The 72089-nt window shown below is 45.0% G+C and overlaps 1 protein-coding gene across 2 annotated transcripts; it reads left to right on the top strand.

The window, feature by feature from the left end:
* Positions 1–16319: 16319 nt before the first annotated feature.
* SPO11 (SPO11 initiator of meiotic double strand breaks) lies at positions 16320–62767 on the top strand. 2 transcript variants are annotated; one of them, XM_088467174.1, is made up of 13 exons: positions 16320–16329; positions 16775–16913; positions 19374–19487; positions 19791–19879; positions 35621–35687; positions 36230–36338; positions 39291–39377; positions 41682–41718; positions 45511–45801; positions 48547–48584; positions 51467–51543; positions 52341–52452; positions 62648–62767. In XM_088467174.1, exons 1-13 carry the CDS (start codon positions 16320–16322, stop codon positions 62765–62767), a joined length of 1290 nt encoding a protein of 429 aa, XP_088323300.1. The 2 variants fall into 2 exon arrangements, with proteins under 2 accessions (XP_088323300.1, XP_088323301.1); XM_088467175.1 differs by lacking the exon at positions 16320–16329 and having other exon boundaries at positions 16783–16913; positions 45511–45620; positions 45702–45801.
* Positions 62768–72089: the final 9322 nt, after the last annotated feature.

The raw sequence follows: 72089 nt of genomic DNA, 5'->3' as shown, positions 1-72089 counted from the left end.
TGAAAGAGCCCTCCAGTAAATGACTGCAACTGCTTAATGGCTGGCCACACTCCTTCAGTGGGCCACTTCTGTTGCATTGCCCCAGACCGACACTATATGTGTGTGTAATAAATATATATATACATACACACACACACACACACACACACTGGTGGCCAAAATTGCGGACACATTTTGAAATTTGAATGTTCTTCAATTTTGAGTGCTTATAAAAACTGTTTTACTTTACGAAGTGCAATGATTCATATATCAAATTAAAGGACATTTAATGCTGAATTCAACACAATAAACAGAGGTCAAATATTTGCATTACAGGGGAAGTTCTGCTACTTTCAGTCAGACAAAGAAGCACAGATGCGGTAGATTCAAGAAGCGGATTGCAGTAACAGCTACTACCAGCCAATCGAAATCGTGGTTCTAAGGCGCAATCAGCTGTCGTTTATGAGTAGATGCAAGGTCATGTTCAAAGGTGGGAAAGGTCAGTTTGGCTGTTTCATTTTGCAGAATAAAGTTGGTTACTTAAGTGCAATTATGGTTGGATGTTTGTGTTAACGACGGTGTAAAAAATAAATACAACAATGTCATCCAGGCAAAGTGGTGACTGGTCACCCAGGAAGAGATCCAGGATTGTGGTGTTACGTGAAAATGGTCTTTCGTATGCAGCAATTGCGTGAGAAGTTGGTGGGAATGTGACAACATTAGGAGTATGAAAGCTTTGTTTCGGCTATCAGGAAACACAATCTATACAAAACAAAGAAGGAAATTGTCGGAAACCGTGCACAACAGCTGTTGACGATAGGAGAATAAAACGAAGTTGCGTCAGGGACAGATGGATGTCATCTGCGGCCATTAGCAGTGACCTGAGTGCAACTAGTGTTTTTGTCAGTGCAAGAACGGTACAGAGAAGACTTAACGGAGGTTGGCCTAAAAGGTAGGATTCCCCGAAAAAAGCCATTGCTGAATAAAAAAGCAGCAGCAGAAATGAATACAGTGGGCAAAAGAACACATTGCATGGACAGAAGGTCAGTGGAAACAAGTGACATGGAGTGACGAAACTAAGATATCGATATTAGGCAGTGATGAGAGAAAATATCGGAGACATCGCATCAGGGAAGAGGTACATACAGATTGCATTCAAGCTACAACAAAGAATCGTACTTTGTCTTGAAAAAGTCTCTAGCTCAAAGAGACGAAACGCGTTGACGTCATTGCCGTCCAGTCCTTCCACTGTGTTCTACACACCTGCACCTGTACCTCTGGAGAATTCCCGAGCTGACTACACAGCTCCAGGCAGCGGAGACATCAGCCTCACGGAGCAATACCCTCCAGCTCCCCACAGTGACTATATCCAATTGGGAGAGCACCGCCACACGCATCACGCCAGCGGGATCTCGGAGTTGACTGTACAGCCGCATACGGAGTATTACCTTCTAGCTCCCCGCAGTGATCGCATCCAATTGGGAGAGCACTGCCGCACTCACTGTGCCAGCGGGATTCCGGAGCTGACTTCACGGCCGCACACAGCGAAGCTGCCGATCCCACGGCACGCCGACTATCAGCTCTCCACAGTGACTACATTCATCTGATAGAGCACCGCTGCATCCTTTCCCGGCTAGCGGTAAGATACACTTTCTCTCTTCCAACATACGGAGAGAAAGACACCTATCCATCTGCCGCTATTTCTCCATTGGGTTGATGGATATATCATATACAGGATTATTTATTGCAGAATAGAAGCTATATAACTACATATTGATTATCTTCACTATCACCAGTATATGCTGGGACGCCAGCACGATATCCTCAAACCCAAATCAATTTATATAGACAATCTATATTCATTTCAGGTGTGAGAACACAATAATTTCAAACAGTGAATAAAGAACTAAGACAACATTAATTCATTCCATGGAAATGACACAAATGATCTGATGTGTTACATTTAATTGTATCACTTATTCTTTGTTCACTAGAAGATTTACTCTCTGATACAAGGAATCATTCTGATACAACTTTTATATGTTATATGTATTGTGTGTAATGTACTGTGTGTGATGTATCTTCTATTTTTAAGAAGTAAAATATTCTCTTTTTTTATTCAATCAATGTGTGTTACATTGTTTATAAACACATTCCATTGCAGTCAGATGTGATCACAGCGCATTGCCCATGCTGTTTTTCCAATATTTGTCATAGGGGTTCACACTAAACTCCAAGCAGTTGCAGCTGATCCTAACTGACAGGGTTATATCATTATCATCAGCGCCGAGAGCTGGGTAGGAGTTCACCCTCCTCCCCACTTTTTTTCATTCATTATTACACTATCAGGCACTTTTTCCTCTCCTCACTTTCTATATATATATATATATATATATATATATAAGTTATATTTATATAGATGTTTACTTGTGTGTACAGTGGGGTTCCGGCATCGTACACATTTGCCGATTCTGGCAGCGACAGACTGAAGGCGGGGACCATGCTGCATTCAGCAGCATGGCCTTCTCCAACTATGTCTCCCGTCGGGCCTGCATGTAGGTGCTATGGGCGTGCGCATTGTCAGCGGCATAGCGTCTAATATGTTGTCCGATTCGGCCGGATATGATGTCATATTGTCTAGTATGTACCTGGCATAAGATTGGTGATGGGATTATCTGCTAGGGGGCACCAAATTGACTAGGGCCAGGTCTGGACACACCAGTAATGGTCTCTGGTGTCACCACACGGCCCGCAGCGAAAATCTAGGTCCCGGCTTCTAGAAGGGTGGTAGGCTACAACCTGCAAGGAGGTAGAAGACCTCCCCCGGCTCTGTAGTCACTACCACCGGAGATCCACAGGTACTGGCAGGAAGCCTTTGGGGGTCACTGGGTCCAAATATTGAGGGGCAAAATGGGCCAAAGATGGAAAATACCCAGGAGCCTCCGGACCTCACGTCTGCTCCAAATGGCTGCCTCTGGCACCATTTTTAAGGAGTAGAAACCGCAAATTGGAAGTGCAGGTGCCATAAGGCATATAATAGAATCAAGGTACTGTTAGATAATTTAGGGAATCAAAATCCTCTATTTAGGACACTGATTATGTAGGACTTTGAATGTCAATCTTGAAACAGATTTTCCAGGCAGCCAAAATAGGGATTGGACAACAGTTGTTATATGTTGGGAACTCTAACGGTAATTTAACAGCTTGGTTATGCACCCTCTTCAACTCCAACCTTACAAAGCCCTCTTCAATTCCACTGCTCACTACATCTCCACCCTCATCTCAATACATACAGTCAGGTCCATAAATATTGGGACATTGACAGAATTTTCATATTTTGTCCTCTATTCACCACCACAATGGCTTTGAAATGAAACAAACAAGATGTGATTTAACTGCAGACTTTCAGATTTAATTTGAGGGTAATTACATCCAAATCGGGTGAACGGTGTAGGAATTACAACAGTTTCTATATGTGCCTCCCGCTTTTTAAGGGGCCAAAAGTAATGGGACAAACTAAACAATCCTAAATCTAACTTTCACTTTTTAATACTTTGTTGCAAATCCTTTGCAGGCAATTACAGCCTGAAGTCTGGAACACATAGACATCACCAGACGCTGGGTTTCATCCCTGGTGATTCTCTGCCAGGCCTCTACTGCAAATGTCTTCAGTTCCTGCTTGTTCTTGGGGCATTTTCCCTTCAGTTTTGTCTTCATCAAGTGAAATGCATGCTCAATCGGATTCAGGTCAGGGGATTGACTTGGCCATTGCATAACATTCCACTTTTTAGCCTTAAAAAACTCTTTGGTTGCTTTTGCAGTATGCTTCGTGTCATTGTCCATCTGCACTGTGAAGCGCTGTCCAATGAGTTCTGAAGCATTTGACTGAATATGAGCATATAATATTGCCCGAAACGCTCCAGAATTCATTCTTGCTACTTTTATCAGCAGTCACATCATCAATAAATACAAGGGAACCAGTTCCATTGGCAGCCATACATGCCCACGCCATGACACTACCACCACCATGCTTCACTGATGAGGTGGTATGTTTTGGATCATGAGCAGTTCCTTTCCTTCTCTTCTCTTCCCATCACTCTGGTACAAGTTGATCTTTGTCTCATCTGTCAATAGGATGTTGTTCCAGAACTGTAATGGCTTTTTTAGATGTTGTTTGGCAAACTCTAATCTGGTCTTCCTGTTTTTGTGGCTCACCAATGGTTTGCATCTTGTGGTGAACCCTCTATATTCACTCTTGTGAAGTCTTCTCTTGATTGTTGACTTTGACACATATACATCTACCTCCTGGAGAGTGTTCTTGATTTGGCCAACTGTTGTGAAGGGGTTTTTCTTCACCAGGGAAATAATTCTTCTGTCATCCACCACAGTTGTTTTCTGTGGTCTTCCGGGTCTTTTGGTGTTGCTGAGCTCTCCGTTGCGTTCTTTCTTTGTAAGAATGTTCCAAACAGGTGATTTGGCCACACCTAATGTTTTTGCTATATCCCTGATGGGTTTGTTTTGATTTTTCAGCCTAATGATGGCTTGCTTCACTGATAGTGACAGCTCTTTGGATCTCATATTGAAAGTTGACAGCAACTGATTCCAAATGCAAATGTCACACCTAAAGTAAACTCCAGACCTTTTACTTGCTTAATTGATAATTAAATAACGAGGGAATAGCCCACACCTGTCCATGAAATAGCTTTTGAGTTGATAGTCCCATTACTTTTGGCCCCTTAAAAAGTGGGAGGCACAAATTGAAACTGTTGTAATTCCTACACCGTTCACCTGATTTGGATGTAATTACCCTCAAATTAAATCTGAAAGTCTGCAGTTAAAGCACATCTTGTTTGTTTCATTTCAAAACCATTGTGGTGGTGAATAGAGGCCAAAATCTGAAAATTCTGTCAATGTCCCAATATTTATGGACCTGACTGTATTCCCTCTTGCCCCTCCTTTTAGCCCAGTGACCATTGCCTTTCCTCCCCTCTGGTAACCACATCCCACTCCTGAATCCATGATTTCTCCCGTGCAGCCCCCTACCACTGGATTGATCTCCCTTATCAAACTGTCCCCTAGCCTGTGTAGCTGCAAACAGTCATTGACAACCCACCTGTTCATAAAAGCATACCAGTCCCTAGCTTATCCATTTCACCACGTAGTATACCTCACCCTTTTTATTATCCACCTCTCCCACTATTGCTTCTTAGATTCTCTAGGCTCACCCCCATGTGTCAACTGTTTGTGTTTCCTTTCTCGTTAGACTGTAAGCTCTAATGAACTCATTACCTTTACTCTTGTTGACCAGTCACAGTGCACCATCTCCTGACTTCACTCCTTCATTGTCATTGCACCTCTTTCAGTGGCTTGTTTACTGTATTGTACTGTACTGTTATACATGTACTGTCTTGCTGTTTTCCCTCTGTATGCCACTGTGGACCACATGTGATGCCCTATAAATAAAGGTTATTAATAATAAAAAGGTTATTAATAATAAAAATGGCGGGAACATTATTTTTTATCCTGGTTATGTTTTGCAGCTCAATATAATAATGTAATGGAGCGTTATATACACATAGGAGAATAGTTCTAGATAATACTATATATAAATGTGTTCCACTTAACATGTATTTACATAAAAATGCTAATTCAATTTAATATAAAAATTCCTTTTAAAATATTATTTATATTATTAAAACATATTGCAATCCTTTTCCCGTATGTGCCCAAATAGACATGTTAAATAACTAAGGCAAATAGAAGGCAATAAGTTTGTATAATATAAGCTGTAGGGGTGATTATGTCATCTTCATCACTGCACCAACCCTTCAGCACCCACAACAAATGCATGTTATGGCAGGTATATCTGCCTCCAAGTCTAGTTGAGTAATTATTAAATTTAGATGGCCTAATTGGATTCAGCCTACACTTGCCCAACCCTTCTTCCCCATTCCATCCATCCAGCCCTTCGCATGAGCTGCACCAAAATAATCCACAATGTGGGCAGGAATTTTTGATTACATAAGCTTCCATTTTGTAAGGAACCAGTACTTCATCTAGGGCGAGATGCACTAAGCCTTGGAGAGTGATAAAGTGGAGAGAAATAAACCACCAACCAATCAGCTACTAACTGTCACTTTACAGGCAGTTAGTAGCTGATTGAATGATACTTTATCTTTCTCCACTTTATCCCTCTCCAAAGCTTAGTACATCTTCCCCCATACCTCCGAATATGAAAGCAAAATTGGGAAAAAATAAACCCCCCAACCATACCTATAATTATGCGATGCTGCTCCCATTTTTAGTCATCCCTCCATTTTTTGATTCATAAACCCAGACTCCTGGGAGTTATGAGCCTCATAATCAAGTCTTGCCTCATGAGAATTATGTCCCTTTATACCCCTTTCAGACATGCAGCAAAAATCCAGTTTTTTGGCAGTGAACGTGCATCAACCCGGGTTATTGCTATGTGTGAACAGAAACAACCTGGGTCGAAGTCCCGGGTCCATGACCCTGCTCTGTACCAGGGTTTCCCGGGTGCAACCGGCTAGCCTCTAGTGTGAATGCATCCAACCCAGATTTTAAGAAAACTTTCTCATTGGCTGTTTGTTACAAGTCACCAGTGCGCCTGGTTACTTAACCGTGCTCCAGGTGTCTCTCCTCCAGGTAGCCAGTCACACCCCGGAATCATGCTCCTGGACACCGTACACGCCTTACTGGGACAGCATTTCCAGTTGCTAGGAGATTGGAACACCGGTCTATGGCACATGATACTGGATGACGTTTCCTCCTCACCTGTAGATTCCATTAATCACCTGCCACATATCCATTGGTTCAGCTCCTTTCTTAAGCCTGTTGGTTCATCACCCCGGCTATAGCATTTATGATGTGTGCTTTTGGTTCCTGCCAGTCTTGTATCTTCCCGTTTGTGTCTGCTTCTGCCTGTGCTTCGGACATTCTCAGTGATTATTCTCATTTTATCATCTAGAGTTCTTTTTCTCGCGAGCTGTGGCATTCTCTGGGTTTTTGTCACCACGGTCCTCAAGACTGCAACTCTGCAGTTAACATCTCGGCTCCCCAGCTGTGCCCCGGCTCTCAAAGCCACACCCCAGCTCGCAAGCCGTACCTCGGTCCAGCATAGGATTCCTTGACAGAGCAAGGAGAACCTGTGCAGATAGGGGCATTTCGTCTGTCCACAGAAGAGAAGCTCAGGAGACGGACCCTGGGTCTCTGCCTATACTGTGGAGTTAAAGGTCACACTGCCAACTCCTGCCCATCCAAGTCAGGAAAAGGCAAGGTCTAGATCTGCCGGGAGAACTACACCTAGGCATAGCATCCGTTTCTCCCAAAAATTCTTTCCTTGTACCTGCCCTTATCCAGGTAAAGGAAATAGCTACTACCGCATTTTTAGATAGTTGTGCGGCCGGAAATTTTATGGTCTTTTCCTTCTTCAAGACTCTAGTAATTCCATCTGAAGTTCTTATGTCCCCCATCTCTATTTGCGGGCTTGATGGCAGTCCATTATCCAGTGGTGTTATTAGCTCTCAGGCCTCATCCATCCATCTCACATTGGGAGCTTTACATACTTTTTCCTGATGCATTGTCCCTTGGCTCTGATTGTCCTCGGTTTACCATGGCTCAGAAACCACAACCCGGTTCTTGACTGGTACTTAGGCGAGATCATCTGATGGGGTTCTGATTGCATATCCAGGTGTCTTTCTCTATCAGTCCAGACACTACAACTTACTTCATTGACTACTTCTTCGGAATTGCCTGTCTCATACCATGATTTCCTCAATGTTTTTTTCAAGAAAGACTGATACTCTTCCCCCACATAGGCCTAATGACTGCGTCAATGATTTGGTTCCTGATGCTAAGCTACTCAAAGGCAGATTATATGCTTTATCTGTTCCAGAGAGTAAGGCTATGGACAAATATATCTAGGAAGTGTTAGCCAAGGGCTTCATTCATTCATCCATTCAAGTCTCCAGTTGGCGCAAGTTTCTTTTTTGTGGAAAAGAAAGACGGTTCGCTCCGATACTGTATTGATTTTCATTATCAAGGAATCGTACCCTTTACCGCTGATCTCCATTCTCATTGACCAGTTAAGAGAAGCAACTGTGTTTTCTAAAATAGATCTCCTGGGAGCTTTCAACCTGATCCGTATCAGAAAGGGTGACGACAAGTGGAAGACGGCCTTCAATACACACTCATTATTGACTTTTCTACATCAGGGTCCATAGGATATCCACAGGATACCTTGGGGTATAGGTGATGACGTCAGGCATCGGGCACCATAGAGTTAAGTTTTCAGCCTCCCAGGATGCACTAGGGTCCCCCTCCTATACCCCGCCCCCGAGCCAAGGCATCTCAGTTTCGTTGGTGCCCGGCTCGGAGTCGGAGCACATGTTTAGAGGGGGGCTAAAAATAGCCCCTGAATTTTCTTCAAGGCAATTGTGGCTGCACATCTGGGAGTACAGCATGGACAGTCACTGCTGACGTCCATGCCGTCTCCCCCTAGCAGAACGCCGGTACTGATCCGGGGATGCTGGTAAGTATCTGGGGTCACGGCTAGCTGTGACCCCAGATGCTTTGGACCATGGCCGGATTCAAGGGGAACAGGTAAGCAGCGGGGGTCCCGCGGTGGGTCCCTGCTGAGCACATGGTCCACAGTCCCCAGGCAGGGGGCTCCCTGGGAACTGGCTGCAGCGTGGAGCCAGGTACTAACCTGCGCTTCCACTACCCCCCTGGGACAGCAAGCCGCAGCTGAGCGGCAAGCGCTGCGGTGTCCCAGGGGTTAATTGCATGCCAGGGGAGCGCGCCTTCCCTGTATATAGCTGACGCCTCCCCTGCTGCATACAGCCCTCTCTGCGCTGCCGATTGGTCCTGTGGCAGCGCTCCTCCCCCAGGCCGGCCTCCTCTCTGCTCCTCGGTGGCCATCTTTGCATGGTGAACGCTGCTGGAGCTGCTGATCGGTGGCATCGCGGTCTGGGTCCCCCTGCATACCTCTCCTCCGTTGGCTTAAGGTCAGTGTATGCAGCGTTGTGTCCTACCAGACTCTGTGTAGTTGAGAAACAGCGCTGATAGTGCAGGGATTGATTTCTTCTGCATTGTATGTGACTTCTGCTAGCGTCTGCTGCCTGTACTTTCACTTTCTACTGTCAGCCATTTTACTGTCCCTGCTGTTACTCTGCTAAAGACCTTGCGGTGCGGTGATTGCAGGGTTCTCCCACTATACTAACAAGTATCAGTGAGAGGGGTCACATACTTACCATCATGTCTGAGAGTGAATTTCCTCTCCAGCTTATATGTACTAAGTGCAATGTACCAGTAGCAGAGGGGGAGGGTAACGCGGAGGGGCTATGTCGGCAGTGTTATTTATTGGCGCGGCCAATTACTGTCACAGCTCCGGTACAGGAACCTCCCTAGGCTTGTTTTGCTAAGGCTCTTACAACCTTAGTGGGCCAGATAGCTCCGCCACCTGCGTTTTCTCAGATGGGATTGTCCCAGCAGTCAGTGGTGTCGTCACCCATGCAGGGTTTCCCGAGACAACTGATGGTACCCCACAGTCTCCCTATTTCCCCTCCCCAGGTTTCACAGGAGCCTGCATGGGTTAATTCACTGACAAATCCAGTACAACATTTGTCGGAAGTGTTACAAGGGGAGTCTGTGTTGCGGCCTGTGGCGTCTCAGTCAGCTCCTTATGAGGATGATGACGTGACGTCCGATGATGGGGAGATTCTGGATCTCTCTGACCAAGATCCTCTCCGTACTCAGGAATCGGACGCTAAGTCCAAGGTTTATATTCCTGGGCCTATTCGGGCAGTCCTCACAGCTTTAGTTATTGAGGAGGATGATCCTCCGGTGTCCAAGTCCAAATATGCCTTTTTCAAGGATATTAAGGGTGATGCCACAGTGTTTCATCTTTCGGGTCAGTTAGTAGACCATTTAGAGGAGGCGTGGAAACACCTCGGAAAATGGTATCGGCCTCAGAGGCGCTTAGCCGTGGCTTATCCGTTTGCGGACAATTATTTTTCTAAGTGGGAATCCCCTTCACAGGTGGATTCTCATGTGACACGCCTATTCCGAAGTGCCACCTTGCCCATGCCTTCCATGTCCTCCTTGAAGGATGCTACGGACCGCAAGGTGAAAATCTGCCTAAAGTCCATTTATTCCCTTGCGGGGGGGGCGTCCAGACCGGCTATAGCCGTGTGTTGGGTAGCCAGAGCTATGGAGCGCTGGGCTGATAGTTTGGAGGCATCTTTTGGATTCCGACTGTTCGGCTGAACAGGCCGAGTTGGTGGGCAATCTCCGGGATTTGGCCACTTACATCAATGAAGCGGCCTTGGATATCAGTACCCTCACCTCTAGGATTTCTTCTGCAGCTGTTGCTGCTCGTCGCACCTTATGGTTGCGATCTTGGAAAGCGGACGCTGATTCCAAAAAGGGCTTAGAAGCTTTGCCTTTTAATGGAGAAGTCCTATTTGGTCCGGATCTGGACAAAATTGTAGTTACGCAGGCAGCAGCCAAATCTGCATGTCTCCCGTCTGCTGCAGTCCCTTCAAGTTCGGGTACGTCGTCCTTTCAGAACCTGGGGATTACATGGTGTCGTTGGACATCCAGGACACTTACCTGCATGTCCCTATTCTTTTGCGCCATCAGCAGTTCCTCAGGTTTGCAATCCGCAACGATCACTTCCAGTTTCGGGCGCTACCTTTTGGCCTGGCGACAGCATCACGCGTGTTCACCAAGGTCATGGCAGTCATGGCGGCTCACCTGCGGATGCAGGGAGTCCGAATGTTACCGTATCTGGACGACCTTCTGTTGGTGGCAGGGTCTTCAGAGCTCCTTCTTCACCATTTGGACCTGACGACTGCAGTGCTGCAACGTCACGGTTGGTTGATAAACTGGCAAAAGTCCACCCTGATTCCGTCTCAGACGATTCTGCACCTCGGGGTATTCTTGGACTCCAGGCAGCAGCGGATCTTTGTGACGGAGGAAAAGATCTCTGCTTTACAGTTGAGGGTGCGCAGTTGTCTACAGTGTCGCCGAGTGTCTCTGCACTCGGCGATGAGGTTGCTGGGCTCCATGGTGTCAGTATTCGACATGGTGGAATATGCCCAGTTTCACTCCAGACCTCTGCAGCAATTGATCGTGTCCAAATGGAATGGACTGCCTCAGAGTCTAAACCAGACGATGGTGCTCACTCCGAAGGTTCCCCTGTCTCTAGCCTGGTGGTTACAGACGACCCACCTCAACAAGGGTCGTCCATTTTGGGTGGCGAACTGGGTCCTGTTAACGGACGCCAGTCTTTGGGCTGGGGAGGTGTCACGGGTCCACACTTGTTCCAGGACAGGTGGACTCGGGCAGAAAAGGAGCTTCCAATAAACATCTTGGAACTCTGCGTGGTTTTCAATGCTCTCCAGCTGGCACATCGGGTTCTCCAAGGTCACCCCGTGCAGGTCCAGTAGGACAATGCCACCACCATGGCCTACATAAATCGACAAGGAGGAACCCGAAGTCGGGCGGCACTTGCAGAGGTGTCCCGCATCCTGGTCTGGGCGGAGCGCAATCTCCCAGCAATATCAGCAGTATTCATCCCGGGAGTCCTCAACTGGGAGGCGGACTTTCTCAGTCGCCAGGACGTTCATCCGGGGGAGTGGTCTCTGCAACAGGACGTCTTTCAACTTCTGGTGGACAGGTGGGGTCTTCCAGAGATCGACCTCATGGCGTCACGGCACAACAACAAGTTGCCGGTGTACGGGTCTCGAACAAGAGACGAAAAGGCGTCTCTGGTGGATGCTCTGTCCGTCCAGTGGACGTTCCAGTTTGCCTGTCTCTTTCCTCCGTTTTCCCTTCTTCCGCGGGTAATCCGGAAATTGAAACAGGAAGGGGGTACACTCCTGTTGATAGCTCCCGTGTGGCCCAGGCGGCACTGGTTCTCGGACCTCCAGAGTCTGTCCGTGGGCATTCCTCTGCGGTTGCCGCTGTGACCGGACCTGCTATCACAGGGTTCTTGTCTTCACTCGGACCTGGCTCGGCTGTCTTTGACGGCGTGGCTGTTGAGACGGCCATGTTAAGGTCCACGGGGTTTTCCAGCTCTGTGGTGCAAACCATGCTAAGAGCTCGGAAGCCATCCTCTGCAAGGATATACCATCGTGTGTCATACGTTCTTCCAGTGGTGTCGACCGAGAGGTTATGCCCCTTGGGATTTCCGTCTGTCTAGAGTGTTGGCTTTCCTACAGGTGGGGCTAGACCATGGGCTTCGCCTTGCTTCCCTGAAAGTGCAGGTGTCTGCCCTGTCAGTCTGGTTCCATCGTAGGATTGCTGCGCTCCCTGATGTGCGCACCTTTATGCAAGGTGCTCCTCGCATTTAGCCACCTTTTGTTCCACCGGTGGCTCCTTGGGATTTGGCTGTGGTCCTGAGAGCTCTCCAGGGACCGCCGTCTGAACCACTGGGCTCAGTGGACCTTAAATGACTTACAGCTAAAACAATATTCCTTCTGCCCATTGCTTCGGCCAGACGTGTTTCTGACTTAGGGGCTCTCTCCTGTAGACCCCCTTTTCTAATTTTTCATAGGAACAGGGCGGTGCTGCGCACTCGTCCTGGATTCCTTCCGAAAGTTGTTTCAAGTTTCCACATCAACGAGGAAATCGTTGTGCCGACTTTTAACTCACCTGATCTTTCAGTGGGTGAGGCCACTTTGGACGTTGTGCGGGCCTTAAGGATTTATGTTGACCGCACTTCTTCTTTTAGGAAGTTGGACGCCTTGTTTGTCCTCTATGGCTTCCATAAAAAGGGTTGGCCTGCTTCAAAGCAAACTTTGGCAGGTTGGATTCGTATGGCAATTTCAGAAGCTTATCTTCATGAAGGCCTTCCGATTCCTTCCTCTGTGAAGGCACATTCCATTAGGTCTGTGGGTCCTTCGTGGGCAGCTCAACGTGGTGCATCTGCAGTCCAGATCTGCAAGGCTGCCACTTGGTCCTCTGTCCATACCTTTGTGAGGTATTACGCTTTTGACACCTTTGCCTCTCAGGATGCTTCCTTCGGGCGGCGGATTCTCCTTTCAGCACAGGAGCATCCCCACGCTTAAAGGATACTGCTTGGGACATCCCCAAGGTATCCTGTGGATACCCTATGGACCCTGATGTAGAAAATATGAGATATGGTAAGAACTTACCTTTGTTATCTCTATTTCTACGAAGTCCATAGGGTTTCACAGGACTCCCGCCCTGTCGCACCTGTGCTGCAGATGGGCTTTACTCTGGTCACCAGTTTTTTTCCATCTCCCTCTGGTGAGAATGTGATTCTTGTGTGTGTTCAGATCTTTCTTCTCTCTCTTCCTTCTCCTCCTCCGGCCTATGGCTTGGTACGTAACTGAGATGCCTTGGCTCGTGGGCGGGGTATAGGAGGGGGACCCTAGTGCATCCTGGGAGGCTGAAAACTTAACTCTATGGTGCCAGATGCCTGACGTCATCACCTATACCCCAAGGTATCCTGTGGAACCCTATGGACTTCGTAGAAATAGAGATAACAAAGGTAAGTTCTTACCATATTTCATATTATTCATTATGAGAATTGGTAATGCAATTTGGTTTTGCCAATGCCCTGGCAGTCTTCCAGGATCTTATTAATGATGACCTCCTTGAGTTTTTGGTCAAATTTGCTGTAGTATACCTTGATGATATACTGATCTATTCCCAGTCACTGGGTCAACACCATAATCTTGTCAGATCGGTACTACAGAGACTTCGTGAGAACCATCTTTATGCCAAACTCGAGAAATGTGAATTCAAGGTTAAACAGGTCTCCTTTCTGGGTTATATCATCACCTCCAGTAGATTTTCCATGGGTTCCAGCAAAGTGAAGGCAGTGTTGAATTGGGTCCAGCCAACGACTCTTAAGGCAAACCAACGTTTTCTCAGATTCGCAAATTATTATTGGAGGTTCATCAAATCTTTCTCCACTATTGTGGCGCCAATAGCTGACTAAGAAAGGAGCTGACACAGAAATTTGCCGCCACCGAGAAAAATTATGATGTGGGCAATCGTGAATTGCTCGCTATTAAATGGGCATTCGAGGATTGGAGACACTGGCTGGAGGGGGCAAAACCTTAGATTACTGTCCTGACCGATCGTTGGGCATTATTCTTTACATGTTGCCTGCGACAACTGCACCAGGAATCAGACTCCTCGGGTCTCCCCCACTGGCCTTCTACTGCCACTCTCAGTGCCTTCTAAACCCTGGACCCATATTGCTATGGATTTTGTGGTGGAACTTCCTCCTTCCTCACTATGTACTGTCATTTGGACTGTGGTGGATCGATTTCGTAAAATGGCGTGTGCTTCCGGTTCCTGCCAGTCGTGTATCTGCTTCTGCTGTGCTTTTGAGATTTTCAGCGGTTACTCTCATTTTATCATCTAGAGTTCTGTTTTCTCTGCGAGCTGCGGTATTCTCTGGGTCTTTGTCACCACGGCCCTCAAGATCACATCTCTGCAGTTAACATCTTAGCTCTCCAGCCGCACTCCAGCTCTCAAAGCCGCACCTCGGCTCTCAAGACCGCATCTCGGCATTTAACATAACGGCTTTTCAGCCACACCCCGGCCCTCAAGGCCACATCTCGGCTCTCCAACCGCACCCTGGCTCTCTAAGCCTCACCATGGCTCTCAAGCCGCATATCAGCTTCTGTAGCCACACCTCGGCCCTCAAGGCCGCATCTCTACCGGAACCTCGGCTCTTGCAGTCGCACCTCAGCTCTCCAGCCGCACCCCGGCTCTCAAAGCCACACCTCGGCTCTAAAGTCGCACTTTGGCCCTCAAGACCGCATCTCTGCATTTAACATTTCGACATTTCCAGCCGCACCTCGGCTTTTGTAGCCACACCTCGGCCTTCAAGGCCGCATCTCTGCCGGATCCTTGGCTCTTGCAGTCGTACCTCTGCTCTCAAAGCCGCATCTCAGTCTGTACTCCTATCAGCTGTTCAAGCCGCACCACTGCTCTAAAAGTCACTTCCTGGCCCCCAAGGCCACATTGCCGCCGGAGTATACATCGGCTCTCCTGCCGTATCACGGCTCTCAAAACCGCATCTCAGTACTCGAAGCCGCTACTCATCTCACTCCCTCCTGAGATCCTACAGTTGCATAACATCTTGTTGCCCTAGGATAACCGTGTAAGCCTCTAATATCTCGAGTTAAGTCCACACGGCCATCGTGTCCAGTTCTAAGGGAACAGCGGATAGTTGTTATTGGTGAAGACCTCGTCTGAGTGATTCTAGATGTCTTACACGGTGAGTCCTAGGAGACCGTAACACTGTTATGTGCACCTGCGGATGAAATCAACTGCAGTCACCCGTACCACATGACTGGGGAGCAAATTAATTTAATGTGTAATATTTTATATTTAACTTTTTTTATGTGAAAATTTTGTCTATGTATAGAACAAAACATTCTAAAGGCTAATTTCATAATATTCTTATAGTGTAATGTAAAAATGTATTGGTTTTCACTAAAACAAACACCAGAAACAAACAAACTTTGTGGCCTTTACTCTAAAAATGCAAATTTTATATTATGTCATTACTGTGAACAAATAAAAATATCCCCTTTAAATCCACACCAAATTCCAGGGCAGACCCGGGTTTAGTGTGAGCGTATACGACCCTGTAATTTCCCTGGTTTTGGTGTGGTGTGAATGGGGGTCTTAGACGTTAACCTGGGACTTTCCAGGGTTGATAGACCCGGGAAGTAGCCATGTATGTCTGAAAGAGGTATAAGTTATGGGGTGCCTTGAAAATAGCTAGGTTGCATATTCGTTCAGACCACAAAACAGTGTCATGACTGCATGCAGGTAAAAGGCCACTTTAATAATGCACCTATCTGTCTGCTACCCTGGTCTAAACAGTCCATGTCAGAAGAAGAGTTTCACAAACAGATTACAGAAAAATAGCCACAATCATGATTATTCAGGACACAGCTGCTAGCACGTGGGTTGTTAACCCACCTGTTTGTACCATTCCATGGTCACCCTGTGAATCCAGCAGTAAATTCCACATTTTAGTGTAGGGGAGCAGAGAATGGTCTTGGTAGTGGAAGAATGTAATAAGGCAGGATGATGGGCTGTGGCAGACCAAAGAGCATGGTTTGGGTATTATGGAAGAGGTGAGTCAGACCCATAAAAAACTACTATGTGCTAATAAAGAGAATAATCGGGCAGTAAACTATTGTCAGTTTGGTTGATGAAAGTCTGATTAATGGGGGGTTACAGCAGTCAAGACTGGCAAGTGATAAGTGCATGTATTAGTTTTTTAGTAGTATCATTAGTGAGATATGTGAGTGATATATATGACTTTGTGTTAACATTATTTTATGAGGTCTAGAACATGCAAAGTGAAGGCTAGGGCAGGATTCAAAACTTGACAAGCTTGTGCTGTCGGCCATGCAGGCAGAACGAAGTACTAAGCTGGATAAAGAGGTCAGATAGCTGGGCCACAGAAGGAAACCATATACTTTGCAGTATCAAAGTCCGATAAGAAGAAGATTAATATTACAAAGTAGTACCTAGGCTAGATTTTACAATGAAAGCTCTCCGAAACATATACGAGTTAAACTAAGTAATGTCATGGTGTAATGCTCCAATGATGCGGTAATGGGATTACAACAATGGTAGGAAATGAACAATTAATACATGTTTTTCTATTTCAAATGACACTTATTCATATTCAGAAAAAAGTCTAATAAAAAAGTAGTTGCAGTTTCTACTATTAAGTGAATTGCATGTGGTCTTACCCGTATCACAGGTTTACATATGGCATATATGCAGAGTCCTGACTTTTTCCACTGTATAGAACAACACCAGGCATCCTTGCTGAAAAGCATGCAGAAAATGGAGGAGGAGAGTCCTGGAGCACAAGGTATTACACGGGAACCGGTTACCAGGTAAGAGAAGCATAATCATTATTATCACATCTGTATTGTTATATTTTCTATGATAACAGAAGGTGCTGTTTGCTTCTCCCTAATACAAGTCAGTAAAAGTATTTTTCAGTTGTTTTACACACAATTAAATGGAAAAGATCATTTCTAGATACAATTCTACCAATGTAATAAAACATTCATTACCCAAATCTGACTGGGTAGTGGGTACCCTGTCCTGCCCAAGAAGTGGCCATGCCCCATTTAGCATGCACAGAGGGCCCTGGTATTAACAACAGGCCACACATTTGACCATGCCCTTGAAACATCTCCTGACTGCTCTGGACACATGTAGCTAACAGTCCCGCTCACTTATGGTTTAAAACATAAATGGGGTTAATCCAAGCAATACATTTTGAAAGCAATATGTGAAAGTGTAAATGAGTAGAAGGTTGTTAATGGGTTGCACTTTGTAGGAAAGTTTTTACTCTTTCCTCCCTGCTCATTTTCAGATGTACCCCCGGTCTCAAAAGGAGTAAGTAAATCACTTGTACCATTCCAATAGTGTGACAATTTATAGAATTCACTAGATTTGTCTTATAAGTAGATTATAAGATCCATGGAGATAAAAATTTATGCAAATAAATATATAATATGTAGGCCCTACATAAATAGATGATAATAACTAAATCATTCTCCAGTGTTTCATGAAAGTACTAGGTGTATGGAGGAGAGAGCTTTTCTATTTGTGCAAATACACTCAGGGCCGGCGCTACCACTAGGCAAACTTAGGCAGCTGCCGAAGAGTGCCGGCCATTGCAGGGCGCCACTGGAATAATGTGTAGTGTGGACCGCACATAAGTGCAGTCCGCACTACACTACTAGGAACAAACACACAGTCGCCGGTGTCAGCAGCTGTGTGTTTGTTTTAGCAGCCGATGAGGGTCAGACAGACTCTCATCGGCTGCTGCGCCCACTGCCGGAGCCGGGCTTGAGCTCACTCATGAGCTCCATTTTCCGGGTCCTGCAGTGAGTGATGGGAGAAGCGGGGATTAAGGTAAGTGGAGGTTTTTGTTTTTTCTTCCGTGTGTGTCTGTCTGGGATTACTGCTGGGGGCACGACTACTACTGGGGGCACTGCTGGGGGAGGCTACTACTGGAGGCATTGCTGGGGGGGAGGCTACTACTGTGGGCACGATTACAACTGCGGGCACTGCTGGGGGGGACTACTACTGGGGGCACTGCTGGGGGGACAACTGCTACTGGGGGCACTGCTGGGGAACTACTAATGGGGGCACTGCACTAGGGGGGGAGACTACTGGAGGCACTGCTGGGGGGGGACTACTACTGGGAGCACTACATCGGGGGGACCACTATTGGGGGCACTGCACTGGGGGGGTTAGTACTGGGGCACTATATAAGGGGCACTGCACGGGGGGACTACTACTGGGGGAACTATATAAGGGGCACTGCACAGGGGGGGACTAGTACTGGGGGCACTATATAAGGGGCACTGCACAGGGGGGGACTAGTACTGGTGGGCACTATATAAAGGGCACTGCATAGGGGGACTACTACTGGGGGCATTATATAAGGGGCACTGCCTAGGGGGACCACTACCGGGGGCATTATATAAGGGGCACTGCCGAGGGGGACCACTACCTTGGGCACTATATAAGGGGCATTGCGTAGGTGGGACTACTACTGGAGGCATTATATAAGGGGCACTGCATAGGGGGACCACTACTGGGAGCACTGCATAGGGGGCCACTACTGGGGGCACTGTATATGGGGCACTACTGGGGGCACTGCATAGAGGGGACTACTGCTGGGGGCACTGTATAAGGGCTTGTGTATCTATCCGAGGGTGGGAGGGGCACAAGGATGAAGAAATGCCTAGGGTGCCAAGAAACCTTGCACCTGCCCTGAATACACCATTTGTATTCCTTTAATGGGTGCAATGCCCACATCCCTATGTTGGGAACTGCCCACGAAAAACGACTCTGCACCTACTTTGGCAGGTTGTGGATCCAACTGCAAAGGCACATGAGGGGAAGTGTGCAAATGTCTCTTCAAAGTCCTGCCTACTACCACTTTATGACCACCCCATTTATTATTACTTTCACCATCTCAGTTTTTCTCCTAAAATACTGCTGTGTTTAGCCTCAGTGGATGTTTTAGGAGTATCATTACACTATAAGCACCAGTTTTGATAAACAGTCTGGAACAATCACAGACTTCCTTGAAAAGCAGATAATTAGTACATAATGTTTACGGTTGCTAGTGTTCCTAGAAGCTGTCTGACATTTCCAAATATTTGAACAGGGGAAGATATATACTGTGCAGGCTTTGGTAAAAAGGGTGACTTTCTAGCTGCTGTAGAACTGCAAGCCCCAGATTACAGCTGACACTGTATACTGGGACTTGTAGTTCCACAACAGCTAGAGAGACACAGGCTGCCTAAATCTTTTGTATACAATCTCAGTCTTCAGGTTCTTGCTGCAATTGAGAAGATCGTCCAAGGAGTGTTGGAGAGCCTGTCTAGAAATGAAGCCCCCATTCTCACTGTGGAAAATAGATCAAAGTGGACCAATATAGAGTAAGTGTAGTTTATTTGCAGCTAAAAAAGCTTCTCTGATATACCATATTTGGTTGTTAGATCAAGATACAGACTGCTCTGAATAGATCATACTTGCCTTCTTTCAAATTCACCTCACTGGGAAAAGCCAGGAGAGGGATCTTTACATCATTAATCCCAGTCTCCTTTGCAGAGTTCAAATGAACAATTCATGTTCGATGTAGGGTAACTTGTTTTCAATGATTGTGGTATGTGGGTTTACGGTTCTATTACCAATGTGCTGGATCTGTGATGGGCATTTAGTTGAATATTGTTGTCTTTCAGATTTAACAATATGGTTGGATTGCAGATGGTGAAAAATTGCACTACCCGAAAAGTGAGGAGTGATTGCTCCAAATCTGCACAGCGGTTTGGTAAGACCACTAAAAAGGTATATCCATTCACTTGCACTAGTGCCACAGTGCAGATGAACAATTACAAATTGACCACTCAATGCATTAGGTGCGTATATGCCCAAGTCAGCATTTGTTGATTATGTGATCAGTTTTAGATCTTAGAAATATGCGGGAAGATGGTGATTGTTTGTTCTTTTGTTTTGTTCTGTTTGGGTTTTTTTTTGCAGCAGCATTTGGTTAGAACAATGAGTAAAGTTTTGATGTTCAAGTGAATTTGTTGTTATAAGGATAAAGTTAGGTACACACTTGCCCAGTCTGCATTCAATCCGACCTCTGATCAACCAGTTGGTCTGACATTGGACAAGTGTCTACCCTCACCTGACCTGTGCTTTCAGCCAATCCTGGTTGGCTGGTCGGGTCAAATGATTTTTAAACATGCTTAAAAATCAGGAGACCCGTTCGCCGACCAATATGGAGATGTGTAGGCTGCTGAGACCGGAGCTGGCGATCTCCGGATCCGGTGGCTCAACACATGATCAGCAGCAGCTGACAGCCAGACACAAGCCAGTATCAGCGGCACTACCCGGCAGCCATAGGGTCAACAGCTGCTGCCCGCCCTGCGGAGGTCCCAGGCGTGGTTGTGAGCCCAGATCAAGAGCTGTCTGCCGATACAGTGGGACCTAGTGTAGGATGCGGAGATGGTGGTAGGCCTGGATACCCATCAGACATTACTTTAGCGTTCTGAAAGTCTGGTGCTGGTTACTGATTTGGGCAGAACCCCATGCATATTTATTTTTTAAACTAACCTTTTATTTTACTGTGCCATGTTACTCTGCCTATTATTATGGAAATGTGTGTGAGTGGTTAGAGATCTGGGACTGATTACTGTTTCTTTTACTGTGCCATGTAACGCTACCTATTATTATGTAAATGTGTGTGAGTGGTCTGCTAAATAATTGGACTGGTGTGATTGGATGTAGAATCTGTTACCAGGTGTCACAGTTGGTGTCTGAGAGCTACCTGACTCAGGTGTTGAACTGGATTCAGCGGAGACCGGCTTGACTGGGACCATGGATGAGTTAAATAGCTCTATTAGCATAAGAATTGTATGGCAGTGAGAACTGCCTTTGATGATAAATGAAAGGAAAAGGAAACGTTGGAGTGGAACCAGTAGAAACTTGGAGGAACCGGACTGGGACCGGCAGGAAGGCTTGCTGAGCTGGATGGGATACCAGTAGGTAGGCTTGCAGAATTGTACTGAGGACCAGTAGATAACTTGGAGGAACCGGACTGGGACCGGCAGGAAGGCTTGCTGAAATTGACTGTGAACCAGTAGGATTTCCAGATGTGCCAGATATAGCTATTAGCAGGATTGCTGAATGAACTGGTCTGGGAATCAGCAGGATTTCTGGATACGCCAGGTATAGCTGTTAGCAGGATTACTGGATAAGCTGGTCTGGGAACCAGCAGGATTTCTGGATGCACCAGGGGTTGCTGCCAGCAGGAGCCTGGAATACACTTGTACACAGAGAGACAGATATAGCACAATCTGTACACCACGGGAAGTAATGAGATACTCAGGCCCTGAATGCTATCAGAGGAGGATGTTTATACCCTGGGTCTCACAGGAATTGGTGGATACAGTCAGGTGGTCTGGCAGTAGCACTCTGAGTGGTGGAGGACACAACATGCAGAGGAAGCAAACATATCTGCAGTACTGAGAGTCAAAACTACACCTGCGATTCCAATAAAGGCTAGCAGTGTTCACAGACAGGAAAGGACCTAAGTGATTAATCATTGTGGAAAGGAGTGCATAGTAAAACTGCATACAGAGAAGTGCTGCAGTCAGCATGATCAGAGCAGATCTCCCAGGCAAATTACACATACAGATTCATGGGACAGTTGGCCGGGGGAAGTCTCAAGAGAAAAAGGTGAAAAACTAGCCAGGGTTGTGACACCAGGTCTGCAGTGGGCTTGTATAAACAGTCTGATCTGGAATTGAATCTCCTGATGATTTGACAGATGTGTGTAGGGGCATATCTACACCCCTTGGTCAGGATGGCACTTGCAGGGGGTGCTGTTTGCCAGGCACCCCTTGGCCAGAATGGCACTTGTAGGGGGTGCTGTCTGTCAGGCACCCATGTTTCTGTACACCAGCTTCACCTACTTTTGAAACTTATTAATAAAGCATAGCCTTCTTATATGGAACTTTGTGTGAAGACATTTTTTTCCACAGTACCAAACAAAAGCTACTGGGGCCAGCAGTGTATTTTTATGCTTCTGTTGTGTTAGTGAGTACAGACTGGTTGCTGGATGTGCTGTGCTTGCAACTTTGCCCACAATAAAATTGTGTCTGCTGACATTCTTGTTAGCTGTTCTAGTTGTATTGTATTGCATAGGGGCCCTGTCGCGTGGAAGTGGTCGATGTGACCAGCAGGGCCTTCACCCACCACTTACATCAATGTCAATGTGTGCCCTATGCACAGTCTGCAGACACAGGGGAAGCCTGGAGAGACACAGGATGGGCCGGAGTGACAGGATGGACCTGGAGTGACTCTGGCGGAATCTGGAGAGACACAGAGGATGCCAGGACCAGGAGTGTAACGGGAGCCTGGAGTGATACAGGGGGGCCTGGAGTGACACACGGGAGATATAGGGAAAATGTTATGTATTTGCAAAAGAGCTAACTACGACCTTGATGGAATTATCTTTGATACGCATAATGGTTGGAAATGTTGTGATGGTTCTATTACATGCAGAGCTGGCCCTTACCAATTTAAGGCCCTAGGCAACATTTTGGCTGGTGCTCCATAGCACTGCCGCTAGTTTTGCCTCTGAGCCAGCACCCCCTCCCAGCACAGCACCCATCACCCAGCAGCACAGATCACAGCAGCAGCAGCAACACCCATCACCCCTCACCCCTAGTAATCCTCATCCACAGAGCCCTGCCTTTTGCCAGAAAGAACATGGCTGCCTCCACCCCCCATATCTTAAATAGGGACATGGCCACACAATAGTACCCCAATTCAAATTATGCCGCATAGCAGTGCAACCTTATTCACATTACATCATGGGATAATGTCCCTTATTCACATTACGCCACACAATAGTGTCCATTATTGACATTACACGACACATAGTGTCCCTTATAAAAGTTACGCCACACAGTAGTACCCCTTTACCTTATACACGTTACGCCTCACAATAGTATCAGTTATTTACATTACACCACACCGTATTGCTCCTTATTCGCATTACACATACCATATTGCTCCTTAGTCACATTACACCACAAAGTAGTGCCCTTTATACATGTTACATCACACAGTAGTGCACCTTGTATACATAATGCCACACAGTAGTAGCTCCCCTTATACACCTAGTGCCACACAGTAATACCCCTTACACATTATGCCACACATTAGTAGCGCCCTCATACACATAATGCCACACAGTAATTCCCCTTACACATTATGCCACACATTAGTAATGCCCTTATGCACATAGTGCCAAACAGTATTACACCCCAACCTCCCCGCACCCCCTGCACAGCATTCATCCAGCCAATAAAACTGTGACCTCGTCACCCCAGCCTGCCTGGACTCTGCAGATATTAAAGCCACCATGCTTGCGCTCCTTACTCTATGCTCAGCCCGGCACTGTGTGTTTCCCTGCAGACAGGCTCAGCCTGCTGGGCTCTGCAAAGGCCCATGGGAGGAGGATCTACCCACTTCCCCACTATTTCTGCTCCCTGAACCTGCTGCTGCCACCCAATCGAAGCTGGGAGCTCTGATTATGGTAGGACAGCAAGGGCAGAGCCGCTGCCACCATCTACCGGTCCCACCGCTACCAAGCTGAGCCGATCCTAGGCTTGGAATGCATGTCCCTAGGTTTCCAAATGCCCTAGACATTTGCCTAGTTTACCTATGCCTAGGGCCGGCTCTGATTGCATGACCAGGTTTTAAGACCCATAGCATAGAGACTGTGTTGGCGAGAAATGGGGATTGTCCCAGAACGCATAAGCCAAATGTGTAGCTATAGAGTAAAATGGTAAATTGGAGACACCCTGCCGTCCCTCCTTTTTAGGAAAAGAGTTCTCATTTTCACTCGTGGATGCCTGTTTGTCCATATGAACACGAACAATCTGTCCTGCAGAGACTGAAGAACTTTCTTTGGGACCTCCATCAATAACACTTTGAAAATGTACAGAAGCCTCGGCAGAATACTAATTTTCACTGCATTTGCCATCCATTCATGAGATATACAAAGAGTTACATTTATGGAGATCAGCCGTAGCAGTTAATAATAATAATAATAATAATAATAATAATAATAATAATTTAGTAAAAGGAGCCAGTTAATTTGCCAAATGCATGTTCATATTTCCTTGTAAGAAATATCCCCAGATATTTATGGCTGTATTTTTGCCAGCGAAGACAAAAATATCAGATAGTTGGGTTTTAAGGTTAGGACAGAGGTTCCCAAAGTCTGCCATTACAGTCCACGTTTTAGGGATATCCAAGCTTGAGTCCAGATGGTTAAATCAAATGGATTGAGGTACTAATTAAGTCACCTGTGCTCAAGCATGGATATCCCTAAAACGTAGACTGTAATAGCGGACTTTGGGAACCTCTGGGTTAGAAGGAAGACTTGCCGGATACACACTTTTCGATAAATTAACCAATCTTGCAATCTGCGATGGATCGCAACAACCATCGTAAAGTGTGTACCCCCAATTCATCATTTGATGAATTTTCTGGTAGCATCTTCCCATCTGATGTGCTGCTCATCAGATGGGACGATTCTACGTACGAGGTAGTGTTCCCGCTAGAAAGCAGGCAGGACAAGGCGCTTGAGTTACCGGTCAGGAGCTTCTGCCAAACGGGGAGGGGCGTGACTTTGTGACACGCCCCAAATTCGGCACACTTGGGGGCGTACCCAGCACTTACGGAAGTGCTGGCCTTCCCCCAAGCTCTAACCTCACACATCGGTCACCGCAACTTTTCAAGGCAGGCTGTTTTAGCAAGCGCCGCTGAAAGGGCAGGGCACATTTGCCCTTTTAAAATCGGGCAGTTTACCCGCTAAAACAGCCTAGAGGGAACACTAATGATGCGGTGCGGTAACATTAATCCTGTAATGAAATGTTGTGTTACTGTATGGCAGAATGTGCAGTGTGTACGCAGATACAATATATTGTTACATCGTATCAGATCATCGCAAGATCGATGGCTCGTTCAGGTGTGTACCCATCTTAAAGTCTAAGAAATCTTTATTCCCTGGATAATCTAGAAGTTAGAAACTTTGTGAAAGGAGTTGATTTCTCATTCAAGTTTGGGAAACTTAAAAGGGATTAAACACATTTTCGGCCACGTTGCACACTGACGGGCCAAACCGAATCCCAAAGATGTCGAATTAGTTCAGATTTAGATGAAAATGGATCCATTAGCAATGCAAATCATAATGGACAAACCGGGCACCCCTGCCTAGTTCCATTAGTGATGTTTAAATGAGTACAGGTGAAACTATTCATTACTACCATAGCTGAAGGATTATAACAAAACACTGAGATGCCACTGAGGAAGCCACCCTCAAAATCCAGAATCATACTTTTTTTTTACATAAAGGGCCAAAAGAACCATTTTAAAATCTTTTTCTGCAGGTATTTGAGGTGTTAGCGAACTGAAAAATAAATACTTTTCTAACACTAATCCTCCTCATTCAGGAGAAATTTTGAGATATTCAATCACTGATTTGTGTTGGTAATTATTTTGAAAATGATAAAATCACATAAATAGGATTTAACGGGATGGGTACGGTATGCTGGTGCTTGGGATGCTGATGCTTGGGATAACGGCGGTCAAAATCCAGATGCCGGCATCCCATATTAATGCCGTCTAGTCGCTATGAAAAATAATTGCTTTCCAATCTAATCATGTGGTTCCAAAGCACAAAAAGTGATTTTATGTGAAAAAAAAGTAACACAATAGAAGTTTAACAATTTATAGTAAAAAGCATAAAATATACAATAAGTAGAGCCAATATATACGCAAGCAATGGATCCAGTATTCAGTCATTCAGTCATTCAGTACTGAAGTCTGTGGTCACAAAGTAGATGACTCTAGGCTGGAGCCAGAACCCAGGCATATATATATATACTGTTCAGGTTACATAGGTAACAAAGAAGACAAGTTGGCAGGTTTTCATTGGTTCCGGCTTCAAGTCAGTCTGGTACGATACAGGTCATTGGTTAGTTCATAAGATGTCATCAGAGGTATGGGTCAGTTCTCCAACAGTTTCATTGTGTATCTTCCCGCCGAAGAACTAGTTCAAACTGGCTACAACACTACATACAGAAAATAGCATTCTAATCAATAACTCCCTATCATCCATAACTTGGGTACGCACGATGCGATCTCTTTGCCGATGGAAACGGATTTCTGCAAATAAATAGGGATTTAGTTTGGTACCAAACTAGACATGTCCACTGTATCCTGAACCTTAGATCTCTTTTAAATACATCTTACATAGTCATTATTAATAACTATAAATAACATTTTATAAGTGTGTGGGTGCATATATGTGTGTGCGTTCGCATGTAATTGTGTTGAAAGCGCACCAGCACACAGTAGCGTGCCAGTCACATGCTATTAGACAAGGGACGATAGTGTCAACAGATAATATTTGTAAATAAACGATCCCATCCAATTATCTGACTTTGACACCCGACAGGGTTAGGATATTGACACCTGTCAGTAGGTATTCTAACCCTCTCCCTACCCTAACCCTTCCTCTCCGGTACCTGAACCTAACCCTCCCCCCTTAGTGCCCAACCCTAACCCCCCCTCTAGTGCTTAATCCTAATCCCTAACCCTCCCCCCAACCCCGCTACTTACCTTCGGGATGCCGGTGCTACTATTCTGATAGGTGTCGGGATTCTGGCGCCAGTATTCTTAGCGCCGGCATCCCTTGTGTCGGGATACTGACTGTATCCCGATTTAACAGCAGATAAGAACCTAAATTAAAACCTATTGAGGGATAATTTTCTGTAATTTCACAAAGAGGCTGGAACAGAAACTCATTAACAGTTAGCGCCAGTCTGAACATTGGTTATAAGTTGAGATGAGCGTGTCCGGTTCTCAGAGAACCGGACCCACCCGAACTTGCAGATCCGAGGTGAGAACCGAGTCCAGCTTGGGTTTTCCTGCCTGACTCGGATCTCAAAACAAGGCAAAACGTCATCCTCCCGCTGTCGGATTTCGCTGGTTTTGGATTATATAAAAGTCCCCACGATCTGCGCCATTTTCACTCCGGCTGTGGTGAGTGTAGTGAACGGATGTGCTGTGTCCATCCAAGAGCTGCTGTACATATCCAGGGCAGAGGCTGCTGTGTCCATCCAGGGGCAATGGCTGCTGTGTCCATCCAGGGGCTGATGTGTCCATCAAGGGCAGGGGCTGTTGTGTCCAGCCAGGGGTTGCTGTGTCCATCTAGGGTCTGCTGTGTCCATCCAGGGGTTGCTGTGTCCATCAAGGGCAGGGGCTGTTGTGTCCATCCAGGGGCTGCTATGTCCATCTAGGGCAGGGGCTGCTGTGTCCATCCAGGGGTTGTAACAACAAGCAGTCCTGCGTCAGCTAGCTCCCTTCTCTCTGCTAGATCCAAGTACCTGCCATCTTTACCACCAACACCTTCATCTACAATATCCTCAATCATGAAGCGATTGGTTTGTTTGGGCCCCCACAAAACAAGCTACCAATGGGCAGCTGGCAATGATCTCAACATGCACAAACTGGCTTTACAGAGGCAAGATGTTGTCGCCATCATCATCATCCGATTCCTCACCCTTATCAGTGTATACATCATCTTCATACAATATTAATTTGTCCCCGATGGAATCCACCATTACAGGTGCCTCTAATATTTGCACGTAATTGACAGTAAAGGTTTTTCTCGAGAATTTGTAGTTCATTTTGATGGACATCATCTTTTCCACATTTTGGGGAAGTAGCTTCATAGGCCGATCACTGACAAGGTTCCCGGCTGTGCTGAAAACTTTGAGGGTGGACAGCTCAAGTAAAGCAAAGCCAGTTTGTGCAAGGGCATCCAAATTGCCTCTTTTTCCTGCCAGTAGTCAAACGGACTGTCTGACTTGCCTATTTGGATGCTATCATTAAAATTTTTTAAATAGTCCTCAACAATTCCTTGAATGGTGACCGTATCAGATTGAGTCATGGTAGAGGTGTCATTAATTGTAGGCAATTCTGACCTGACCAGATGTCAAAAGTTAAAACTTGGTTGTGTTGACTCATCTGCATCACCAGTGAGTGTTTTGAAAGTTTAGTTTTTTCTCGGCAGATGCACTTGCTGGAAAAACTGAAGGAGAAGCCATCGCTGCATCACATGCCACTTGAGCTGACAATTTGCTTACCAACAGCTCTTTACATCTCTTCAGATCTGTGGGCCTGATTCAGAGTCACTCGCTCTGAATCAGTGCCGGGCTTTTTTTTTTTGGAGCGGCCTCTTGGCCGCTCGCATAGCTGTGGGTTACCACCCACAGCTATTGCGAGCGGCCAGGATGATGGTCGCGATGGTCAAGACCATGGCGACCATCGGGCTTGCGACGAGACCCTTGTGGTAGGGTCTCGCCCATCGCAAGCCCCAGAGAGCTTTTGGCTCTAACAGAGCCGGAAGCTCTCCAGTGACATCACTCGTGATGTCAGTGGGGCCGCCCCCAAATGGCAGGTGTTCTCATGGGAACGCCTCTGTTTGGGCAGCCACCCCCCCCGGCCTGCCCACCAAACGGGGCGAGCTGTCACTCAACATCGACAGCTCGCCCCCTCTGGTGCGAGACCCGGAGCGACGGAGTGCCCGTCGCTAGCCGGGTCTCACGCATGCGCACGATGGAGCCGGCTCCGTCGTGCGCATGCGCTGTGGGCCACCATCGACCCGGTTGCGAGCGCTCAGCGCTTGCGACCGGGTCTGAATCAGACCCTGTGTCCGTTGGGAAGAAAGACACAACGTCTTCATCCCTTGTGGGATAAAAATCCACTTCCAGCAGCAGCAGCAGGCATGGCGCTCAAGGATTCTCAAGAAAGACACAACGTAAGACTTAAATCTTAAATCTTGCATTTACTCTGTTCGGCTTGTCCACATATCTGTGGTTAAGTGGACAGTGGGTACAATGGCAGTTTGGAGGCCACTAACTATGTTTTTTTTATGTCCCTGTACAGGTTTGGAAATGCTTTTCAAGTGGAATCTTTGCAAAGGATTATTTAACAGTCTATTGTTCTGGAAAGTACTGCTAGTAGTCTTCCTGGTCCCCTTCTGTGATTAAAATCCACTCCCAGCAGCAGAAGCAGGCATGATGCTCAAGGATTCTCGAGAAGGACACAACGTAAGACTTAAACCTTAAATCTTAAATTTGCTCTGTTCGGCTTGTCCACATATCTGTGGTTAAGTGGATAGTGGGTACAATGGCATTTTGGAGGCCACTAATTATGATTTTTTTAATGTTCCTGTACAGGTTGGGAAATGCTTTTCAAGTGGAATCTTGGCAAAGGATTATTTAACAGTCAATTGTTTTGGAAAGCACTGGTAGTAGTCTTCCTGATCCCCTTCTGGGATGAAAATCCACTCCCAGCAGCAGTAGCAGGCATGGTACTCAAGGATTCTTCTGGGGCAAGGACTGATGTGAATGAGTAAAATATTTTTTGTAAATGTCTCCCATCATCCCCTCCCCTTCTTCCTCATAAATTTACTTCAAAATCAAAAAATGAAATTTAATTTACTACCAATCAACCCTTCCTGTCCCTGCCTTCAAATACATACATACTCCAACTCCCTCAGGCCTCTTGAATAATAAAAACATTTGTTTCCTGATGTGCCATGTTGTAAGTTGAACTGCCACGTGTTTGTGCCGCCCACTGCTGCCACTTAGCTTAGTCAGCCAGCTAGCTTGGTGCAAATTTTGGGCCTAAACTGGATGAAAACAATATTGTGAGGTAGTCAAAATTGACTGGAAACGAGTGGAAATTAATGTTATTGAGGTTAATAATACTGTAGGAACAAAAAAAAAAGTGATTTTAGCAGATTTTATCAATTAAAAAATAAATAAATAAAAATCCAAATCCAGATCCAAACAAGAGGAGATACAGATCCAAAACACGGGGGTCGGCGCACATCTCTAGTTATGAGATAATCTATTTTTCAGAAACAACAATAATTTCAATCCTTGTAAGGGAAATAGTGAGTTTAAAATGTATATGTATGTACAGTGTACATATTTCAAAATGAACAAAGAAACTGATGTCTCCCTGAAATCTATTAATACCTTTTGCTATACTAAATTTAAATATTTCTATTATATCATCTTTGTCCCTTCGCTGTACAAGTTCAGCTATTTTAATGTTTCCCGATAATTTTTGTTATGCAATGTATCATATTATTAGACCACCGTTTAATTTTTTCTCCTTCATAAGCTGGGTACACACTATAAGATCTGTATTCCAATATATCATTTCGACATGGATCATGACGATATATTGTACTCATCCGTATAGTGTGTATGCCCAATTCGTCGTTCACTGCTGTTGTTCATCGCATGGTCCCATCTGCTGTTCATTGTGTAGCGTGTACATACAATCGCACGATCACAAGATATATTGGTCCAATCTTGCCTCTGAAGACATCACCTGACCTGCCAGTGATCTACATGATAATTGAATAGTGTACAGGAGAAAAGATTAATTGAATACAGGACCTCATTCAGAGGCAGTCGCTCGCGAGCGATCGGTCGCACCCAAAGTGACCGAGAATATGCAGAACGAGCGCTCAATCACAACGCACATCGTAAGCGTGTACACACCCATCACAATGAAAGCACACCCCTATCTCTACGGGCTAATTCAGAGCCGGTCGCAGGCGGCAACCTACGTCAGCATCGTGATCGTATTGACGATTGATGTAGTTACATTTGTGCTTTCGATGGTTCTTTTTCCTTTTCGATGCTAATGCAAGCAGCGTTCAATCGCATGGTTTTTTTTTTGTTTTTAATTAACTATTTATTTGATTGTTACTATAATATTTAGATCTACATTTTTAAGTTTATTTTATTATTCTTGACCATGTTATGAAATTAAAGACCACACATTTTGTTGAAACCATAAAATTAAATTTTTTTAGAGAAAAAAAAAAAATGTAATTGCATTTTGCAGCCTATGTATTGCTGCCAAAATAACCAAAGCAGCCTCCTCTATTACTCCCAGTTCCCTCCTGAAAATTTCTTCCATGGGCTCAGCATCCACATCTGAAATGCAAAGGATTTTTTTTTATAATTTTTTTTTAGCAGTTTTGTGTAAAAATCATTTTTTTAATGTTTTAAATATTTTTAAATGGTATGTAGCAATGTGGCACATATAGCATTTTTTTGTTGAAAAAATTACATATACATTGCACAATGTCATCTTTAACATATGTACCTTCTGCCTCTTCGCCAAATCTTCTGGGGCAGAAGCTGCACAATTTTCGCTCTCCTCTGATTGAGCTAGTTCAGCCTGGGCAGCCTGGGAGCGTGTGGAAGGTGAGGAGGGTGATGTGGAGGCCTGGGCAGGCTGGGGGGTGTTGAAGGGGATGGGGCAGCCTGGGAGGGTGTGGAAGGTGAGGAGGGGGATGTGGAGGCCTGAGCAGGCTGGGGGGTGTTGAAGGGGATGGGGCAGCCTGGAAGGGTGTGGAAGGTGAGGAGGGGGATGTGGAGGCCTGGGCAGGCTGGGGGGGTGTTGAAGGGGATGGGGCAGCCTGGGAGGGTGTGGAAGGTGAGGAGGGGGATGTGGAGGCCTTGGCAGGCTGGGGGGTGTTGAAGGGGATGGGGCAGCCTGGGAGGGTGTGGAAGGTGAGGAGGGGGATGTGGAGGCCTGGGCAGGCTGGGGGGGGGGGTGTTGAAGGGGATGGGGCAGCCTGGGAGGGTGTGGAAGGTGAGGAGGGGGATGTGGAGGCCTGGGAGGGTATTGAAGGTGAGGAGGGTGATGGGGCTGCCTGGGAGGGTGTGGAAGGTGAGGAGGGGGATGTGGAGGCCTGGGAGGGTGTTGAAGGTGAGGAGGGTGATGGGGCAGCCTGGGAGGGTGTGGAAGGAGAGGAGGGGGATGGGGCAGCCTGGCAGGGTGTGGAAGGAGAGGAGGGGGATGGGGCAGGCTGGCGTGGCAGTTCTGCCTGCTGCTGCCTCCTTTGCCTTTGTCTTTGAACTTTGATTTGAGAGTAAAAAAAAAAAAAAAACATCTGTTAACAATAGCCCTGGTTTAGCAGAGCTAATGCATGGATTATACTAAAACAAAAATTGTTTTGGAAAAAAGTGTCACCCATGTTACAATAAGCCACAGACACTGGCCAAAAATGTTAAATTCGAACAAAATGGCCACACAACTTCAGCATAATTGCAGCAATGTCTGAGACCATGTTAAACACACAAAATGGCTGCCATTAATTTTTAAAATTAAACAATAATACTAGCATTTCTTACCCAAACACAGCTGCTGTAGTCAATTTGTTACTCTTAAAAATAACACCCACACCCTCACACTCAAAAAGAGCTACACAACACATAGCAAATACGCGCAATGCAGATACGCATTACTTACTGTGGCGGGTTTCCTCACGCAGTTGTGCAAGGAGCATAGGCGTGCGCCTCTTGAGGTCCGACCACTGCCTCTCTAGCTGGACTACCGTCCTGTGGAACCCTTGCCGCTGCAGCCGCCCACGCACCTCCACGTATGCCTGTAATTTTGCGCGATTGGGCACATGTGGCCCAACGGGTCCCAGGCGGCGATCCATTACTTCTTAGCTCACGCCTGGCAAAGCACGTATTCTTAGCTCACGCCTGGCAAAGCTTGCGGATCTCATGATGGCAATGACAAATGTTGCATTGTCCAAACTTTATATAAACTATGGTGCATTCTGATTGGTTGGCCATTCCAAAATGGTGCTTAAACCAAGGACATTTTTTAGGTATACAACTATAACAACACAACACCTATCATACATCATGTCACTCACCACATTCCCCAACTAGGATATGTCTGTGCGCCCTTTAGTCCACTCCAAACCCTACACAGCTCCTTGGGAAAGACTTAGCATTTTTAAGGGCAGCTTTTATAGGTTGTGTGAGTCGCTTGTGCATTGCGTAGTGCACTGCGTGGGAGTGGCGCATAGTTACCAACGCGTACGCATTTTGCTATAAATAGCAACGCCCAAAAATAATTACTTTGCAGTCATGGAGGAATCCCCAACTGCTAGCAGTTTTGATTTAAAAGAATTTCTGGATGAATATGGTTTTGGAATCTATTCAGAAGTGGAAGTAGAGGATAAACCTGCAGATGAGGCTGTAGAAACTGTGCCTGAACCACCACCAAATGATCCTCCTCCAGAACCAACAATTTCATCAGTTCACGTTAGTCCTTGTGGGTTTTCGGAAAATTTAATCCAGGAGGCAATAACCAAATTTCCTTTTGGTCATAAAATTCGCCTAAAGTCTAGGCTCAAAATCTGGGAGAAAATAACAAAGACCCTGAATAAGAAGCGCTCCACTCACTACACAGCATTTTACCTGCGTAAGAAGTAAGTTTTTTTGAAAAATTTTTTTTGATTTAAGTACCAAATGGCCTACCATTTTATGAAGTTCAATAATTATTGTAAATTTAAAAACAAAATGGCTACACAGAAAAATGCTTGTTATAGATACATATTAATTATTGCACACTTTCCCAAAAGATGGAGTGACCTTTGCTGTCGTCTGAATTTGAAGCTAAATTTGCGGGTCCAACACTTCAAAGGGCAAGACGGAGCAGTCCCTCGCATCTTGGCTTTGTCAAAGCAACAACATCTGCTTTTGGGGGCCTTAGGCTTGTTGTGGAGGCCAGAGTAGACGACCAAGAGCCTCCACAGGAGGAACAACATGCTGAGACTGGCAAGTATTTTCAGTCACCTTGCTCTGTTTTAGAATGTCAATAATTAACTTAGAATTAACTGTTTTTTTATCACACCAATTTTAGGAAGTGACATGGCTGTAAATGTGGAGCTGGATGGGGTGACGGCACCACCAACAGCTATAGTGCCTCCTCCATCACCACCAACAGCTATAGTGCCTCCCCCATCCTCCACTGCCACCCTTACTGAAACCATTGAAGGGCTTAGGGTGGCAGTGTTGAGGCATGCAACAGCCATGGAGGCTTTCCAGTCCAGCATGTTGGAGCAAATCTCCTATCTAAGGACCATAAGTCAAGATGTGAGGCACATTAAAGAACATCTGTCTGGCCCAAATGAAAATGGGGTGGACCAGTGCCCTGCTGTGGCTGGCCCAAGCACACAGCAGGGTGTAAGAAGGTCCCCCTGGACCCGCAAATCTAGCTCAAGTCAGTCGACTGCAAAGAGGGCAAAAAAATAAGCCTGGTCTTTGTTAATTTCTCCCAGATTTTTTGTAATGTTATGACCAAAATGGAAATTTGTTTATTGCCCCTGGAAGGCCCACAAGGACTAATTTGTGAACTTTTTGATCCATGTGATGTGTGTACCATATTTTGAGGTGATGAGTTTGTTGGTCCTGCAGTTAGATCATTTGGTGGCTACACAGGCACACTTTCATCAGCCACATATGCTAGTGTATCTTCTGCTTCTGTAATAATTCCAAAACCATATTTGTCCAGAAATTCTATTTTTTGAATATTTTACAATGTTTTGTTTGGGTATTTTAAACAAAAAAACCCAACATTTAAAGTCTATAATTTGCAGTTGTGGAGTTCACAAAAGCAAAAAAATAAATAAAAAAAACGTAAAAAAAATAATGAAATGATTTTTGTCTGTTCTTCAAAGCTAAATGTTGTATGTGTACATTTGTTTTTTAGAAATTAAATTGTTCCTATGGGCTACAAAACTTAAAAGTAAAAAAAAACTTAAAACAGGTATTTTACAAATGTGCAAAAAAAGGAACTTATGATTTAAAAACTGAGGTATCATGGTTTTGCAAACGAATGTATTTGCAAAATCACATACAGAAACAAACCAAAAACAATTGTCTTTGTTTAAAAAAATATGCTAATTTACGCAACCAGTTTGCTATAATCCAATGCAATGATTAACACCTGTTCCATTGATAATTGCCTACAGACATCGGTTGAGTCAGAAACCATCGCCTGCACTCGGACTGCTTAAAGTAGACCCTGGGCTACCTTTAGCAATGCGACCAGTAGCATCGTTATTGTAATGAGATGACGTGTGTGATGACTCGCTCAGTAATATATACACGCCCTTAAAACGCCCTTTTTGAGGTCAACCATGCCTGCGTGCGCACCACCACACCCCCGTTCACAAGCACTTTCCCCTGTAACCACCCACAAACGGCACGAAATGTCAATCACAGCTACGACCTCGTAGTGACTAGCGAGCAAGAGGATTGCGGTCAGAAAGACAGGCTTGCGCACGCGCACTGCCATGTACACACATGCGCAGTTGAAAAAACCACTCGCTACGTCCAATCGCTCCGTGCGACCGCCTCTGAATGAGGTCCACAGTCCCTTAACACGATATACAGTGCCATCATTTGGAAGATTGCGTAGTGTGTACGCTCTATATCGTGTGTCATGGGGTTTCGTGAATTTGGAATGACTGTCATATCCTTTGTTACATCGTATAGTGTGTACCCAGCTTTAGAGTCATCTGACATAACATTATCATAAGGAGTGTTTTAATTACTTATATCTAAAATCCAAATGTCACCCTTAGCCCTGACAATGAAAATCTTATCTGTAATCTACAAGCTGGTGCAGACCGATTCATATGCCACCAAGAGGTAAGTGTTTGTATAGAGTAGTCTATGTAAAGGCTTTTGCTCCCATACTGTTATACATCAACCATTCAGAGATAGACATTATAGCACAGCCGCTGCGTCTTTGTGCACAGCCGCTGTGCTACAATAGGGAAAATCCGCAGTAGGCGTCTTAAGTATTGAGACACCCACTGCCAGCTTCTCTGATGTGATTCTGCGTACGGAGACACAGCCATCGGATCAACTGTGTGAAGATCGGTCATCTGAGTAACCCTCAGATTTGTCAAGATGGCCATGTATTTCACGCTGCATGGGCCTATGAAGTTATGTCCAAGGACGCAACTACTGGCCCCAACATGCCCGTTTTATGGGATACCAGCCGTTGCCGCCCCAATCATACTGTGGCTTAGGGGGCACTGCTACCGTTGTTGCAGACACTGATCTGTACATGCGCAGTATAGATCCTGTGGATGTGCAGACTACAAAACAGAGTTTTATGTAAACCATTGGGTTTGTGTACAATTCCAAATAATTTTAATATACTAATTACATATCTTTTGCCACAGGGATATTTATTATGAAAATGTTCAGCTTTATGGGAGTCAGAACATAGTGGACAACATCATCACTGATATTTCCTGTATGCTAAAGATCCCAAGGGGAAGGTTACACATTGTAAGATCTCATTTAGTATAGTTTTTATTCATAGCATATGCAGCATAATAAGAAAAATTGTATCAACTACACTTTGGACCTCATTTCTGAAGCACACAATGCCAGATTTACTAGACGGGTTTGAACACAAAATTTAAAGTGGCACTAATATTATGTACAAAACGCACCACTAATATTAGTGCTGCTTTAAATTTCCACATTTACTAAGCGCAGTTTAGTAAATCTAGCGCTTGATACTCACTCAATGCAAAACACTTTTGTTTTTAATCTGTATGTGCCAGTGCATGAGAAACGCCACACCAAGGGGTATATTTACTAAAGTTTTGAGAAGTGGAGATGTTGCCCATAGCAACCAATCAGATTCTACCTAACATTTATATAGCACCTTCTACAAGATAATAGCTAGAATCTGATTGGTTGCTATGGGCAACAACTCCACTTCTAAAAACCCGCACTTTAGTAAATATACCCCCTACATTCTCGAGTCAACCTAAGAGTGTGCCTTGGTGGTATGGAGAGGCACTAAAAACATTAACGCTGCACTGGGCAAAAATTGTAATATCACATCAAACGTTACCCTCCTATCACCTCAGTACCACCACAGCAAACCTTTTATGCTTCAGAAATTAATTTGTTAAGAACTATTGGCTTCAATGACACATGAAGCACAAAGTGTGTAAAAATAATAAACTCATTAACAAACTATAAATATACTAAAAGTGCTTCATGCTCAGCATATATACTAGATATTGAAGTGATGGGATGTATTCTCATAAAATTGGGTAATTTAAAGTAACTTAAATATCAGTGTTTAATAACATTTTGGACTAAATGTAATAGCCTGCGAGCTTCTGACGAGGTGGGGATTTATGTGAGCCTCCCCATTTTTTTAAAGTGATACTTTTAAAGGCTAATCCAAGCTGGTTTAGCTTTTAAAATGATTGCCATTTTGAAAAAAAGGGGGAGACTTGCATAAATACCCGTCGTGTCAGAAGCTCGCAGGCTATTACATTTAGCCCTTTATTTTTTTAGATGGTGTAAATAACATTTTAACCTTTTTATTACTGAGATGGCACTCTCCATAATTATGTACTTTTCGATTTTTGTTCCATAAGTGTTTCAGCGGTTTTGTATCTACTAACAGGCAAGAGAAAACGAAACTTTTTATTTTTTTCAAATCTATCATTCCCACTACTTTGTTGGCAAATCGACCCTAACTACAACTACTCGAACAGAGCAGTGCCTGCCTCCTCCCTTTTCTTTGCATACAGCATACCTACGTTATTATTATAATTATTATTATTCTAATATAAATATAGGATAAAAATAACAGTAGGTTTGCAAAAAAGAGAAGTCAGGCACTGCTCTATTCGAGTAGTTTCAAAAGAAAGATGGCGGCAGTCTAATGTATTTATCAGGGATCTTTCACTTTTCAACACAAAAAGGGACATTTACAAAACTGAAAGAAAAAAAATACCTGTCTAGAGTATTTTGTGTGGTGTTACTAGTTTCTGACCCTTGGAATTGCCTTCAGAACATCATCTTGTGCCTGGTTATGCAGCTTTTTTGGATTCACCTGAAAATATATATGATAAAAGCAGTGAACCATTGCTTCAAATGCCAACTTATACCCCTTTTCCACAAAAATCTGGGTCTGACCCAGGATTTTTTACCTGGCATTTTACCGGTTCGTACCCGGATTAGACCCAGTTTCCACTGCATCCTCGTCCCGGCTTTTCCCGGGTCGCCTCCGTTTCCACTGAACCCAGGTAAGCCCAGCAAAACCTGTGGATGTCATTAAAAATGGCCTTTATTCAGATTATTTTTAATGACATACACATTTAATGACATTTTAATGATATCTTTTATTATTTTTTATTATTATTTTTTTTATTTATTTTATTTAATTCTTATTCTTTTTATGTATTAATTATTTATTTAATTATTATTTATTTTATTTAATTACATTTTTAATTACATCCTTTATTCAGGTGTCTCCTCTGGTCTCTGGGTGCAGCCAGCACCCTAGAAGGACCAATCAGCGGCTTTTGCAATTACCTGGGTCAAAAACCCAGATAAGAGCTGTTTCCACTTCAGTGTTACCGGGTTTTACACACACACACATACAGAGGCGTTCTTAAGAGAGGAGGGGACCCGTGTGCATTCCCCGTCTGAGGCACCCTCCTCTCTTCCCGATGGCCAGCCTCGTCACCGCAACAGTAAACTCTGGGCACTAGAGTGTGCCCAGAGTCTACTGTGCATGCGCAGGTCACTGGGAAAATGGCGCGGCTGCCATATTCCCGGCTATTTCCCTAGTGCGCATGCGTACAACTCTGGAAAAATGCCCACGGCGGCCATTTTTCAGGTGTTTTGTCCAGCGCTACAGCCCGACCCAGAACTTTGGAGGGGTAAGTATTAAAACATATGGGTGCAGGGTGTGCGGTCTGGGCCTCCTCCGGACCAAGACGCCCGTGTGCAACACACACCCTGCACCCATTATAAATACGCCCCTGCATACATGCATACACACATATGGGTTGGGCACTTCAAAAATCATATGCAATGATGGGTGCCAGTAGTGTAGCTGATATTGAAGAAAGCAAGATGTACAGCACTCCAGGATCATTTTAAACACCAAGTAAAACATTGGGAGCAATGGAAAAAATAAAACTATTAATTTTGCAACTTTTAGGTTCTTTGTTAAGGGACACACTAATGGGAATTGGAACTTAATGATATGACTAGAATCATAACACTTCAGACTACCAGATTATCTCAGGAGTCCAGAAGATCACCCACTATGTTGTGAATCTCCCAAAAATTTGCATAGTCATCAAATATGTATAAACCAGTATGTTAAATTATATAATGATAATATATTACCAATTGTATGTGCAAGCAGGTGTCTGTTGTACCAATAAATAAAATGTCAGTATTCATATTGCCTCTTAGCTCTCAACCTCCAAGGGCTGTCTGGCTGGTGACTTGATATTTATGGAAGAAGATGGGACTAGAGTGGACTGCAGTGGTAACTCATCGGTAAGATGCTGCAAATTTATGTTTCTGTAATTAAAGTAGGCCCATCTCTTACATACAATGAAGACAGCTATTTTGTGCAATGAACCAGTATTCATGAGGACTCAAACTACTAATATCAGTGATTTCACTTTTGTGCCTTTTGTCTTAGCGATGACACTCTTAAATCTATATGATAAATATCTGCGCTTATAAGTTCATTAGGAGTTATTGGCATCACTAAGAAACCCTTTTCAGTCCACAAAATGGCTGCCTAAACTGTATATTGACAACAGGAACATTTTACGAGTTGAGTGTGATATCCCAGCAGTCGGGATGCCTGCTGTCAAAATGCCAACAGCGGCATCCCGATACTCGGAATCCCGACAGGGGTAGGGTAAGTACACTAACCCACCCCCCTTCTCTCCCTAAACTGCATCCTAACCTTAACCCTCCCCGTTAGTGCCTAACCCTCCCTGTTAGTGCCTAAACCTAACCGTCCCCCGCTTACCTTCGATCGGAATACCGTCTGTTGGGATTCCGGCGTCGGTGTGTAGGCTAGCTTCGGGATTTAGCTGCCTATGTTTAGATTCGGGTCGGGATTCCGACATTGGCCGTCAGTATTTTGACTACATCCCCATTTTACATGTGTGTTTCATGTTTGGCAGATGTGGGGGTGGGTCCCAGTCAACCTGCTACTGAAGGCAAAGAGATACTAAAAATAGACAGCATCTTTAATCTAAAAATTTAGCTCCAAACTATTAAGTCATAGCGTGAGCCTGTCAGGGAGATCTATTTATTGATAGACTGCTCTAGCTACCAGATTAACCCCAAGAGAGGCCAGGTTTCTGTAGGCCTGCCGCACTGTTTATATAAATTATACAAAGGAAGGTGACCAAAAGAAATCTAAAATAGACAAATAAAATAGTTTTTTTTTTACCAACTACCATTGCAGTTATGTGCATAAATGCCATAATAATACATTTGCAACCTACTTTTATCTCTATCAGAAGTTAGCAAATAAAAGCAAGTATAACATTGGCATTCAGATATGCACACAAATACAATGTCTGTGAATGAGCCCTGCTGTATTCTATTTTTAAATTACTCCAAATATTGTGTTTTACGTGATCCAAACACAAACAATATATTATCTGTTTGCTACACAAAATGTGACTTGTATTCATTCACTTTTCATTTATTATTATTATTATTATTATTAGTATCTTTTATAAGGAGCCACAAAGTGCAGTGCTGCACGAAGGGTAGACATACAATATAGCAGAATTACAGAGCATATGTACAGTATACAACAGATAACCATAGTGTAGGTACAAAGCATTACTGTAACATCATAAGGTAGGAGAGTAACGGCGTACAAGATGATAAAGTGACATACATGACAGTTACAGATAGGCAGAATAAAGATTAATGGATCCTATTTCAAATAAATTGCATGATGGACAGATGAATTTGGCTAAGTATGGGTGAAAGACAGACATGCACAGGACAATTACGATATACATGAGAGGATGTACAAAGATAGGATGTACACAGAGGAGGGACAGTTGACAGACACAAAACAATGGGGTAGATGACCCTGCCCATGAGAGCTTACAGAAGAAGGGGTAAGAGATATCAGTGGGAGGGGGACAATGGACTTAGCGGGCTCTGATGCAGCATTACCCTATAGAAGCCATTGGGCTTCTGCCGCATCGCTCTGCTATGAGGGATCCGATAGGATCCCTCCCAGCATGCCCCGTGGCTGCCGCTTCAGTCTGCACATGTGCAGATGGACTCCCGGGTCATAAACCCGGAAGTCTACTGTGCTGCAGAGATCGCAAAGAACATCTCTTGTCGGAAGAGCTGTCCTTTGCTGTACTGATCGCATATGTTAGTGCATATGCGATCAGTACAATTGCGATGTCCGGCAGTAAGTGTTTACTGCATCCCGCCCCATGTGTGAACTGTGGAGGAGGAAACTATGCAGCCTGATTATTCAGAGGGAAGGGGTGATGTAATGGAATATGGCGGAGGAAGAGGTGGGTTAGGACAGGAGGGAGAGGTGGATGAGCTGAAGTAGATGATGAAGATAAAGAGAGGACAGGGGCTTGTAAAGGGAAGGAGTACAAGGCAAAGAGGAGTAGTGCAGAGTAGTAATTACTTCCTACTTTACACAGAGCTTCCAAAATAAAATAAAACATAATAAAAGTAACAGTATGTTACAATGCAGAAAGGGAACAAGTGTTTTCATTTTATCATAAGTAGATCATTTATGAGGAGAGTCATCTTTTAGTTGGAACCATAACTCTTTCCTTTTTACTTTAGGGAGTCCTTGTGCCATCTAATGTTGAAAGAATCAAAAGTATCCTTTCAGTACTATTGATAAACTACAGTAGGCATGAAATTAAAACAACCAAATGTAAACATTTGTTCAAGCCAAAGTCTTGTATAGTGGTTTTGGAGTGCTTTTTTCTGTCCTGAACTTTTCTCATACCTGAACATAATAGATTAGGCAATCTGTTATATCTACCAAAAACATCAATAATGCTGGGTACACACTACTAGATATATCGTTAGTTTGAACGATTGGCTGGAGCATACACCAGATATGTGTGTGAGTGTCGTAGTACACAGACACATCCGACCTCCCATACACTTGCTGCAAGGACCGCCGTCACTGACATCTGAACTGTGCTGGCAAATGTAAATGCCTGCCCAGTTGTGATATCAAGCCAGACATATCTAGCGGCCAATTGGCAACTGCATGTAGCTTACATATCGCTCCCTCGGACAGCAGATCAGTCTGCTGACAGATCAGTCGTTATAGTGTATACCCAGCTTAAGACACGTGTAGAATAAAAAACAATGGACACTGTCTTATATGAAACCTGAATTTAGACGCATTTATTAATTCATGTGGTGATATATGGGAATGTTATATTGCTATCAGCTATACATTATCTGCCCTAATTTGCTTTAGATTTGTTTGGATTATTTAACTTTTTAAGTGAAATATTTAATTATCTTGTCAGCTTCCACAAATCGCGGGCTATTACATTTTTGTTCGTACTGTTTCTTGTTGACTCCATTATTATAAATTGTAAACTTATGTTTGAAGAATTGACTAAAAATATAATATTAATATTTGAGGGACCAATGTGTCCTTTACTATCGTTAACCTACATCTACTGAGATATTTAAGCTTCATGGTTACAAATGCTTTTCAGAAAGTGACTAGGAAAAGTAATCTCCTTCCATGCCTTATATTTCCCTTCATTTGAATTTACCAATCTGCACAGAAATTGTCTGTTTCCATAGAGATTTCAAACCAATTGCTCATTTTCTCCTCTACCCTTGTAAGCAATTATATAAGGGATGGGACAGATAGTTTGGTGAGCTGCTTTTATTAAACTGAAACACTTCAGTTGTTTCAGGTGTATTATTAGCTCAGAAATATGGCTTTAAATGTATGAATAAATCTTTAGCGCAGAATATATTGCAGCCAAAGAACTCCAAAAAATGCGGTTACCCGAAACATCCGCAGAGATAGAATTTAGTGAAGAAATATGTACTTGCTCCTTCGGTGCTGTATAATTGTCAATGTGAAGAAATGTATCAATAAATTATTTTAATGGAGAAATATGAGTATTGGGACAAAATAGAAGAAAATAGATATAATTTAACAACAGTAATGCATACTTTAAAAGTACATGTAAAAAGTTCCAATAGGACGTTCAGTGCACTTTCAAGATGTATAGTAAAATGCAGATGCAAGATAATCATAAATTACAGCAACATATGAAAATGATTAATATATGTGCATAAAATATAATAAAACATCCAATAAGTACTTTCAGTAAAACAGTTCAAAGTGCAAATAATTGCAACAAATATAAATGGAGAGTTCCTACCCAAGATGGGTGTATGAGCCACAGGTGAAATAATGCAAGGCACCTCCAGAGTACCCTACATAGGCTCCAAAAGTCAACTCCAATCTGGTAGGTAATCTGGGCACAGTTCAATTGACCAACGCGTTTCGAGCCACATAGGCTCTTCCTCAAGGCTTGATACTGTGCTTAGTGGTCTCCGGTTTGTATTCTGAATGTAGTCCCGCCCGTGTGAACCGGAAGTGCGTCAGCAAGCGCTTCCTGTGAGCGTGCTTCTGGTGCATCCAGTGGTGTCTTTGGTTAGCATATGTGCAACTTCTGGTGCGCGTAGGTAGCTGCAACCGGAAGTGATGTAGGATTGTGTCATCAATCGCTTCCGGTGAGCGTGCTTCTAGTGCATCCAGTAATGTCTTTGGTTGGCATATGTGCAACTTCCGTCGCGCGTAGATAACCGCAGCCAGAAGTAATGTAGGAGTAAGGGCAACATTTTTTGAAAAAGACGCACTCGGAAGTGATGTGAAATTGAAGGCAGGAAGTTCTAACATGAATTGAGCGGGAAGCATGAGGAATTGTTCTTTCAACAATTCAGTTCAGAAAGGTTTCCCATTGGAATAGTTGTTTTTTGTTTATTAAATACCTCATGAAAATTAAAAAAACATAAAAGAAGGGGAACATATTGGAATTGATACTTAAATTAATATATTTAAAAAAAACTGTTATAAATTTTTTTTATAAGGTCTATTGTTCAATTAAAAGACATTGAGATGAATAAGAACATATATAAAAAAATCATAAAAACCATTTTAGCTCAAAGTCTTTGTTCAGGCCTGTTGGTATAAGTGTTTTTAATTGGTAAATACATTAAATTTCCTGTTGAGTTAATCTGGTATCCCTATCACTAATTTTCCAGGAATTTCTTATTGTTTCAATGGCAAAGAATTTTTTAATTTTGTTAGTGGAACAGTTGTGACAATTTTTAAAATGTTCTGATAGTGAGTGGGCATCTAAACCCTTTTTTATGTTCCTCAAGTGTTCTTGCATCCTTGTTTTTAATGCTCTTGAATTTCTTCCAATGTAAATGAGTCCGCAAGAGTATTCCAAAAAATAGACCACGTATGGAGTATGGCAGGTTAGAAAGTCTTTAATGTGGTATTCTTTTCCTTTCAAATTTGATTATTTTTGTGTTGGTGCTTTGAACAGTTTTGCACATTATACATGTAACACACCGGTGGAATCCTTTTGGATCGGTGGAACTCTGGTTGGTGCATCATTGTCCAAGGCGCTTCTAACTCATTTATTCTTTAAATTATCAGCTTTTTTGTAAACAAAACTTGGTTTCATCGGGAAGATGGAAAAAAGTGCTGGGTCCTTATGTAAGATGTGCCAGTGTTTCCTAAAACATTTCTCTAAAAGGCGATGATGGGATCCATATTTGGTGATAAAGGAAAATTCCTTAATGTTCGATTTTTTTTCTTAATCCTTGGAATAATAAGAGATTCTCTATTCAAACTAAGAGTCTCTTGTTTAGTTCTTTTCACCTCATCTACGTTGTAGCCTCTTGCAATGAAATTGGAGCCCATAGTTTCCATTTGTTTCTGCCAAATTGTTTGTTCAAATTGTTTGTACAGTTTTGCTTAATCCACAAAAACTGGCTTTTTGGGATGCCTTCAAGCCATCTGCTGAGATGTTCACTGTCCTTGTTTATGTAGCTATTTGTATCAGTAGGTTTATGATAGCACTTAGTATTCAAGATCTTTTTAATGTAAATGGTAAGGTCTAGGAAATTTATCTCCTCCTGACTGATATGGAAGGTGAGATTTATATTAAGGTCATTGTTATTCTGCCGTTCACAAAATGCATTCAGTTCTTCTAGATTGCCTTTCCAAAAAAATAAAATGTCATCTATGTAGCGGTGCAATGACACCAGGTTCTTAACCTAAACTATGCTATGCCAGGTGTTGTCCTCTTCCCATTTTGCCAGGAAGAGGTTGGCATAGCTTGGGGCAAACCTGGTGCCCATCATTGTACCGATGCATTGTAAGTAATAATCATTATTAAAGAAAAAAGTTGTTATGCATAATGAATTCTATGCTTTCTTGGATAAAGGATATTTTTTTCTCGCTAAGATCTGTCTGTTGGAGATACCATTTGGTGGCTTCTAATCCTTTTCCATGTTCAATTATGGTGTACAGCTCAGTAACACACAGCTTTTCCCATATCCTGTAGTAATGCCCAATATTAAATGTATTTGCTCTTTAACACTAAAGACCTGAGAACCTGTGCACGGTTTGTCCTCGTAATTGAAAAGGATGCCACATTCCAGAGGCTTCTTGATGATGACTTTTGCAGAAGGTCTGGTCCTTGCATCCTTATCACAGTAAGATCTTACCATCTGCCCCCAAGACAGTGCATGCCGCTAAGGGATGTTTGTAACTTCAGATGCTTTTTTTATTGCCAGGGAAAAGGGGTCCCTGATCTGAACACCAGACTATTTACCCGGAAGCTGTGGGACACTTTCCATATACCTATTTTCACCTTGGTTGATGCTGACCCTCATGGTATGATATTCAGATATTATCACATATTTTTCCCACTGTAAGCTGGAAACCACCTACAGGAACAAGGGTAAATTGGGAGCTGCTAATGTTATTTGTCTATTACATCCTCCTGCAGATTTAATGCTCTCTACAGGGATAAGGGAAATTACAATTGTAAAGCTATAATGACTCCAAGTTCTGGAAACCAAGTGGGCAATAAGCTACCAAAGATAGAGGAAGTAATTTATAATGGAACATAAAAGTTTCCCTTTTGCGTATATTCAAATCTCTGCATAATGCATCTTAAGAAATACAAGCAACAAGACAACACTCCAGGCCTCTCTCCCATCAACCAACCCAAGCATTAAATCACTTAACAACTGTTTACTAAACAGTCCTCCTTCTCACATCACAGAACTATTAGCTCCCAGACACCCTACATTACATTATTCACCTCAAATTTATATAAACAGCACCCTGAACCCCCACATTAAATAGCCATACATTTAATAAAAAGTCTCCATATTATGAATTTCCCTACCTGCTGATACATTACATGAATAGTCCTCAGATTACCACTACCTGCTGTCACATTACATTAATATCCCCACAGAACTACAGTAATACACCCATATTACACTAATAGCTCTACTGCAGTACATTAACATCCCCCAACCAGGGCCGGTGCTTCCACTAGTCAAGTTTAGGTAGCTACCTAGGGGTGCCGGACACTGGAGGGCACTTCTGAGTCTGCCCTAACTGAGATTGCGTTACCAGTGGGCGCCCGGCTCCTCCCTCCCCCACCCCCTGGCGCCAGCGGCAGCCGAAGGACGGAGCTCACTCCTGAGCTCCGGCTTCCGGGTCCCGCAGTGCACTATGGGAGTGATGTCATGACGTCACTCTCATAGTTCCGAGGAGTGGGCGCCGGGGACGGCAGCAGGCACTGGAGCGGGGTTTATTGTACGTTTTTTTGTGTGTGTGTGCGCGCGGGGGGGGATATGGGCTTACTACAGGGGGCATCATATGGGGGCTCTACAGCGGGCTTACTACTGGGGGCATCATATGGGGGCACTATTGGGAGCACTACAACTAGGGGCCTTTTCTACTGGGGGCACTTCAAAGGGCATTACTACTGGGGCACTGCAGGGAGCATTACTACTGGGGGCACTACAAGGGCATTACTACTGGGGGCACTGCAGGGAGCATTACTACTGAGGGCATTACTACTGGGGGCACTGCAGGGAGCATTACTACTGGGGGCACTACAAGGTCATTACTACTGGGGGCACTTCAAGGGGCATTACTACTGGGGGCACTGCTGGGGGCACTACAAGGGCATTACTACTGGGGGCACTGCAGGGAGCATTACTACTGGTGGCACTGTAGGGAGCATTACTACTGGGGGCACTGTAGGGAGCATTACTACTGTGGGCACTGCAGGGAGCATTACTACTGTGCGCACTACAAGGGCATTACAACTGGGGGCACTACAAGGGTCCTTACTACTGGGGGCACTGCAGGGGGAATCATCCCTTTAATTTGGGTCATTTGAATATTATTAGGGCGCTGTGTATGTGTTTGTGAGCAGGGCGGAGGGTTTGGGGGAAAACGGGTGGCATTGTGAACCTTTGCCTAGGGTGCCCTGAAACCTTGCACCGGCCCTGCCCCCAACACTATCCCCTACCAATTCCACATTAGTAGCCCCTACCAAATCTCACATTTTATTATTAGCCTCCAAAAAATTCTATCAACACAACATTACTAATGCAAAATTCCTTCTGCGCTGCCAAATATGCTGAGGTGTGTAGAGGGGAAATAGCCCATGTTAAAGGTAAATCGGAAGTTGAGCAGAAGGATTGGTGGAGCAGCAGGGAAGGGAAAGTGGAGAGGGAAAGTGAGCAACAAAGGTGAAGGGAAGAACAGAAGGCTGTGACAGGCTGTGCATTCTGGGCCTGATTCAGAGCCGCTCGTAAGCGGCCGCTCGTTCGCTCCGAGCGATGTTCGCACATCTGCGCATGCGTATGGGTCGTAATGCGCATGCGCCAACCAGTCAGTGCGGTCGGAAATCGTGTGTTCACAAAATAGCGAGTGCCTGCTAATTTGAGTGACAGGATGAGGCGTTTGTGGGTGGTAACAGGGGAAGGTGCTTGAAAACGGGGAGTGGAGATCCGAACTCAGGCGTGCCAAATGGTCAAAACGGGCGTTTTAAGGGTGTGCATAATTAACAAAGCAGCGTCATCGGCCACGTCACTTGGTTGTCTTTTAGCCTGAACTGTTCGCATGATTGCGGTAGGAAAATCCAACCACAAGCACTGCGAGCAGTTCAGACGCCTTTCGATGTACTCGATTAATCTAATAAATAGCGGAGATGACGTATGATGCGAACGGCCAGGGGGCGTCTTTACAAAATAACGAGCGCATGTTTCGTTCGCTCGCTCGCTCAGACATAGAGGCGTCAACAGACCGCAAAGAGCGAGCGCTCAATTTCAATAGCCAGCCCCTTTTTCTGAACGACCGTTCGCAAATAGCGTCTGGCTCTGAATCAGGCCCTCTGTCCTCTTTCTGTCAGCCCACTACTCTTGAGTGCAGGGTGGGCTGACAAGTCAAGGGGACTCTGTGGGGGCCCAACTGATTTAAAGACCCGCGGGTCAAATCTTTACTGTCTGTAGTAAACAAAATGTTAAATGTTGACTATTACGTAGTATTTATACGTGTCGAAACTCCATCCAGTTATAAAATAATACATCTGTTTTATGTTGTAAATAGGGATTGAGATAATGTGCATCTACAAGTACGGATCTGTGGTGAGTATATACTGACCTAAAATAAAAGCTGCTATTATCTAAAATAATTCATAGCAACAGTCAATATTATATACGACGGATGTCTATTGTTCACTAAATCTAGAAGTCAGACTGTGGAAATCTCTGCCAATTGGGGTGGTCGTGGATCATTCACGGATTTAAAAGCGGATTGATGACCTGTCCAAGAAATAAATCCTTTGCTGTATATATATATATATATTTATATATATATATATATATATATATATATGAAATCTGAAGGCAAGACAAGGGCGCCTCCTAGTGCAACAGCATATGACAATCATCAAAGTGCAATAACTTCAAATAAAGTGGGCCCTGAGGAAGTATGACTGTTGCTGCTGTGTCTTACATACAAATTGTACGTGTAATTCTATTGTTTTGGTAATTGCTTTTACTTACATAGAATTACACTATGGGGGTGATTCAGCTTAGGACAGAATTGCAAAGCTGCACGCAAGCAGCTTTCCAGTTCCATCCTTACTAATATTCAAATGCAGCAGGAGGTGTATGACACCCTCTGATGCATTTGCAATCCCACCACTGCGACTGAGGTCACGATGATGGACGGTGCCGGGCCGCCGGCCAGCTGAGTAAGCCTCAGTTTACTCAGGCTGGCTGGCTTGTGAGCCAGGAAACTGTGTCCATGTACACAGCCCCTGGCCTTGCCACTCCTGGAAAACGGGGCCGGCATGCCCCGTTTCCAGGAACGCCGGCTGCCCCAGCACTGCCCCTTAAATGCCTCTGCCGGTAACTCAGGCAGAGGTATAGTAGTGAATGCTTGCGATCACGCAGGACCTGTTCTGCACATTCACAGAACGGGTCCTGTGCACGCGCAGATTCCCGATACTCTGGAATCAAGCGTTCAGCATTCCACATACGTACAATGCTGAATTAACCCCTATGTCTGTTTTTATGTTTGTATTCTCATGAGCCAACCAGTCAGTTGTTTTTTAAAGAAGAATTGTTTTATGAAGGATCATTTAAGGAGTCATCCTGATAATTTAGATAAGCTCCAGGGCCGGATGCCAAAAGGGCCGACAGCCAGATGGACCGGTTTGAGAATGACACAAGTATTGGTTTTCACAAAGTTTGCTGCTTCAGCGTTTTTAGACTTTTTTGTCAGATGTTACTATGGTATGAAATGCTTGTAATTTTACTTCAGTATACGTGTCAAAGGCTTTTATTGACAATTACATTAAGTTTATGCAGAGTGTCAATATTTGCAGTGTTGACCCTTCTCTTACAAGACCTCTGCAATTCTCAGCCAAGGAAGTGGGATCTCTCACAATTTTGCCTAAGAACACAACCATGAATAAAGAATGGTACCAAAACATCCTCCAAGAGCAACTTCTCCAAACCATCCAAAAACAGTTTGGTGATGAACAATGCCTTTACCAGCATGATGGAGCACCTTGCCATAAGGCAAAAGTGATAGCTAAGTGGCCCGGGAAACAAAGTATTGAAATTTTGAGTCCATGGCCAGGAAACTCCCCAGACCTTAATCCCATTGAGAATTTGTGGTCTATCCTCAAGAGGCGAGTGGACAAACAAAAACCCACAAATTCTGACAAACTCCAAGCATTGATTAGGCAAGAATGGGCGGCCATCAGTCAGTATTGTGGCCCAGAAGTTGATTGACAGTATGCCAGGGTGAATTGCAGAGGTCTTGAAAAAGAAGGGTCAATACTGCAAATATTGACTCTTTGCATAAACTTAATGTAATTCTCAAAAAAGCCTTTGACACTTATGAAATGCTTGTAATTGTACTTCAGTATACCATAGTAACATCTGACAAAAGGTCTAAAAACACTGAAGCAGCAAACTTTGTGAAAACCAATACTTATGTCATTCTCAAAACTTTTGACCATGGCTGTACTGTGTGGCTTAACATGAATGGGCTCTGTGTGAAGTAATGTGAATAAGGGACACTGTTGTGTAATTTGAATTTGAGATACTATTGTGTGGTCACAGCCCTTCCCAGCGAGACTACACAGTTTTTTTTGGCGCATGTTTTCCCTACTTCGATTGTGGATGGCGACACCAATGCTCTTTATGTACACAGGGCACCAACATGTGTAGTAACAACTCTGCTTTGGTGTGCACAGATGTGTCCTTCTCTGTGTTCAGCACCCCTGCCCTAAAAAATTCCTAAAACGCTATCATCTACAACTGCTAAGCTAGGGTTTTGTCAATTGGGAAAATGCCTTCCCTTTTGTGTGTAACCTACACCAATGAAGTGCTAGCTTTACCTAAGAGAACCAAATATCAAATGTCTGACTATGGCACATGTTTTAATCCTCTGCAGAATGTCCTCTGTTGTGTGTATTTAAATACAGAGAAAGATGTGTACTTGTAGGTTGTTCTAATGTTAATTATATTTGTAAGCGCATAAACGAAGAAGTGTCAGGAGTAAGGAACAGTAAGGGGAGGAGTCTATGCCAGGAGCCAGGTGCTGTCGTGAGGTGGTTTAAACAGCAGGGCCTATTTTTAGTCCAAGTCCGGCCCTGATAAGCTCTGCCATTCTTTTATATTTGTGATTTTGTTTATGTGTTTGAAGTCTTCGCTCTTTGGTGATTCTCACATGTTATTGCACTAGGGCTGGGAGACACCTTTTTGTTATATATATATATATATATATATATATATATATATATATTCTAAAATACACGCATACATCCACCTACAGCATAACTTGCAGTGCCCTGTCTATTTTTTAGTCCTTATTAATAACTGTTCATTAAATATTATTAGAACACCAGTGTTGGAAAAGCAACCTGGCTCTAGGTAGTATTTTTCAGCTGCTGAGATTGTTGTTGGCCAAGAGGACATTTCGCTCTGTAAGCCATAGCCTTTTCTTTCAGTCAATGTCATTTGAGGCTCATAATTTAACAGTGCCATCTATTGCCTGGCTTGGTCTGCTGCCTTCCGACACAGAGAGGTGAGAGACGCTATAACTGTCTGTGGTGGGATTGGGGTTTTTGTACTGCATTGAATCCAAGTGGGCCATCCTCCTTTTTGTAATACACAAGGTGCTCCTTGCTACTGTATCCCTAGAAAACAGTACAAAACAAACAGAAGTACTTATTTCTGTCTCAAATTATCCACGTTATGTTCTCAGAGGGGTGCGGTATGTTAGGTGTACATTTCTCATGTCGACATGCATCAGGTTTATATAAAAATGTCGACATTGTCAAAAGTCTACATGCTTAGCTTGTTGACCGTGACCATGTAGACATTCATTATGTCTACATGGATGACATGTTAGAATGTTGACCTAACATCCCTGGTGGCCCAGTGGTCAATTACCCAGTCCCGTGGTAGCATCGTCTTCCAGGTCCCAGTGGCCTTGTAACCATCACTTCCAGCAGAAAAGTTTGACTGAGCTGCGTTCCGGTGTTACACCCCTATCCTTAATCCTAACCCCCCTGTAGTACCAAACTCAAACCCCAACCTCCCCCCACAGCCTAACCCTAACCCTCAACAGTCTTAGAATGAGTGCATGTCAAGATGTTGCACAATGTCAATATTCTAATGTCAACATTGTGGTCTTGAAATTATGACCGGATCCCTTCTCAGAGGAGTTGGTTCATCTTTAGGAGTTGAGTAAGGGGTTTAGGAGTAAGGGTTATAAATAAGGCTATTGGGTAAATTCTACTATTTCAGATACCAATAGTTGTAAAGTTGTCACTTGTCTCACTGGACAGGTAAGTGTACTACCGCCTATTGCTATTTCAGGCTAAACATCCCTTCACAAGCCTTAATTCCATTGTCAGCTCTGGACCAAAGGAAGCTACTGAGTTTACAGAAGAGGCCATATGTTTCCTGCCAGCCACTATGGAAGAAAGAGGTTTGTGTCCACAGCTCTGCGAATACATGTTTCATTTCCGATAGTAACGCTGTTATCTCGTTTGTCCATGCAGTTTTCCATTCACTGGTAAAATTCAACATTAGGTCACACAACTGAATGAGATCCAAGAGACTAGATTATATTTATATAAAGCTGCATTATCCCCTAGAAGTGGAGCAGAACATTATAACATGTCGATACCCTGTGGTTAGTCTCTTGGCCCCAATTATATTTATTTTGCGTGTATTTATGCCTTCCTTCTGATGAAACCAGGAGTTAAGAACACAAAGAAACACATTAATATGTTTGGGGCATCTTACCACTTGCCGCATTTTAAACAGAGCATCCGTGCTGCGTCTTTGGAGTTACAGCCATAGTAGACTACATCTTACTGCCGCTCTGTTGCCTAGCTGAGATTCAGCGAGTACAGCACTTTGCAGCGGTCAGTTTCTGGATACATCAAGCAGATCCTCTGGGACCTGGGCAGCCGATTGTAACCAATGTGCTTCCGCAGAACTGGCGGAGCTCTCATAGCGCTATTTTGCACACCACAGCTCAATTGCTGAAACCTCGGGGGCATCAATCTGTGCACCTCTTGTTTTTTAATACAGTAACAGCTTTTACTTAGAGAACTATATCACAAAGGACATTATTATTGTATGTAAGGTGAGACATCTGTTTTGGACATTTATCCTTGGAGGGACAACCTGTCCTGGAATCTACTTGGGATTGTCCTCTATACAGTCCACACATAACTGTACATATTTTGTCTTTCTTCACTTTCACATCCTCCTGACCCTAGGCCAACATTCCTGTGTGACTGGATCATACAGCCCACCTCTGCAATTTGGCTGGACCGATATGCAGTATGTAGCATTTATCCTTGTATCAATGCCTATTTCCATATAGATTGCATGTTAGCGAGCAGGGAACTCTTACCTCTTCTAAGGCTGCCTGTTTTTACCCAGTCTTCTCCTATTACTGTTTGTTCCCAATTATAAAGCGCAACGGAATATGTTGGTGCTATATAAGTAACTGATAATAAATAAATAAATTTATTCCATATACCACCTTATGAACACATTTACCAGTATTCTATATCATTGACTAGCTGATGTACCCAGTTTCATCTGGGTAGACCTTAGATATTTACTGTTTCCATCTCGCCACTTCAGTAACACATTAATCCTTTAGCTCTGTAGTAATCCTGTGTACCAACATATTCCACTCCCTCAACTCTGTAGTCACGCCTTTCCCTCCCTTGATCGTGTTGTAACACATTCAACATTCCCCTCCCTCACCTGTGTAGAAATATAATCCCTCCCTCACACCTGTAGTAACACATTCCCCTCCATCACCTCTGTAGTAACACATTACCCATGCTAACCCCTGTAGTAACACATTCCCCTCCCTCCCCAAACACATTCCCTTTCTTCACCCAGTAGTAACTCATTTGACATTCCCCTCCCTCACCTGTGTAGTAACACTTTTTCCTCTCTCTGTAGTAACACATTTCCTTCCCTCACTATTCAAAGAGAGGAGCCACACCAACTGCCACTTGGGGTGACAGTTGGTGTTTGAATATGAGCTGTGCTGCAGCCACGATGAGACACTCAGGCAGGACATTGCACAGGGGGAGGAAACAATTTAGCCCTTTTTTACCCCCTTAGGAGTTGAATATCAAAAAAACCCTTCTTAGTGGGCACCTACTGTACCTCATGGAAGGCATATACTCCCCAGATTTTCATGTTTTTTTAGGTCCAAGGGTTTGGGCTGGTCATTGAGGAGTCAGTGAGTGAGTAAGAACATTTGAATTTATAAATATAGATTAATGAATAGTTGTGGCATTTTATAATCTCATTTAGATAATACTGTGTGTTATGTTTATTAAATCCATTTTTTGCATGTGTATATATTGCTCTTTTTATAATAAATATATCTAAAAGTCCTCCATTTGTATTCATTACACTGGGTGGGATGCATGACGCATCACACTCGCAATGCGATGCATTCCGCCAGTCATCGCATGCATGCTGGCATTGGTAATGCCAGAATGAATGAAGATCCTCGCAAAGGACCGCTCTGTCGGTAAGAGCGGCCCTTTACGATGGAGGGGCTTCCGAGTCTATGGCCCAGAAGCCCCTCCGGCATCCTTCTGCGCATGCCGCGGGGGGTGCTGGGAGGGATCCGATCCGATTGGATCCCCCTATCAGCACTCTGCGGAAAGAAGCCTATAGGCTTCTATGGGTAACGTCATCTGGAAGATGGCGTTACCTACCGCAACTAAGTCCCGGAGTGCATTGCACTCCGGGGCTTAGTGCATATGAGACATGTGGTCAAACCTGCATTTTTCGGGGTTTGACCTCATTTCTCCCCTTCCTGCATATCGCCCACTATCTATATTAGCACTCCATTGCCTTTTCTACTGCAGGGTCCATAGGGTATCCACAGGATACCTTGGGGTATAGGTGATGACGTCAGTCTTCAGGCACCACAGAGTTAAAGTTTTCAGCCTCCCAGGATGCATCTGGGTCACTCTCCTATACCCCGCCCCGGGCCCAGGCATCTCAGTTTCGTCGGTGCCTGGCTCGGAGTCGGAGGCACTGTGCAGAGGGGGCTATGAAGAGCCCCTGAAGTTTGTTTTAAAGGCAGCGCTGGCTGCACATCTGGGAGTACAGCATGGACAGTCAGTGCTGACGTCCATGCTGTCTGCCCTACACCCCGCCGGTACCAGAACGCCGGTACTGATCCGGGTAGCTGATAGACATCTGGTGTCACGGCTAGCGGTGCCCCCAGATGTTTTGGACCATGGCCGGATCCAAGGGGATAGCAGGTAAGCGGTGGGTCCCCACTGGTCACATGGTCCTGAGTCCCCAGGCAGGGGGCTCCCTGGGGACTGGCTGCAGTGTGGAGCCAGGCGACCAACCTACGCTTGAGAATCAGTTATTGAGGATATTGATCCTTCGGTGGCCAATTTCAAATATGCCTTTTTTAAGGATATTAAGGGTGAGGCTACGGTGTTCCCTCTTTCTGATCAATTAGTGGATCATTTACAGGAGGCGTGGAAAAATCCAGGTAAACGGTTTCAGCCCCAGAGGCGCTTAGCTGTGGCTTATCCGTTTGCAGACAATTATTGTTCTACGTGGGAATCCCCTCCGCAAGTGGATTCACGTCACACGCCTAGTCAAAAGTGCCACGTTGCCTATGCCTTCGATGTCATCCTTGAAGGATGTCACTGACCGCAAGGGGGAGATCTGCCTCAAATCCGTTTATTCCCTTGCAGGGGAAGCATCCAGACCGGCTATGGCCATGTGTTGGGTAGCCAGAGCTATGGAGCGCTGGGCGGATAATTTGGAGGCGTCTTTGGACTCTGAATGTTCGGCTGAACAGACCAGGTTGGTGGGCAATCTCCGAGACTCGGCCACTCACATTAATGCAGCGGCCTTAGATATTTGTATGCTCACCTCTAGGATCTCCTCTGCAGCCGTGGCTGCTCGTTGCACCTTATGGTTGCGTTCTTGCAAAGCGGACGCGGATTCCAAAAAGGGATTAGAAGGTCTGCCTTTCAATGGAGAGGTACTATTTGGTCCAGATCTGGACAAAATAATAGCTACGTTGGCAGCAGCAAAATCTGCATGTCTTCCGTCTGCTACGATTCCTTCTAGTGCTGGTGGGTCGTTCTTTCGGCCTCACAGGGCCCAAGGTAGGCCTAAAGCACAGTCCTTTCCACGGCAGACTGGGACCAAGAAATTGTCCAAGCCCAAGAAACAGGTCTGGGAGTACCAGACGTCCGGCTCCTAGGTCAGATGACAAACCTGCGGCCTGACGGTCCGGGCCTCCTTTTGGGGGATCCCAAAGTGGGGGGCCGCCTGCTTCAGTTCCCCCAGTGCTGGTCGAGGACTACGACAGACACTTGGGTTCAGGAGGTGGTCTCTCACGGGTATGCCCTCTCCTTTCGGCACAGACCTCCATCCCGGTTCTTTACCACAGGCCTTCCGCTAGACCGGAGCAAAGCCTCGGAACGGCGGAAGGTTTTGCACACTATGCTCCAGGCCAGAGTTATAGTGCATGTTCCAATTTCCCAGAGGGGCCTGGGTTTCTGTTCCAATCTATTTTTGGTGCAGAAACCCAATGGGTCTTACCGTCCAATACTAAACCTAAAGGCCCTCAACAAGTCCTTGAGGGTGCCTCTGTTTCGGATGGAGACCCTGCGGTCCATTATTCTGGCACTGGAACCTGGGGACTACATGGTGTCATTGGACATCCAGGACGCTTACCTGCATGTCCCTATTCTTTTGCGCCATCAGCAGTTCCTCAGATTTGCAATCTGCAACGAACATTTCCAGTTCCGGGCGTTGCCTTTTGGCCTGGTGACTGCTCCACGGGTATTCACCAAGGTCATGGCGGCTCTCCTGCGGACGCAGGGCTTCCGACTGTGGCCTTATCTGGACGACCTCCTGTTGATAGCGGGGTCTCCAGAGCTTCTTTTACACCATCTGGATCTGACGATTGCGGTACTGCAATGCCGCGGCTGGTTGATAAACTGGCAGTACTCCACTCTCACCCCGTCTCAGAGGACCCTGCACCTCGGGGCCTTATTGGACTCCAGGCAGCAGCGGATCTTTGTGACGGAGGAAAAGATCCTGTCCAGATGGAATGCATTGCCTCAGAGTCGCAAGTGCCAGACGATGGTGCTCACTCCGGAGGTTTGCCTGTCTCTAACTTGGTGGTTGCAAACGACCCACCTCAACAAGGGTCGCCTGTTCTGGGTGGCGAACTGGGTCCTGTTAACAACGGACGCCAGTCTCCGGGGCTGGGGAGCTGTCACGGGTCCACACTTGTTTCAGGGCAGGTGGACTCGGGCGGAAGCGGAGCTTCCAATACACATTTTGGTACTCCGTGCGGTGTTCAGAGCTCTCCAGCTGGCACAGCCGGTTCTCCAGGGTCACCCTGTGCACCACGTTGGCCTATTTAAAACAACAAGGAGGAACCCGAAGTCGGGCAGCACTCGTAGAAGTGTCCCGTATTCTGGTCTGGGCGGAGCGCAATCTCCCAGCAATATCAGCAGTGTTCATTCCGGGAGTTCTCAACTGGAAGCGGATTTTCTCAGCAGGCAGGACGTGCATCCGGGAGAGTGGTCTTTACACCAGGACGTCTTTCAGAGTCTGGTGGACAAATGAGGTCTTCCAGAGATAGACCTCATGCCGTCCCGGCACAACAACAAGTTGCCGGTGTACGGGTCTCGAACAAGAGACGAAAAGGCGCCTCTGGTGGATGCTCTGTCCGTCCAGTGGACGTTCCAGTTTGCCTACCTTTTTCTCTCCGTTTTCACTTCCGCGGGTAATACGGAAATTCAAATGAGAAGGAGGTACGCTACTGTTGGTAGCTCCCGAGTGGCCCTGACGGCACTGGTTTTTCCGACCCCCGGAGTCTGTCAGTAGACGTTCCTCTGAGGTTACCATTACGACCGGATCTGCTGTCACAGGGTCCTTGTCTTCACCCGGACCTGACTCGCTGTCTTTGCCGGCGTGGCTGTTCAAACGGTCATGCTAAAGTCCAGAGGGTTTTCTGGCTCTGTGGTGCAAACCATGCTAAGAGCTCGTAAACCTTCCTCGGCAAGAATCTACCATGTGGCATACTTTCTTCCGGTGGTGTAGACCTAGAGGGTATTCCCCTAGGGAGTTCCACCTGTCTAGGGTGTTGGCTTTCCTACAGGCTGGACTGGATCATGGGCTTCACCTGGCTTCTCTGAAAGTGCAGGTGTCTGCCCTGTCAGTCTGGTTTCATCATAGGTTTGCTGCGCTCTCTGATGTGCGCACCTTTATGCAAGGTGTTCTTCGCATTCAGCCACCTTTTTGTTCCACCGGTGGCGCCTTAGGATTTGGCTGTGGTCCTCAGAGTTCTCCAGGGACCGCCGTTTGAAACACTGGGCTCAGTGGACTTTAAATGGCTTACAGCTAAAACCATATTCCTTCTGGCCATTGCCTCGGCCAGAAGGGTTTCGGATTTAGGGGCTCTCTTGTAGACCCCCTTTTCTGATTTTTCATAGGTATAGGGCGGTGCTTCGCACTCGTCCGGGATTCCTTCCCAACGTGGTATCAAGTTTTCACATCAATAAAGAAATTGTTGTGTCGGCTTTCAATTCACCTGGACTTTCAGTGGGTGAAACCACTTTGGATGTTGTGCGGGCCTTAAAGATTTATGTGGACCGCACTTTTTCGTTTGGGAAGTTGGACACCTTGTTTGTCCTCTATGGCTTCCGAAAAAAGGGTTGGCCTGCTCCAAAGCAGACTTTGGCAGGCTGGTTTTGTATGGCAATTTCAGAAGCTTATCTTCATGAAGGTCTTTTAGTTCCCTCCTCTGTGAGAGCTCATTCCACTAGGTCTGTGGGTCCTTCGTGGGCAGCTAGACGTGGTGCCTCTGCAGTTCAGATCTGCAAGGCTGCTACGTGGTCTTCTGTCCATACCTTTGTGAGGTATTACGCTTTTGACACCTTTGCCTCTCAGGATGCTTCCTTCGGGCAGCGGATTCTCCTCTCAGCACAGGGGCGTCCCCACCCTTGAAGGATACTGCTTTGGGACATCCCCAAGGTATCCTGTGGATACCCTATGGACCCTGCAGTAGAAAATAAGAGATATGGTAAGAACTTACCCTTGTTATCTCTATTTCTACGAAGTCCATAGGGTTCCACAGGACTCCCGCCCTGTCGCACCAGTACTGCAGATGGGCTTTATTCTGGTCACCGGTTTTTCCGTCTCCCTATGGTGAGAATGTGATGCTTGTGAGTGTCCAGATCTTTCTTCTCTCTCTTTCTTCTCCTCCTCCGGCCTATGGCTTGTGACGTAACTGAGATGCCTGGGCCCGGGGGCGGGGTATAGGAGAGGGACCCAGATGCATCCTGGGAGGCTGAAAACTTTAACTCTGTGGTGCCTGAAGACTGACGTCATCACCTATACCCCAAGGTATCCTGTGGAACCCTATGGACTTCGTAGAAATAGAGATAACAAGGGTAAGTTCTTACCATATCTCTTATTTTTTACTTATACGTTTTGACATTTACACCCAGAGAGGCACAGTAAGCAGGATAAAGGCATGACAGATTATTATTATTATACTTTATTTAGATGAAGCCACAAGGGTTCCACAGCACCTCACAAAGTACATAAACTAATGAGCAAACACGAAAACAGCAACTTACAGTACAAAACAATACAGGATAAGAACATAATTTATAAACATTGCTGCAATAGCGATCATAACACAAAAAAGCAGCAGGGCGTCAGCAACCAAGTGTTAAGTGCCCTTGTGGGGAGTTTGGAGTAGATGATTGTATGAGTGAGGGAAGGAGAAGCACATGAGGGAAGAGGGCCCTGCTTGTGAGAGCTTACAATCTAAAGGGGAGGGGCAGACAGACAGGGGTGACACAGCAATACACAAAATAATATAGGCCCTCATTCAGAGCCGTACGCTCTGAGCAGAGCGCACGCTCTGCATGAGGGCCGGGCTCCATTTTCATGGAGCGTCCTCCTGGACGCTCGTATAGCTGTGGGTCACCACCCACAGGCTATACGAGCGTGCATTTTGATGGCCGCGATGGTCGTGACCATCGCGACCATCGAAATTGCGAGCCGGAGCCTATCAGAGCCAAAATCACTCCCACTGACATCACTAATGATGTCAGTGGGCCGGCTTCTGACGGTAGGCGTTCCCGTGGGAACGCCCCCGTCAGCGAGGCACGCCCCCGGCACGCCCACCAAAGGGGGCGTGCTGTCAATCAACATTGACAGCACGCCCCCTTTGATCGGACACAACGAGCGAAGGAAAGTCCTTCGCTCGTCGTGTCTGGCGCATGCGCACGACGGAGCTCCTTCCGTCGTGCGCATGCTCAGTGCAGACCATCGACCCACTTGCGAGCGGACAGCCGCTCGCGAGTGGGTCTGAATCAGGCCCATAGTTCACCAGCACATATAAAGATAGGAAAATAAAAATTAATAAATGAAATCCAATATGTACATACAGGAAATTAAGCACAAAAAAATAAGTAGTTGCAAGGCTGTTAACATAGATTCGATATCACCAAATCGGAAGGAACAGTAAGGAAAGAGGGATACTGGGGAATTTGCAAATAAAAGCAGGGAAGTAGTAGCCAATGTAATGGTGCATACACACGGTCAGATTTTGTAGGACGATATAAATGATAACGATATTGTTAATATCGTCCATTTTTTGGCCCCTTCCAACCCCCAAACGACGGATGATGTGCGGGCACGGATGGTCGATAACTATAACGACCATCGCCCGTGCATGCAGTCCAACATGTCGATATCGACCGGGTTACTATAGGGACTCGCGATCATTGATCAGGGGTCGTTTAGTCGTTTGGGGGTTGGTGCTGTGTTGGATGATCAGGTCATCAGTCAGCCTCAGGATAGTTCAAATTCTTTTGGCCTCGGAGCGCTACGACATGCACCTCACACCATGCCTGTCTAGGCCACGTCCCCACAATTATTAATTTATGATGTGGGCACTTTATAGAGCCACAAAATAATATTTAATCAACGATGTTACTGCGCACTATTCCTTTGCTACATAAAGTGTGCTCTAACTCCACGCGGTGAGTGGGAGTTAACTATTAGGTCCTCCTCTATAACCCTACCTACAGTAGGAAGTATGGAATGGATAAGGTCTCATATATTGTTATGGATATATAAATAATCAAAAAATTATGTTATGAAAAAAATCCTTTACTGATTATGTAGAACATGTGATCACAATACGGGATAATACCCAGATTTAGCAAGTTAATTTAAAAGAATATTACAATATTTTCTATAATATACAGAAAAAATATACAAGTCAAAACAAGGTAAATAAAGAAAAAGAAAATTATAAAAGAATATATGGTGGTGTTGTTAAGGTGGTTGTTCAGGTAGTCAATAGTAGAAAAATTTTGGTTGTGGATTCTAGGGGGGATGAACCACAGCGTCCCGTGGTCTCCTTGCCTGAATAAATGCTGCCAACCAGTATTGAGAGTCGCTGATAGGTGATTATGTTAAAGTTGCCCGGGTTGTCTTCAGGACAGAAGGGACCCAGACTGTGTTTTCCCCAAAATTGATTGATTGGCGGTGTGTCTGTGCAAAATCACGCACCGCTGGATCTTATACTGAGGATAAGCAACTGCCTGGGGAGGGAGTCGCTCCGGTTCAGGTTGCTAAACCCTTGGCCGGGCACTCCCTCCACACTCTGGAAACTCACCTTGTTTTCACCGCTGTGTGCGCTGTCCTCACTCCTGTTGATGCCTGCTCAGGTCCGTAGTGTCTGCTGCTTCCGCACCAACCTGGTGCCTGCCGCTCGATCAATTCTGGGGATAGCACAGTCTGGGGTCCTTGGGTAGCCACCCTGACACCCATCCCCCTTCTGCCCTGAAGACAACCCGGGCAACATTAACAATAACATCATCACCTATCAGCGACTCTCAATACTGGTTGGCAGCACGGTAAAATGCCGGGAAACCTGCATATTCGAATGGGGGATTGGGCCAAATGACGCAATTCTCATAGAATCGCATAATAAGACCCCGCCACATACTCACGGACCCGTCGATCCCAGAGAAAATTCTCCCCATTCTGTCCACTTCACGAAGCCTCCCGCATGTCCCGGAAGGGTAGGCAAGTATGTTCATACCTACTTGGGTCTGTTGTCCAACAAATGGTCTTGTCAAAGTAGCTGCACTAATACTGCTCAAAGCTCAGATAGTTGTGTATGAGTCAAAATAGGTGCATTATCACAATATACCTGTCCTTTTTCTCTGGTTCAGAAATGAACCCAAATACATTATGCTTTATAAAGTGTGGAGTGGAAGAGCTTAGACCAGGGGTTCCAAACCACGATCCTCAAGGCACACTAACAGTCCAGGTTTTAAGGATAGTCATACTTGAGCACAGGTGTCCTAATTAGTACCTCAGTTCTTTTGATTTAACATCTGTGCCTAAGCATGGATATCACAAAAACCTGGACTGTTAGTGTGCCTTGAGGACTGGGGTTGGGAAACACTGGCTTAGACTACAGTATGATCAGTAATCTGCTCTCTAGCAACCGATACACCTCCATTTTATCTTTCATTGTTAAACTACTGTAGAGCTCAACATTTTTCAACGTTCTTTTTTTTACATTAGAATTTTATTTTTCCTTTTAGCTCGAGATTATGACATCAATGAAAATGAAGGCTGAAATTCAAGCACTGACTTCCCTCTCCTCCAATTACCTTTCCAGGGTTTACTTACCTAACAAGCTGCAGTATGGTGGATGGATCTGAGAGGAAACAAGAATCTTTAGTTGTAAAAGTTTAATAAAGCTTGTTTATGTTAAGGTTTTTACTTGCATTAGCCTACCCTCCAACATGACCCGTTCCACTCGATACTACATTTTCTGCTCCTGGACTTCCCACCTAATTAATGATTGCAGACACCTGTGTTGAACTAGGTAATAGATGAGTCAGGTGGCTGCAATCATCAATTAAGAAGGAAGCCCAGGAGCAGAGCAATTTGTACCGGATGGAAGTAGTCATGTTGAAGGGTCTGCATTAGTCATATGTAGTTTGTCATTTGTATGACTTATTCAGTTTTCATTCCAGTCACTGTTATACTGTATATTGTTACCAGAATAAAGTAACTGAAAGCAAACAGGACATAAATCTACTCTTTTAGGAAACTGTAAACTAAAGGCTAGTTGAGCTATTTATAAATTTTATATACACCAACCAGCAATATTAAAACCACTGACATATGAAGTGAATAACATGACCCTTGAAAAGTCATCATCATACACACAGTAACTACAGCTTCCAGCAGCCACACAGTGTACAAAACAAAAAAATTTAAATTAAGCTTCTGGGCCATTCATCAAAAAGGTAAAGCTCCTGATGTGGCCTGCTGTCCCCATAAACTACGAGGGTGAGTCAAAAATTATCCGCACTCCAGATATATTAAAACTTCTGTTGGCCGCACTGTCTTATCAACTCTTTCTGTAATGGGTCGTTGTCTCCCCAGTCACTGCTGTGCAGGTTTCAACATGTTACATAAGTTTATTTGTGACTGCACTGCAAGAAAAAATGGCTGCCCCACTTGTGATTTGCACGAAAGAAGAGCAGCGTGCAGTGATTTGTTTTTTGTGGTCTGAGGGTGTGTCTGGTGCCAAAATTTATCGAAGATTTTGTGCACTGTATGGAGAAAGTATTTTGTCACGAAGAAGTGTGTATGAATGGATAGAGAAGTTCAAAGAAGGTCGCACAAGTGTCAGCCATGAAGGAGCCGGACGCCCGTCCACAACTGATGAGAACATTGAGCCTACACGTGAACTGATTCTGTTCGATAGAGGTGTGACTGTGGGTTATTGTGCAAATCACTTGCAAATCAGCCATGGCTCTGCGGCTTCACTTCTGATGCAGAGGTGAAGACAGCGGTGCATTCGTGGCACGCAGCTCAACCTAAAACATTTTTAATGAGTGAATACAAAAGCTTGTTGCTAGATGGCCAAAGTGTATTACCTAGCTGGCAATCTGCTGTCGGGATTGTGACCAGTGTCCTTGCGGCTGCCAGTCACATAACTACAGAGGGATCCGAGAGGGTTACAGGAGCAAATGCCATGGGAAGATAGCAGATGTTCTCACAGTCAAGCTCCGAAAATATATTTTCAGAGCTTATGAATTTAGGTCCCCATACTAGTTTATGGGGACAGCAGGCCACATCGGGAGCTTTACCTTTTTCATGAATGGCCCAAAAACTTAATTTCTATAACAGCAGGTGCAAATCTTCGTTTGCACCTGCTTTTGTAGAAATTATGTGATAATGTATAGACCCAGGGCCGGATTAAGGGGGGGGCATTGGGGGCATGTACCCCCGGGCCCCCCTCTCGGAGAGGGCCCCCTGCCACCAGGCCCGGCGACGGGGGGACTAGGGGCACATCTGTGCTGGGCCCCGAAGTTCAGAGGGGCCCCGAGTGCTCAGGGCACCAAGCACCTTTCTGCCGCGTTTCCGCGGCAGAAAGCCAGGCTCCAAGTGGAGACTCTGCATCGCCTCCACCGCCGGCCCTGGCCCCCGTCTTTCTTACTTGAATGGGCTGTGGGCGCCACCGGCAGAGGTCAGGTGCTTGCACTGCGCATACTCTCTATTGGCAATGTGATGCGCGGCGCCGCGTCAGCGTCATGAACTCAATCCCATCTCATGACGCGCGACTGCCTGCGCCGGTCCTCCACTCTGGCCTCCTTTCTTATTCACCACTGAGGAGCGGGCACTGGGCTCAACAACGACAGCAGGGAGCCTGGTCTGTGCACTGTCTGTCCCAGTGTTCGGGTAAGTCAGTGACATACCTTATTCGTTTAGGCAGCTCAATTTTTGTTATATAGATTTATATATATATCTATGTATATATATATCTATGTGTATATATATATATATATATATACACACACACACATATATATATATATAGATCTATATCATATACATATAAATCTATATATAAATCTCTCTCTCCATATATATATATATATATATATATCTAAATATTATACATATATATCTATATATAGAGCTATAGAGAGAGAGAGATAGGTGTGTGTGTGTGTATATATATATATATATATATATATATACACACACAGTATATGTACATGTGTGTGTGTATATATATATATATATATATATCTGGTATAGCTAGAAGTGATATGCTTGTACTTTAACACAATAATTGGAGATTGGTTTGTGTGTCCCTATGGCCAAGTCCCTATATTATTTTACTCCCTGGACAAGATAGTCTGCCTGGATTATACAGGTTTTTTTTTGAGTGCTTATCCCTGCTTCTTTATACCGAGATTGTGTATTTATCATGTTGCATAGCAACTCTCTTTTGAAGCGCCCATTGGCTAACACACACTGGTCACGTGCGCAGGGGTTTGCGTGCCGCGGGTGGAACGCATCGCTGTTCAGCACGCAGCAAACGCGCTGTGTTATACAATGCCTATGATGCCACAAAAGTGACATGGCTTCAGTTGGCTAAATGAGTTGGAGATGTAGGTTATCGGTAAGTCACTTTTTTTTAAATGTGAAGTTTGGCACTCTAGAAAAGAAACAGTATGCCGGAGTGCACTCCTACTTTAGTAGACGCAAATAGGTACAGTATCCTGTAGAAAGAAAGAAGCATCACTCCACATACTTTTAAATTAGTGTAAATATGTACCCTGAGGAAAAGATTCATAGAGGTCTTGAAATATCGGTAACTATTTAAACAAATTTGAACTATTTTAAAAGTCTGTGGAGTGCAGCTTTTTCCTTTCTACAGGATACCTATATGCTATATATAATATTAATATTTACCACCGAATTGTAGCGTAATTCTCTCTCTAGTGATTGATGATGAATGATTTTAATTTTAGACTTTAGGGCCCCCCTGTCTTAAGTGCCCCGGGCCCCCCAAAGCCTTAATCCAGCTCTGTATAGACCCCTATATCTTAAGCCGTATACACACTAGACTATTTTTATGAACAATATGGACGATAACTATATTATTCAACGATATATCGTTCAGTGTGTATGCAGTGAACAACCAATGATGCGCGCTCCGCAGGTTGTTTGTCAGGGTTCAGCCTAGGATCGGCTATCTCTTACCTCTGTGCCGGCTTCCCCTGACTTCCTTGTGGTCAGACGCCTGGTGCAATGAGGAGTGTGATGCTGAGTATTCTACCTTAGGCACTTTTGCAGACTTCCATGGTTGGCTGTGTGTTTTGGGGATCGGAGTTCCAATCATGGGCGCCGCCATGACCGTTCCTCTCATGTGACAGTCCTCCTAACCAATGGTAGCATGATCTCAGTCCGCTGACGCTGTGCTCCAGTAATCTGCTACCCCTGGGTATAAATCCACCTCCAGAACTCCAGGAAGTTGCCTGATCAACAGTTGTCAATCCTAGTTTACTAGTTGAGTTTTGTTTCAGGTTCCCTCGGATTCCAAGCCTTTGTTCCAGTGCTTTCCAGCAAGCAGCAGAGCTATAACATTCCTGCCTGTGTTCCAAGCCTCCAGTGTCATTCCTGTGAGCCACAGAGCTATAACATTCCTGCCTGTGTTCCAAGTCTCCTGTGTATTATCCTGTGAGCCACAAAGCTATAACATTCCTGCCTGTGTTCCAAGTCTCCTGTGTATTATCCTGTGAGCCACAGAGCTATAACATTCCTGCCTGTGTTCCAAGTCTCCTGTGTATTCCTGTGAGCCACAGAGCTATAACACTCCTGGCCTGTGTATCTAGCCTCCAGCGAGCTACAGTGCTTTTATAGCTCTGTGTGTTGGAGTTCCAGTGTCTCCTTTCAGCACCAGGGTGATTAATATCTCTACCTGTGCATGCTGTTTTGTGATTCCCAGCACCAATTACAAGCTACAAGTGTTCCTGTGAGCAACAGTGCTGATTACATCCCAGCCTGAGAGCTTTGTGTTCAGTGACACTGCTATTCCATCACCGCCTGAATATTTGCTACCAGTGTCTCCTGTGAGCTACAGTGCAATTCCATCTCTGCCTGAACATTAAAGTTACCAGTGTCTCCTGTGAGCTACAGTACCATTCCATCTCAACCTGTGTATATTACCAGTGCCATTCCGTGTGGTTAAGTGTGTCCACACACCGTTCCCTGTGTATCCTTTGTGTGCCACCCTGCAGTTCAAGTGCTATTTACAAGTACCTCACAAACAGCATCTCCTGGTGAATCTCCCGGTGCAATAGTGCCTTGGTTAGGCACTTCCCTTGGGCCACTGACATTCGAGTCTCTATTCCCACGGGGCTTGGATACCTGGTCAAAGGACCGCGAACTGCCTGCAGGGTGCAGCTAAGCCCATATCCCACTTGGAGGGGTCACTGGTGAACACCTCCCTGCAGGTTAGACTCCGCACCTTTGACCAGGTCTCGTCAACATCCAAGACCTGTGGATGAGGAGTCCTGATGTCCAGGCCAGTTCCCCGAATTCTTCCAAACTACCATCACAACCCCTCACCAGGGGATTCCAGTACGTCAAACCTGACATTGTTAACTTAACGATGTTTTTTGTCATCCGTACATGCAGGCCAATCTGAAGATATCGTCAAGAATTGGCTGTTCAGAGATGTGGAGGATGAATTAATTGAAAGATATTTTTAAAGATATCTTTCAGTGTGTCACCCAATATCATTTGTCCTGCACTACAGGGAGTTCAAGGGAAATCTTTCACCAATATCGTTCATACAACACATCATCTAGTTTGTATGAGCATTTATACCATTCAAGTTAGAGAGACTTTTCCTCTTTTCCACCAAAAACCCGGTCCGACCTGGGTTTTTGGACATGGTTCCAACCCAGGTCAGACCCCGTTTACACTGCACCATCGATCTGGCTGCTAAACCTGTGAGGTCATAAAAAGTATTAGGTGACTGTTCCACAGCCACCAATCAGCTCATTTTAGGCATGACCCAGGCCAGATAACCCGGGTTGCGCCATTTACACTGCACCATTACCCGGGTCCATCCTGGATCCAACCCTGGTAGCTACAGTGCCTTGCAAAAGTATTCACCCCCTTAGCATTTTTCATGTTTTGTTGCCTCACAACCTGGAATTAAAATGGATTGTTTGAAGTTGTGTATCATTTCATTCACAGAACATGCCTACAACTGTGAAGTTGTGTTTTTTTTATATTGTGAATCAAACAACATAGGACAACCTAACAGAAAACTTCAGCGTGCATAACTATTCACCCCCAAAGTCAGTACTTTGTCGAGCCACCTTTTGCGGCAATTACAGCTGCGAGTCGCTTTGGATAAGTCTCTATGAGCTTGCCACATCTTGCCCCTGGGATTTTTGCCCATTCCTCAAGGCAACACTGCTCCAGCTCCTTCATGTTGGATGGTTTCCGCTTGTGAACAGCAATCTTCAAGTCTGACCACAGATTCTCAATTGGATTGAGATCTGGGCTTTGACTAGGCCATTCCAACACATTTAAATGTTTCCCCTTAAACCACTTGAGTGTTGCTTTAGCAGTATGCTTCGGGTCATTGTCTTGCTGGAAGGTGAACCCGCTTCCCAGTCTCAAATCACAGGCAAACTAAACCAGGTTTTGCTCAAGAATATCCCTGTATTTAGCACCATCCATCTTTCCCTCGACTCGAATCAGTTTCCCAGTCCCTGCTGCTGAAAAACATCCCCACAGCATGATGCTGCCACCACCATGTTTCACTGTGGGGATGGTGTTCTTGGGGTGATGGGATGTGTTGGGTTTGCGCCAGACAGTGTTTTCCTTGGAGGCCGAAAAGTTCAATTTTAGGACCTCATTCAGAGCCGCTCGCATCCAGCGTATGCAAATTTGTCAAAGTGATGATATGGGAAGCTCGTCAAGGCATAAGCACACACACACTTTGGCTGTTCAAGCGATCGCTTTGTGTATGCAGACTCCCATTAGCGAATATAGAGACAAACACTAGCGCAAGTCATCTCCAGGGTGTATTAAAACATTGGTACATCGAGCACCATCAGTTGCGATCGCAGCGCTTGTGGTTGCCTTACCCTGCCGCAAGCACTGTGAGGACTTCAGTGTAAAAGACAGGCATGTGACGTGTACTATGACGCTGCCTGTTAATTATGCACGCCTTAAAAACAGCATTGAAACACTCAGGCACGCCTGCGTTCGCACCGCCACACCCCCGTTATTAGTGTTCTGCCTCTGTTACCACCCACAAATGGCCTCTCCTGTCACTCATTTCACTGGGCTGTCTTTGCTGGGCGGGCGAGCGGGCTGCAATTGCACAGAGTAGATTGCGCATTCGCAAACCATCGGGCCACTTGTGAGCGGCTCTGAATGAGGTTCTTAGTCTCATCTGACCATAGCACCTTCCTCCATACATATGGGGAGTCGCCAACATTCCTTTTGGCAAACTCAAATCGTGTCTTCTTATTTTTATCACTAAGTAATGGCTTTTTTCTGGCCACTCTTCCATAAAGCCCAGCTCTATGGAGTGTACGGCTTATTGTGGTCACATGCACAGATACACCAGTCTCTGCTGTGGAACTTTGCAGCTCCTTCAGGGTTACCTTTGGTCTCTGTGCTGCCTCTCTAATTAATGCCCTCCTTGCCCGGTCTGTGAGTTTTGGTGGGCGGACCTCTCTTGGCAGGTTAGTTGTGGTACCATGTTCTTTCCATTTGATGATGATGGATTTGATGGTGCTCCGGGAGAATCATCAAAGATTTTGATATTTTTTTATAACCCAACCCAGAATTGTACTTCTCAACAACTTTGTCCCTGACTTGTTTGGAGAGCTCCTTGGTCTTCATGGTGTGAGGCCTCTTGCTTAGTGGTGTTGCAGCCTCTGGGGCCTTCCAGAAAAGGTATATTTATCCTGACAGATCATGTGACACTTAGATTTTACACAGGTGTGACTTCATTTCACTAATTATGTGACTTCTGAAGGTAATTGGTTGCACCAGAACTTTTGAGGGGCTTCATAGCAAAGGGGGTGATTACATATGCACATGCCAATTTTCAGAATTTTATTTATAAAGATTATTTTTTAAATATATTTTTCTCATTTCACTTCACCAAATTAGACTATTTTGTGCAGATCCATCACAAAAAATAAATTACAGGTTGTAATGTAACAAAAAAGGTAAAAAGCCAAGGGGGGGGGGTGAATACTTTTGCAAGGCAATGTACCTGGGTTGGGTTCCTGGGTCACTTGACCTGAGTTATTTTTCAGGAACCCTTTTCCACTGAGCCGCAAACCGGGTAGACCCGCAATAACCTGGGTTTTTCCAGTAGTGTAAAAGGGGTATAAGAGACCACCAGAGACCACTTTCAGAATATTTTCCAGGGACATTTTAAAATTCCCAATCTTCCCTGATTGACCCCAGGGCATTCACTTGCAGTGCACTCAGGTTAAATATCTAGCACAGGGTTTCCCAACCACGGTCCTCAAGGCACACTAACAGTCCTGGTTTTAAGTATAGCCATACTTGAGCACATGTGACTTAATTAGTACCTCAGTTGTTTTGATATAACCATCTGTGCATAAGCATGGATATCACTAAAACCAGGACTGTTAGTGTGCCTTGAGGACCGAGGTTGGGAATCACTGATCTAGCACTATCTAAAAAGCACAGATGCATTGCACCACAAATGATCAAGCAAGCTCAACAGTACCACATCTCATCCACTTCACTAGTGAAATGGGCAGGACTGTAGTGTGTCATGAATTGCATATTGCTACATGCCCAGAGCAAAAACTTTATTAACCACGTACTGTGGCTGCTGCTGTGTCCCGATCACTGTGGCCAGCAGTGATCGGGAAGGCTGCATCAGCCCCCGCCCTATGTCCCGCAGCCATCACCTCCCCAGCTGCATGGCAGCCGCAACTTCAATGAGGCTCTCTGCTGCATATATCCTTCCTTTCCGGCCTGCTTCAGAAGCTCTGCCTCTGCCCGATCACTGCTGGCTACAATGACCGGGCAGTACAAATTTGTTTATATATATATATTTGGATATTTTATCACAGCGCCGGACTGCCCCACACCCCACTGTGGGCGCCGCCAGAACCCCTCTCATCCCTGCTGGACCGCCCCACAACCCACCAGGCTCCAGCACCCCCACCGGAACCCCGGTATTCTAAATACCTAAAAAATCCCAAATCCGAAATGCTCCTGGTCCTGAGCATTTTGTATGTATACAGGGCCGGTTCTAGACATTGTGGAGCTCAGGGCGAAAGTTCACAGTTGCGCCCCCCCCTCCCCTGAAAAGATGACGTTCCTCTGCGCGCGCTGAAAGCACATGCGCTTCCGGAAAGGGGCCATTTCCTTGAGGAATACCCCCAAATCATCACACTGTGGGGCGTGCTCAGCACTTATGAAGGTGCTGGGCTTCCCCCAAGCTCTCCCCTCGTGGCGAATAATTGCCATGTGCAGTAATGCTCCTTACACAGTATTGCCCTTTATAAACACATTATGCCACACGCAGTAATGCCCTGTATAACACATTATGCCACATGCAGTAATGCCCTGTATAACACATGTCGTACGCAGTAATGCCCTGTATAATACATTGTGCCACACACAGTAATTCCCTTTATAATACACTATCCCCAATTCAAATTACGCCACACATTAGTCCCTTATTCATGTTATGACACACAGTGGTGCCCCTTTTACACAATGCCCAAATTAGTGCAGCTTATACACAAGGCCCAAAGTACTGAGTAGTAGTGCCCCTAATACAATGCCCACATTAGTAGTGCCCAAAGTAGGAATGCCCCCATTAGTGCCCCCTATAGTAGTGCCCCCAGTAGTAATGCCCCCTTATAGATATGCCCCCAGTAGTAATGCCCATGCCTCCCTTCTGAAAAATAAAAAATGCAAACACAATACTTACCTTAGGCCCCGCTCCTGCGTCTGCTGCCACCACAGATCTATGGAAGAGACGTCATGACGTCCCTCCCATAGTGCTCTATGCGGGAGCCGGAGCTCTGGAATGAGCTTCGGCTGCCGCTGCAGGGAAGGAGCCGGGTGCCCGCTGATAACAAATATCAGCGGGCGCCTGGCAACGCGGGGGGACCGGTGCTAGGGGGGGTTTGCATTATGGGATTT

The sequence above is a fragment of the Taudactylus pleione genome, unplaced genomic scaffold (genome assembly GCF_031769625.1).
Source record: "Taudactylus pleione unplaced genomic scaffold, aTauple2 ptg000069l, whole genome shotgun sequence".
Classification (NCBI taxonomy): domain Eukaryota; kingdom Metazoa; phylum Chordata; class Amphibia; order Anura; family Myobatrachidae; genus Taudactylus; species Taudactylus pleione.
Note: the sequence above shows the minus strand (reverse complement) of the source record. Positions and strands in the feature narration are given on the sequence as shown.

Excerpts from the sequence above, each read along its gene's own strand:
- SPO11 (XM_088467174.1), top strand. Across the intron at positions 19,488-19,790 it reads TCAAAGTGGACCAATATAGA|ATTTAACAATATGGTTGGAT; the intron begins GTAAGTGTAGTT and ends GTTGTCTTTCAG. Across the intron at positions 41,719-45,510 it reads TAATGTTGAAAGAATCAAAA|ACCTGAGAACCTGTGCACGG; the intron begins GTATCCTTTCAG and ends TTAACACTAAAG.